This window comes from Rosa rugosa, chromosome 7 (genome assembly GCF_958449725.1).
Source record: "Rosa rugosa chromosome 7, drRosRugo1.1, whole genome shotgun sequence".
NCBI classification, from domain to species: Eukaryota; Viridiplantae; Streptophyta; class Magnoliopsida; order Rosales; family Rosaceae; genus Rosa; species Rosa rugosa.
Window position 1 is genome coordinate 36,926,610 of NC_084826.1, and position 72,089 is coordinate 36,998,698.

Consider the following 72,089-nt stretch of genomic DNA (forward strand, 5'->3'; position numbering starts at 1 on the left):
ACAATTGCTTCGAACATGCGTAATTATGGATCCAATCCATGTACATTCACGAATCGCTTCGTGAAGAGCAATAATCTCTGCATGGTTAGAAGAAGTAGCGACTAGGGTCTGTTTTGTAGACCTCCAAGATATCGCGGTCTTAGCAATGGTGAACACATAACTAGTTTGGGAATGACCTTTGTGTGGGTCAGCGAGATACCCAACATCAGCAAAACCTTCCAAAACACTAATGTCATTTTGGGATGGGGATAGAGGATGCAGGCCAGTGTTGGCAGCGTTCCTGGTGTGTGATGGGTCTGAATCCATCATCTCTTTGTAGGGAAAGAACAAGCCCATATCAATCGTACATCTCAAGTATCAAAAGATATCTTTTACACCAATCCAATGGCGTCGCGTTGGCGCAGAGCTATATCTACCTAACAAGTTCACTGCAAATGAGATGTTCGGTCTTGTGCATTGAGCTAAGTACAATAATGCACCTATTGTACTCATGTAGGGCACTTCTGCCTGTACCACATCTTCGTCATCATCCTTTAGACGAAGAGGATCCTTAATTTTTATTTAGGATCAAGACTATGGATGATCATGGGCGTGCTTGAAGGCTTGACATTGTCAAAATGCCTAAGCATCCATCAACATGGTGCTCAAGTTCCAAACCAACTATCCTCTCTGTATCTTCTATCTACTTTATTACAATTTAGTAAATATAATCCTACGTTATGGATTTCATCACCTGCTCATTTGGAGTCCCAAATATATTTACTAAATTAATTTAAGATTTTGTAAAAATCTCTACAAAATTAAATCAAGAATTTGGAGGAATCTCTACAAAATTAAATCAAGATTTTGGGAATCTAAACAACTTTGGAGTTCTAGAAGCTGGCTCCGATAAAGCGAAGCACTGGACAAACTAAGAGGCAAAAATGGGAGAGCTGTCTAAGTCAAGGCATGACCCAAAAAAAAAAGAAAAAAAAAGGAGTTTGAACTTCAAGTCACGCCTCCAACACGCGACGACATGTTTACAACACACCTTGAGGTGAAGTGGGGGCATTTGTAGACACAAAAAAAAATTAATGAAAATAAAATTCATTAAATAATTCGGTCGACATTTGAAATTATGACCGAACAGACTTAGTTGGCGCATGGGTCCCACAAAAGGTACACAGTAGCATGTGAGTCACAAAAATCAATTAGGCTTTGTGAATGACACATGGCGATACATGAAGGGGTCTGTTAGCAATAAATTGACGTATCCCAATTAAATCAATTTATATTAAAACGGATCAACCAAATTAAATTATTTGATTCTGAGTAAAATCAATCATTAAATATTGTCTATTGATTAGATGTCAATTTTATGAAATTGATATTCAATACAGAAATCAAATATTAAATTAATTGGCTAAATTTCTTAATGATTATGATTATATCAATTAATTAAGACTGAATTATGTTATTAAGGAAATACAAATAATATCGTGTTATCAATGTGTTCCAAATTGAGAGAGATGCTGACACTATAAATACCCTCTCAAATCAAGAGGAGGGACTTCAATTAGAGAGAATAAATCACTCCAAAAACTCAGAAGTCGTGAATGACCATCAAGTTGTCAAATAGCTGGTTCATCCACCAAACACCAACCCAAAGTTACCGAGATCGCTCGATTTGCGGCCACCTGCGATCCGGATAGTACAACCCAAAACGCATTGCATCGAGAACTGGATCGTAATATCCAACGATCCAACAGCTCCATGTTATTCAACCTCTGAAACTCGTCTTCTAGAAAGACGAAAAATGACTGCTTTTGAGGTTTGATGATTCTAGACATCTGATCCTCATATCTCTATACTCAGTAGCTATTCTTGTTTCTTGGTTGCAAAGTCGTGCAGTGACTGCTCTTCCTATCTTATTTTAAAAATAGATAAAAATTTATTGCTATAATTTACTTTCTTTCTTTCTGGAATAAAGCCATAAGAAAAAGCTATTTACTGAAGTCGAGCTGCAGGCGCAGCGGTACCATGTAGTAGTCGCGGGCTTGACTTAGTTCCTGGGTGTTGGCCGGTGCAGCAATGGTGGACAGCGGCCAAGGGCAGGAGTGGGGCGCAGGCTAGGATGCAGGTCTATTGCTGGACCTGGATTTTGGGCTGGGCTGAAGAAGGGCAGATCGGGCTGGGAGGCTGGGGGCGGACCGGATCTGAGATCCTGGTGGGAATCGGGTCTAGATCCGAGCTCATGTTTGGGATCCAAGTCGGGTCTGGAATTGGGCTAGGGATTCTAATTTACTTTGGGCCAATGTCGGTTGTTTGGGTTGGGCCCTGGAACTGTGGTACAAGCACTTAGGTGGAAGATTGTCCTCTATTTGGTGTATTTTTTATGTTCGAGATGCATGGATGGTCACATCACCAGTTACATTGTTAGAAGATTGTTCTTTTATGGGCAGTCATACTATCGTTAACATAGGTGGAAGTTTGTTCTTTTATGGGCAGTCATACTATCGATAACATAGGTGGAAGATTGTTCTCTTTTCGGCGTATGATCTACGAAGAATATGCTTGGTCGGTCATATCACCAATTAGTCGATTACTTTGATGGAAAATTGCCTTTTATGGCCAGTCATACCATTAGTAATTCTTTAAATAGCTCAGTTTACAACTAGTGCGTCTTCAGATGCGTTTTCGCATCCAGTAATAGTCCTATTGGGTCTTATTTCTGAAGTTTTATTTTTGAATTTTTTATTTATGATGTAGTTTCTACATCTATCATTTGTAATATTTCTTATTATTAAGGATTAAATTCAGTTTAGTCCCTCAAACTTTAGGCCAAACATCAGTTTGGTCCCTCTTTTTTTTTTTAATCAAACTCATCCCTGATCTCCCAAAATGCATCAATTTCGTCCAAAATTTGAATCCGGCGCCAATTGTGACGTCATGCGCTGAGTTGGAGCCGACATAGGGCCCCATTATTCAGCTTTTGACGATAAAATGTCGAAACTACCCCTTTATTACAAATTTTTTTCCTTTTTTTACTTCGCCTCCACTACCTGTCTCTCTCTCTCTCTCAGATCACACTCCTCCTCCCGATTCATAACCCTCGGCGCCCAATCCAACCTCCCCTTCCACTATGACCAAACCGATCCGGTGGCCGCCGACTCGTCCCCTACCGTCGATCCCCTTCTGTGCAAGCTCGAGGATGCCATCCACCGGATCATCGTGCGGAAGTCAGCACCCGATTGGCTCCTCTTGTCCCCGACGAGTACTGGGTCCTGCCGCCGCAATCGAGATCGCACTACCTGGCCCAGCTAGTGGAGAAGCTGGCGAATCCGTTGACGGAGGAGGAGTCTATGTCGATGACCACTGTTCGGGTCTGGCCTTCTTCTGCTTATTTCATTCAAGGTATGAATTTTATTGGATTTCAGTTCTTGGGTTTTGGTTCTTTTATTATTTCAATTGCATAACTGACGTCATGCGCTGAGTTGGAGCCGACATAGGGCCCCATTATTCAGCTTTTGACGATAAAATGTCGAAACTACCCCTTTATTACAAATTTTTTTCCTTTTTTTACTTCGCCTCCACTACCTGTCTCTCTCTCTCTCTCTCAGATCACACTCCTCCTCCCGATTCATAACCCTCGGCGCCCAATCCAACCTCCCCTTCCACTATGACCAAACCGATCCGGTGGCCGCCGACTCGTCCCCTACCGTCGATCCCCTTCTGTGCAAGCTCGAGGATGCCATCCACCGGATCATCGTGTGGAAGTCAGCACCCGATTGGCTCCTCTTGTCCCCGGCGCGTACTGGGTCCTGCCGCCGCAGTCGAGATCGTACTACCTGGCCCAGCTAGTGGAGAAGCTGGCGAATCCGTTGACGGAGGAGGAGTCTATGTCGATGACCACTGTTCGGGTCTGGCCTTCTTCTGCTTATTTCATTCAAGGTATGAATTTTATTGGATTTCAGTTCTTGGGTTTTGGTTCTTTTATTATTTCAATTGCATAACTATGATTCGCATGCACAATTTGATCATCTAGGTCTGGTTGTACAGAAAAGGTTATTCTTGATGAAGAAATTAAAGCTTATTTGATTGATTGATTCTTCTGGTTTTCTTGGAATTGAAGAATTCACGTTTTGCTGGCATCCCATTATGACAAATAGTGTTATAATTCTAATGGGAAAGATTTTGGGGACATGGAGATAAAGGAATTAATCTGGCGTTTTACATATGTATAAAAGTCAGGGGCATTGAAATCTATATTCAATCTTGTTCAGGATCTGTTGTAATTGCTATCTCAAATGTGATATGAGTAGTTAATTATACTTGTTTCTTATGCTTTCTTGTCCTTTTTTTTATTGTAGGTTCACCTCCACTGATAGAGGCCTTCGTTCCAAAATCTGATAATGTGAAAAAAGAAGAAGCTCTGAAGGTGAAGAAGAAAAAGAAAAAACGCAGAAGGCGAAGAAGAAAAAGAAAAAGAATTTGAAAAAGAAAAATCTAAAACAAGGGGTAGTTTAGACATTTCACTCTAACTGAGGGTCAAAAGCTGAATAGTGGGGCCCTATGTCGGCTCCAACTCAGCGCATGACGTCACCATTAGCGCCGGATTCAAATTTTGGACGAAGTTGATGCATTTTGGGAGATCAGGGATGAGTTTGATTAAAAAAAAAAAAAAAAGGGACCAAACTGATGTTTGGCCTAAAGTTTGAGGGACTAAACTGAATTTAATCCTATTATTAATGTAGTTGTCATTTTCTCTCAAAAAAAAAAAACTATTTACTTAGATATTTTTTTCCTTCTTTGGCTTAATTAAATATAAGTTTTTTTTTTTTAACAAAAAAAGACTTTTATAAAGCCCCTAATGGGGTTGATTACAATCAAATGCAAGCACATCCAGAATGCAATCTGGTGCACTGTCAACCCAATAAGAACTAGTACCAGCCTCATAAGCTATATTAGCTAAACGGTGTGCTGCAATATTGCACGTTCGGGGGGCATACTCAATTGTCATATGTTGGAGGAGCTGTTTTATATCATCCAGTAAACCTCTCTCAGGCAATCTGGTATAATGCACATCTGTGACATCCATAGTAGCTTGCAAACAATCTGTTTCCACAATGGCCTCTTCAACATGCAACTGTTGCAGTAATAGCAGACCCCGCTTAATAGCATGGAGCTCAACTTGCTTTGGAGATAATACATGCGTAATTGGGGATGTCAAAGCAGCACGGAACACCCCAGTATCATCACGCAGCACCACCCCAACTCCTCCCACATTATTTGCAGGCAAAAAACTGCCATCTACATTCAGTTTGCATTTTCCATTTGCGACTGGTACCCATCTTTGGCTTGGACGAGGTTGTTTCGGCTTTGCATCTAACTGTCTAACCTTCTGAAACTTCTCCAACCATGTAAAGGCTCCCAACACCAAATCACTTGCTGAGTGACAAGCATCATTCCATAATTTATTGTTCCTATTCTTCCAAATTGCCCACAAAATGATGACCAACTTTTCAAAGATATCAGATTTCAGGTGAATGGCTCGCTCCAACATCCATTCCTTGAAATGGATATTTGGAAGAAGACTTTCACTCAAATTAAACGGTGGAGCTGATAGAATGAAGGTGGCAATGGGGCACTTACAGAATATATGGGTGCAATCCTCATAGCGATGCGAACACAATACATAACTTAAATCTCCAGTGTATCCTTTGGTAGTTAGCTTGGCATGAGTTGGTAATAAATCATTGCATGCACGCGAAAGGCAGATTTGAACCTTACCCGGCACCTTTGCCTTCCACAATCTCTTCCACAGCTCTACATAGGGATCACCACTAGAGGGAGATGCCAAACAGTTATCCAGTACCACTGCCCTGGCTATCCAATAAGCAGTACGAACAGAGTAAAAACCTCGACGCTTAGGATTCCAACTGATGGTATCTTCCATACTCCGACTACTAAGAGGGATGCATAGGATCTTCTAAGCTACATGAGCATTAAAAATTGATCTTACCAAAGACACACACCATTGCTTTGTGGAATCATCAATTAGGTCGGAGAGTTTGGTGAGAGTACATCCTGCCGGTTTTTGCACAAGATACTGAGGACAATCTGGGATCCACTTATCGTGCCACAGGTTGATGTGATTGCCATTGCCCACTCTCCACTGAACACTCGCTTTTAGTACCGGTCTTCCATGCAAAATACTCCTCCAGGAGAACGAATGAGCCTCTCCGACCTCCGCTTCCCAAAACGAGCAGTTGGAGTGGTATTTGGCTTTGTACAAACATGCAATTAAAGAGTTGGGGTTAGACACAAGCCTCCAGCCTTGTTTGGCAAGCATTGCTAAATTGTAGGCATATATGTTTTTGAAGCCCATTCCACCCTCCTGTTTTGTAAGACACAACCTTTCCCAACTTCTCCAATGTATCTTTTTTTCTCATCAGTATCTCCCCAGAAAAAAGAAGCACATAACTGGTGAATATCATCACATAAACCCTTAGGCAACAAGTAGCAATTCATTGCATACAAAGGCATTGTTTAAGCAATGGCTTTGGTCAAAATTTCTTTACCTGCCGAGCTAAGTATCTTGGCCTTCCAACTCACCAATTTTTTCGTGAGCCGCTCTTTGATATATTCAAAGATTGCTGTCTTTGACTTTCCAATTCTCATGGGCAAACCCAGGTACCTGTCATGCTCCTTGACACACTTGACCTCTAAAATTGAAGCCATCTCCAACTGTCGAGTAGGGTGCATATTGTTACTAAACACAACACTGCTTTTTTGAAAGTTCACCCTTTGGCCAGATGCCTTTTCATAAATATCAAGGATGCTTCTAAACTGAAAACACTCCTCATTAGTAGCAGTGCCAAATAATATACTATCATCAGCAAAGAGAAGATGATGAAGTGTAGGGGCTTGAGGGCACATAGTAAGACTATGAATAACATTTTGTTCAACTACTTTAGAAATTAATGACGAAAGGCCTTCACTACACAAAATGAAAAGGTAAGGTGATAAGGGATCACCTTGTCTGATTCCCCGGGTAGGCACAATCAATGGAGTTGGCTCGCCGTGGACCAAGATAGAGTATCTGACGGATGTGACACAAGTCATAATGATATTTATCCACTGTGATGCAAAACCTAGCTTTGTAAGGATTGCTTCGATAAATTTCCATTCAAGCCTATCATAGGCCTTACTAATATCAAGTTTCAGAGAAAAGAAACTCGTTTCTTGCTGCCTCAGCTTATGCATAAAGTGTGTTGCTTCTGTGGCCACCAGAGTGTTGTCCGAGATGAGTCTCCTCTGGACATATGCACTTTGCAATGGAGAAATAATATCCGGTAGCACCAACTTTAGTCTATTTGCTACTACTTTTGAGCTTATCCTGCAAATGACATTACATAGGGCAATTGGCCGAAAGTGAGAAGCCTCCTTCGGGTCTTTCTGCTTTGGTATAAGACACAAATGAGTGAAGTTTGATTCAGGCCATATCTCCCCTCTTTCAAGTAGATCACTAATTAACTGCAGTACAAACATCATTGCTTACAATATCCCAGAATTTCTAAAAAAAGAATGGGGACATACCATCAGGTCTCGGGCTCTTAGAATGGTGCATTTGGAACAACACCCGTCTAATTTCCTCATCAGAGACTGGTCGTAGCAATTCAGCATTCATATCCTCCGTTACCTTTACTGGTGTTGATAGGAGCATTTTAATGCGACGTTTTAACTGCATTTCCCTACATTTTTCTGCGCCATTTCCTTGAAAAATCCTTGTTTTGGAAAGTTTCCATTCTTTGATTGGGAAAGTTCCTATTTGTATAAAGTTTCTATTTTTGTAGTTTTCATTTCTCATTTCTAGCAAGTTTCCATTTTCAGTTTAGGAAAGTTTCTATTTTTCATTTTTTAGTAACTTTCTATTTTTCATTTTTAGTAAGTTTCTATTTTTCAAATTAGGTAAGTTTCTATTTTTCATACTAGTTTCTATTTTCAGGACCTCCGAGCTAAAAAGTGGAAATGAACACACGAATGGAAAGAGGAGCTTGCAAACGCCTAGGGGAACAAAAATGAAGGACATTGGACCACAGAAATGAGCAGAAATGAAGAAAAGAAATTTTCCTAGTCCAACCAGGAAACCCTGCGAAATGGAGGAAGACTTCCCTAGCAAGTTTCCAACGTTACTATGAAAAAGAAATGGAAAAATAATGTGTTTTGACGTTGGAAGATGACAAGGCTTGAAGTTGAAGCAACGAGGCCCACGAACTCTCAAGAATGAAGTGGATTTTCGGCAAATGGATCAAAGGCCCACAAAGCCCATGGAATTAGGGTTGTGACGCAATGGATGAAACCCTAGGATGTTGTTGCCGTGAAATCCCAAGAGATAAACAAGGGAAAGTGGCGTGAGAATCAAGAAGAACCTAGAAGATTTCGGTTGAGATTTTCTAGGGCTATTTTTATGGGAAGAAATATACTTGGAGACTTACCCTAGAAGGTTTTGCCGTGAAGAATGAAGAGAGAAGCAAGGGAGGCAACGTAAACCCTAGCTTTGGACGGCAAAGAGATATTCTCTAGAGAGTTTTAAGGAAAGAAAATATGTGTGGAGACCAAGAAAAGCTCAAAACAAGTCTAGATACATTCCCTATTTTCTCTAAGATATTCTTGGCCGAAATAAGAGAGATAAAATCAGAAAATATTCAAGGAATTTCGGCAAGAATATTTATGGAGATATTTTAGAGAATTTTGTGATTGGTTGGAACACATCATAGGGCTTATGTGGCAAGCAAGCATTGGAGGAAAATTATGGAGAATTAACAAGTAATTGCCGTGAGAATTTTGAGGAGTGCACGGCTTAGAGACCAAGTTTGCCGTGCTCCTATATATACTCCCCTCTTCTCAACGTCAAAGGTTCCCATTCTTTGCGTTTTACATTTTAGAAAAATTCAGAAAAGTTCTTAGCATAGCCGTGAGTTCTTCCATCCTCTAGAGCAAGCCACGAGTTCAAGCAAGGCCAAGGGAGAAGAAGAATTGCCGTGAGCATCATCATCCACCACCATCCTTGAAGCTTGCTTTCGAGATTCAAGAGACCACCACATCAATCGTTCATCACCATCTCCATCTCACGGTGTAATCCGATTCTCCTTTGTAACCTTTGCTTTGATTTCGTTGGTTTTGTTCTAGTTGACAATATGTGTTTGAACAAGTTATTATTTCTGAAATTTTATGATTAATTGAGGAATTTTCAGATTCTTTTATTGCGATTCAAAGTTGCTTATGTGTGATTGTTTGATTAAATTTGTTTAATTGATAACTCTTGTATGTTAATTCTAAATGGTTCGAAACTTTTAGGGTTTATGTATGAGTGGTGCTACGAATTTAAGAACATGAATCAACTTTTTGGTTTTGTGTTCTTGAATCGAAAAGTAGTAAAGGTTTTGTACAAAAATCGAATTTAATCAAAGAGGATTGCAATTAGGTGGACTTTTTCATACTAAGTTGCACACTTGAGTTGATAGCATTTCTAGGTGCTTATTGCGTTGAACATGACATGATTGACTAGCTTTCTAGGGCTTTAATGCATGTTTGATAGGATTAGTCTTTGTGCTTTCACTTAGATTAATTAGCGTTGAAAAGTAAAATATGGGAATTGTTTGCTTTCTAACGATTTACATGATCAACTCCTTTTGCATGACTTTGATGAACAATATTAGGGTTTAATCGATTTTAATCATAAGTTTGGATTTGATCTTTGTTCTCTCATTCCATTTGTATTTTTATGTTTTTGCATTTTAATTGTTTTGTTAACTTAGTTTTATTTTCGAAAAATCAAAATCAAAAATACCCCCCTCTTTCGTAAATAGTGTGAATATTATACTTTGTTTTAATTTTAATTGTTTAATTGTTTGACAATGACAGGTGTACCCTCAATCCCCGGAATAGAACGATCCCTATTTGCTTATACTACTAACGATGTTTTCAGGGTTAAATTATGCGCTTGCTTTGAGCGTATCAGGTGTAGCCTCAACAACCTTCGCTATGGCTTCAAAATCCACTCCCTCAGTTGAGAACACCTGTTTGAAGTATTGCAACAAGAGTCTTTGTATTTCCGTAGGGGCAGTCTGCCATTCCCCAAACTCATCAGATAAACCCTTTATAGTATTCTTTGCTTTCCTGTTACTGGCTCTTTGGTGGAAAAATGCAGAATTACTGACAGGACCTGCCCCGAATTTCACCCTGAAATCCGAGGTGGCCCTGTGGGGTCCACCTTAGGAATAACTCTACCAAAAATTTGGCAGAGTCACCCCTAAAATGGACTACCCAAAACCTGTAAAATTACAATCACACTTCTAACAAATCATCCATAAACTCCTGGAGCCACCCTGCTCCCCAAAACCCAACAACTTCACAATAAGTAACTGAAATCCGAAAATAACATATTCTTAATTACACCAAAGTAACTTCCAACCTTTACATTATTTATCCCCCACAGGTTATCAGAGCAATCTAAAAGAGGAAGAAGAAAATAACAATACAGGTAGGTTCAACAGATAACCTACAATGAAAACAACAGCAGCAGATGCTATGCCCCGAATCCTACTATGCCGAACCAGCTACTCTGCAGACTGGGCATTTGAAACCGAAGGGCCCAGGGGAAAAGCACATAAAACGTTAGCGTGAGTGGACAAAATAAATAAATAAATAATTGTAAAGAAAAGTGGGTTTTGTGCTTTTCCACATTTATTCCTTTTAAAAAAAAAACCCGATGCATGCAACATTTAAGAAAAACACATTTATCAACAATCCAAGATTCTCGTAAAAACACACCAGGCCCGCTGGTTACGATAACATCGAAAATAACGGACTAGCCCCGCTAGTCAAGTCACGAAAAAGTATGGGGAAGAGGTTATCACCATACGAGAAGGGAGCCTCCCAGGCTCGGGTCGGAGTGTCCCACACTCTGGAGCATCCCATGCTCTGCTCTTACTCACCCACAAACACATAGTAAGCAGGGAGGAGTACTAATAGGCTAGCTAGCAATAAATATGACGATCCAGGTATGGCGGGTAAAAACCATTAAAATCCAGTAAATCTATAAGGCTTCCCCATGTCTCACGAATAAAGAAAACACGGGTACGATTCCCAACCGTACCCGGAAATTCTCGTAAAAGTCGTATAAAGCAACAGCGTGTCCCACACGCTAAAAGAATAACTAGATTAACAATAAGGCATTCCCAATGCCAAAATCGAAAGTCAATAAATAACAAGAAATATAATTCCATTGAAATCCCATTTCGAAAAAATATTCCAGAAATCTCAATATCGACGAATAAAATATATTAATAAATTCCGGAAATCACCTCGGAAAAATAATTCGTCGAAAATCACTTAAATCACAAGTTCAAATCCAAGCGAATAAAACTCAAGTTCCAAAAATCAAGATGGAAAATCCAAGCAATATTCCAAAACCGAAATCATATCCGAAACTAAAATAATGTGATAATTAATAAAACATTAATTCGAAAAATAAATGCATGCATCAATATTCAAAAACAAACGTCCACTCACTGTATACGGCTAGCGTGGTATCCAAGCGTAAGGATCCTCGTCGAGCGATGAGTCAGTATCTCGTCCTGTACACAATTGTATTCCGTAAACAACAATTCGATAAAACAATACGATTCTATAATGAATCCCGAAAACCCCACGTAAACTAGCAACTCCAACTCCTTTCGACTTCAAGCCAAACTTCACCATTTATATCAATCCGTCGATTAAGGTATTCCATGACGGAATAAGGGAAATCCGAAGGCCGGATTCCCACAAATCAACAACCGAAACTCCACACTTTCAAAATTCACAAAAAATTCCAAAATCCTCCAAAAATTACCAAACTTCATAAACAAGCTCAACTCAAATTATAGGATTTAATGGGCTAAAAATTGGAATTAAATGTCAGCACCACGCGCCACCCACAGTGGCGGCGAGTGGGGCCCACGCGCTGGCGGCCACCACCTCCGATGGCCACCAAATTTGGACAGTAGCTTCTACTCAACAAACCTAACCATTCATTCAACTACAACATCTCACAATTTTACCTTTAAGAGCTCGGATTAAGCTGATGAAGTTTGCCCAGAAAATTGCTTCGGACCCAAAGATGTTCTTCGTCGATTCGGCCTCCACACAGCAAATTGGAATGCAAGGCCTTAGGGGAAATGATCTTCGTGGAAAACCCAAGCTTCGACGGCAAGATGGTGACCGGAGGTGGCCGGAATCGCCGGAAATCGGCAAAAACCACAAGTTGCTACAGTAACCTTCCCAGCTCAAAATCGAGCTCCTCCGGCCAAATTTCTGCAAAACACCACCACATATGCAACAAGGGGAAGGAGACGAGCTTGGGGATGCCCGGACTTCGTCGTGGGTCGGCCGGAGGGGGAAGAAATTGAAGGAAGAAGAACGGGCCGAAGGGGAGGAAGAGTCGGGGAAGAAGAGGAGAGAGTTACCGAGCTAGCTAGGTAGAATTTCCGAAAATGGAAATCTACCAACAGTAACTTCCATATATATATTAATTACCATGAACAGTAACTTTTACATTTTCGGCCATAACTTTCACATACTAAGTCCAATTTTTACGCACCACATATGCACGCGCTCGGTTTAACATCCTCTACAACTTTCGTGAAGAAACTTTTCTCAAATTCTGACCCGAACAAAAAGTCAACTTTTAGGGCCACTAAAAGCGCTGAAACGACAGTCAAAGTGAAAGTAGTTGTCGTTTACCGTCCAAATGACCAGTAAACGGGTGAATTTGGGTTCGGGACGTAACAATCTCCCCTCCTTATAAAATTTCGTCCTCGAAATTCACACGAACAATAAAACGCTTAACTAAACCAACTCTATTGGTTACGCGTTCCCCGGTGAAACAATATAAGAAAATAATACAAGGGAAAGAATTTCGTACCATCGGTAGTATCTGGAGGAACGTGATCTTCCTGCTGAAACATGGCATGAAGTCTCGTCTGAGTTGCTGGACGTCCACGGCGGCCACTACCTCATTGAGTACCGCCCCTGACAGAACTAGTGGGAGTGCCGCCCCTGACAGAACTAGTGTTAGTGCCGCTAGATGAACCTCCTGATGCGTAACTAGAACCCTGACCAACGTCTAGAGTAACATCCTGAGTCAAAGTAGGGCAATCCCTCCTATAATGACCCTGCTGTCCACACTGATAGCACGTCACATCCCTCGTCCAACGCTGGGGACGATCCCTCCAAGTATGGAATCCCTCTGAGGTACCACCGTACTGACTAGTGCCGTCACTGAACTGCCACTCAGACTGACCATCTCCCATATTAAGTCCTCCAAAATCAGATAGGGTGACTGAATCCGAGCTAACACGTCTACCACCTCCAGAAGATCCTGAACCAGAAGTAGAAGCAGCTCTCTTGGATGGACCCTGGCTAGGGCCACCCGCATCTCGAGGTCGAACACCGGACAAATACATGGTCTCAAGTCGCAGAGCAGCATTAACTACCTCAGAGTAAGTATTGAATGGCACTCCTGTCAACTGCTCACGATACTTACCCCCCAATCCATCAACAAACCTATAGATCCGCTCTCTCTCAGTGCCAACCAGATCAGGCACAAATTGGGCTAGCTGGGTGAACCGCTGCTCAAACTCCGTCACAGTCTTGTCCCCTTTCTCTAAATGTAAGAACTCATACTTCATCCTGTCACGGATAGCTGTACCATAATACCGCTCAGTAAAATGTTCCTTAAACTGTTCCCAAGTGATTGGGCCATCATTCCCTAAATCCCTGCTGGTCATATTCCACCAGTCAAAAGCCACACCATCGAGAAAGTCTACTGCCAAGCCCACTTTCCGGTCCTCCGGACAATTAATCTGAGTAAAAACCCTCTCCATCTTGTTCAGCCAATTCTGAGCATCCATAGCATCAGGAGCATGGGAGAAACTATACGCTCCATGCTTCCTCGCTCGCTCCATGGTAAAATCGGTTCTGGAACCAGGAAGCGCTGCAGTCAGCTGCTGGAAAATATGCCCCAAGGCGTTCGCTAGTCCTTCAGGAGCATTCCCATCTCCTGAAGCGGGAGTAGTCTCCCTGCGGTTTCGGCGTCTAGGAGGCATAGCACCTGAAGAAGAGAAGGATAACAAAGCTCAAGGATTAGGACATTAACCTATCTACTTTATATACATAATGAACACACTAGCACCGAAGAGTATATGATGGGGATCCGCCGCGGTCGGGCCATCACTCGGGAGGTACTAGGCGCCATTAAGCATATAGAGTAGTAGGAAGGAAAGAAGTCTACAGGACCTAACAACCTAATGCTCTGATACCAAGTTGACAGGACCTGCCCCGAATTTCACCCTGAAATCCGAGGTGGCCCTGTGGGGTCCACCTTAGGAATAACTCTACCAAAAATTTGGCAGAGTCACCCCTAAAATGGACTACCCAAAACCTGTAGAATTACAATCACACTTCTAACAAATCATCCATAAACTCCTGGAGCCACCCTGCTCCCCAAAACCCAACAACTTCACAATAAGTAACTGAAATCCGAAAATAACATATTCTTAATTACACCAAAGTAACTTCCAACCTTTACATTATTTATCCCCCACAGGTTATCAGAGCAATCTAAAAGAGGAAGAAGAAAATAACAATACAGGTAGGTTCAACAGATAACCTACAATGAAAACAACAGCAGCAGATGCTATGCCCCGAATCCTACTATGCCGAACCAGCTACTCTGCAGACTGGGCATTTGAAACCGAAAGGCCCAGGGGAAAAGCACATAAAACGTTAGCGTGAGTGGACAAAATAAATAAATAAATAATTGTAAAGAAAAGTGGGTTTTGTGCTTTTCCACATTTATTCCTTTTAAAAAAAAAACCCGATGCATGCAACATTTAAGAAAAACACATTTATCAACAATCCAAGATTCTCGTAAAAACACACCAGCCCCGCTGGTTACGATAACATCGAAAATAACGGACTAGCCCCGCTAGTCAAGTCACGAAAAAGTATGGGGAAGAGGTTATCACCATACGAGAAGGGAGCCTCCCAGGCTCGGGTCGGAGTGTCCCACACTCTGGAGCATCCCATGCTCTGCTCTTACTCACCCACAAATACATAGTAAGCAGGGAGGAGTACTAATAGGCTAGCTAGCAATAAATATGACGACCCAGGTATGGCGGGTAAAAACCATTAAAATCCAGTAAATCTATAAGGCTTCCCCATGTCCCACGAATAAAGAAAACACGGGTACGATTCCCAACCGTACCCGGAAATTCTCGTAAAAGTCGTATAAAGCAACAGCGTGTCCCACACGCTAAAAGAATAACTAGATTAACAATAAGGCATTCCCAATGCCAAAATCGAAAGTCAATAAATAACAAGAAATATAATTCCATTGAAATCCCATTTCGAAAAAATATTCCAGAAATCTCAATATCGACGAATAAAATATATTAATAAATTCCGGAAATCACCTCGGAAAAATAATTCGTCGAAAATCACTTAAATCACAAGTTCAAATCCAAGCGAATAAAACTCACGTTCCAAAAATCATGATGGAAAATCCAAGCAATATTCCAAAACCGAAATCATATCCGAAACTAAAATAATGTGATAATTAATAAAACATTAATTCGAAAAATAAATGCATGCATCAATATTCAAAAACAAACGTCCACTCACTGTATACGGCTAGCGTGGTATCCAAGCGTAAGGATCCTCGTCGAGCGATGAGTCAGTATCTCGTCCTGTACACAATTGTATTCCGTAAACAACAATTCGATAAAACAATACGATTCTATAATGAATCCCGAAAACCCCACGTAAACTAGCAACTCCAACTCCTTTCGACTTCAAGCCAAACTTCACCATTTATATCAATCCGTCGATTAAGGTATTCCATGACGGAATAAGGGAAATCCGAAGGCCGGATTCCCACAAATCAACAACCGAAACTCCACACTTTCAAAATTCACAAACAATTCCAAACTCCTCCAAAAATTACCAAACTTCATAAACAAGCTCAACTCAAATTATAGGATTTAATGGGCTAAAAATTGGAATTAAATGTCAGCCCTACGCGCCACCACGCGCCACCCACAGTGGCGGCGAGTGGGGCCCACGCGCCGGCGGCCACCACCTCCGATGGCCACCAAATTTGGACAGTAGCTTCTACTCAACAAACCTAACCATTCATTCAACTACAACATCTCACAATTTTACCTTTAAGAGCTCGGATTAAGCTGATGAAGTTTGCCCAGAAAATTGCTTCGGACCCAAAGATGTTCTTCGTCGATTCGGCCTCCACACAGCAAATTGGAATGCAAGGCCTTAGGGGAAATGATCTTCGTGGAAAACCCAAGCTTCGACGGCAAGATGGTGACCGGAGGTGGCCGGAATCGCCGGAAATCGGCAAAAACCACAAGTTGCTACAGTAACCTTCCCAGCTCAAAATCGAGCTCCTCCGGCCAAATTTCTGCAAAACACCACCACATATGCAACAAGGGGAAGGAGACGAGCATGGGGATGCCCGGACTTCGTCGTGGGTCGGCCGGAGGGGGAAGAAATTGAAGGAAGAAGAACGGGCCGAAGGGGAGGAAGAGTCGGGGAAGAAGAGGAGAGAGTTACCGAGCTAGCTAGGTAGAATTTCCGAAAATGGAAATCTACCAACAGTAACTTCCATATATATATTAATTACCATGAACAGTAACTTTTACATTTTCGGCCATAACTTTCACATACTAAGTCCAATTTTTACACACCACATATGCACGCGCTCGGTTTAACATCCTCTACAACTTTCGTGAAGAAACTTTTCTCAAATTCTGACCCGAACAAAAAGTCAACTTTTAGGGCCACTAAAAGTGCTGAAACGACAGTCAAAGTGAAAGTAGTTGTCGTTTACCGTCCAAATGACCAGTAAACGGGTGAATTTGGTTTCGGGACGTAACAATTACAGTCTCCATCCTTGAGCCACATAACCTTCGATCGTTGCCTCCAATACTTCTCTTGTTGAGAGAGAAGTTGACTATACTGAACATCCAACACCCTCTGTTCCTCATACAGTGTCGGAGAGTATGGCTGTTTCATCAAATCATTCATCTTTTCTTGCAAAACACGCATGTCAACCTTCTGTTTATTAAAGTACGTTTGATGCCAATTCATGAGTCTTCTTCCAGCGCATTTAATTTTGTGCCGTAACTGCCTCAATGCATTTCCAGTAATAGGAGTAGCCCATGCTTGTGTGATGATGTTTGTACATTTGTCGTGCCCAAACCAAGCTTCCTCAAACCGAAACCTTTGTGCATATTGAACTCTTGCCAAACTTTCTTCCCTAACCTCAACAAGTATGGGACTGTGGTCTAATTCAGGAGGGAGCGTCACCACCCAACTATAAGGAAACCTCCTCCTCCATTGAGTGGTCTGGAAACTTTAGTCCAGACGCTCCTTAGTATACTTGTTCGACCATGTGAATCGACCACCTACGAAGCCCATGTCAATATAGCCACAAACAGACATGGTTCGACGAAATTTCTCCATTGCAACAGTTGCCCTAGGAGGCCCCCCCAGACTTGTCAGCATTGCTCATAATTTCATTGAAGTCTCCTGCCATTAACCATGGCAATGAGCAAGGTTACGCTGCTAGGGTTTTGATCAAAGACCAGGTTTTATCTCTACCATCCCTAGCAGCGATACCATAAATACCGGTGAACCGCCACAGATCCATACCCGGTTTTCCTATCACAGCGTCAATGTGACGAGGGGAATAGGTTCTGATGTCCACATGCGTGTCATCATTCCAAAAGAGCGCCAGTCCCTGCGACTCTTTCTCTTGTGGAACGCAAAACCCTCCCTTAAAACCTAGTTTCGTGGTGATAGAGTCAATAAGGTTTTTCTTCGCCAACGCTTCTGCAAGGAAAATGAGACTTGGGTTTTTTGCATGTACCCTATCAAGCAGCGCCCTCTGTGTTTCCAGATTGACGATGCCTCTGCAATTCCATACTAATACGTTCCCCTGATGCATTGGAAGGAACTGGTGTGGTGTCGGGGAAAACCGACGTTGGTGGCAGCACAGAGAGAAGCAGCGGCCTTAGGAACTTGGATATTAATTAAATATAAGTTTGACCATTGAGAAGCCATTAAATGATTAAGTTCCTTTTCCTATTTTTATCTTTATTAAAAATTAATCAATGAATAAAAATGCTAATTGTACCGCATCTCAGGTAACTAATGTACCGCATCCCAAGTAACTAACGTATTGCGTTCTCATATCTAAACCCGCGATCTAGGTAAGACTGCATCAACCACAAGCCGCAAAGTACTTGTGACGTGTCAACCTTCGTGACCCTTGCACAACCTAAGATCAAACATCCATCACCCTTGAGTGTCAATACCATCGGAGATCGAATAAGAGAATTACACAAAGATTGCAACCCTCATTTAAATTATCAATAAAATTATTATATTTTGTGTACACGTGTCTACATTCTATTTGTTTTCAGCTTTTCGTATTTACACATATAACCACCCAAATGAGCCAAGCCATATTATTCATTCAAATGTGCTTAAACAAATACTCTTATGTGGTTGAGCACAAGGACCATTTGTCCATAAATGGAACATTTTGGCATATTCTGGGAAGTAAAGTCAATTTCAATGAACCGTCGATTAAATTCAATTTGAAAGAAAGAACTGACCACTCAATTTTTTTTTTTGAAAGGGGTTTGGAACCCAGCCTAGCTGGGAGGCTCAGCCCCACGCCCAGTTCCATTTATTATATTAATAGTAAAATTTTGCATCGGGGGGGACGTATCACCTAAACCCCGAGCTACAGATAAACAATGACAATAATCCTCATAGAGAACATCTTGAATAATAGCAGGTGTCTCCCCTAACCAAACATCATCAAAAGAACCACTACTAGCAAGATGTGAAAGCCTATTTGCAACACCATTTGCTTCACGGTAAATATGACGGACTCGAATAGACTGGAAAGCATTAAAGTACTCTTTACAGTCATCCAAGACCCTGACCACTCAATTATATTGTGGGAGTTTCACAATTCCACCAACTTATGGCCGAAGAACTACAAAATCTTGTCTAGTATCAAGTGTTACGTTACACGAACTTGAAAAAATCAATCTAAAAATCATATTTCCAATTGGCTTTTTTAACTTCAAAACATTTCTCTACATAAATATATATAAGGCATAAATATATTTATAATCTTCAAATTGGATTTAAACTTCATAACTCTTCTTCTTATGGTTACCAACTCCACCCCACACTTCATCGGCCTCATGGAAATCTCACCACGTTATTTGATTACACAATGGCCCCGATCAGAAACAAAAAATTTACTGTTTGTCCTAAGTTTATATATATATATATATATATATATATATATATATATATATATAGAGAGAGAGAGAGAGAGAGAGAGAGAGGACGTCCTTAAACTCTTAAAGTGAGGATGTTTTTATTTTTAGGATGTATATATTTTAATAATCACAACCACTCATTCTTTAGTTACCTACACACATATGAATCCTACAAAAAATTAGCCAAATCAGAAAACGTTTAACCATTTGATTAGCACAATGTTCGCTTTAATTTTATTTAACGGACTACATTTGTTTACACAATTTTGAATGACCAAATGATGATGGATTTGGTTGATTTTTTGTAGACATCATTTTTGCATAAGAATCTAAATGATCAACGGTTGAGATTATTGAATTAGATCACATACTTGGGTAAAATACAAAAATCCTCAAATTATTAAAGTAAGGAACGGGCCTACACACACACAGAGCAGGGATTTGAAGAGGACGTCCGCAAAAGCAAAAAAATGCAGACAGTTGATTCTCAGCCATTAGATTAGTTAAATTCATGAAATTGAACGGCTCAGGTAGAGTCAATTCAAGTCCAAACTGTCAGAGTGTAAGAGACCATTCCCAAGTCCCAACATCTAACTTTCACGATCATCTCGAAATTACTCATACAGAGATGAGAATGGATAACTTGAAAACAATCTGAATAGAAATTTTCTACTTCAAAACTGTAAGGCCGATCATCTCTCTTTCCATCCATGAAGAGTATGGCTTATACCCAATCTCATACCCGAAAGGAAAAAAAAAAATCCTTTCCTATATTTCAGTTTGGCAGATGACTGAAGATGAAGAACTGGGTTTAGTATTTTCATTTGAAAGTAAAAGAAAGAAAGAAACAAAAAGGACAAGAGAGTGATTCAAAATCTAAATCCACCCAGCGAAAGCTAAGCCATAGTTTTGGAAAATTCAAAGCCAACCAATTAAGAGAGGAATTGGTCCTCGAGGAAACAAATTTGAATACCTGTTCAGAATTGAAACAAAAAACAATCCAATTCGATATCTTTGATTTCTCCTTCTGAAATCGTCGCTTGACTTTGAATCGGAAGTGATGAGACAGATGAGTTGGGGACTGACTTAAGAGTGCGAAAGTAGACGTGTTCCTCAATGCACATTGGTTTTTCATTTAACCAATCTAACGGCTGAGAATCAACCATCCGCATTTTTTTGCTTTTGCGGATGTCCTCTTCAGATCCTTGCTTATATATATATATACAGATCCTATCCAGAGCGGAGCTCCGCTTTGAAAATTAACGTGTGAAGTTCGAGTTTTTAGTCACTTTTCGGTCACACATCCACATCTCGACCGTTCAATTTTTAGGTCCTAGTGTATAGATCGTCTCTGCAAATTTTCAGCCAAAATGATGATCGTTAAGACATTGATAACTGTCTTAAAGCTAGTACGGTTCAGGTTGACAGATTCAGTCCGTCCATTGGTTTAAGCGAGTTAGATACTTTAACGATCATCATTTTGGCTGAAAATTTGCATAGATGATCTATACACTAGTACCTAAAAACTGAACGGTCGAGATGTGGATATGCGACCGAAAAGTGACCCAAAACTCGAACTTTACATGTTAATTTCAAAGCGGAGCTCCGCTCTGGATAGAATCTGTATATATATATATATATATGGAAAATTACTGGTCCCCCTTTAACTTTTGGTGCGTCGACAGTTCAGTCCCTGTTATTCCAGTTTTAACAGATAACTCCCCAAACATTCAAATTTCACACAATTTGATCCAAAATTACCATTTTACCCCTCACTTATTTTTTTTTTGTTTTTTTTATTCTTCTCTCTCTCTTATACATATGTATATATATGTGTGTGTGTGTATGTATATATATATATATATATATAGATATATATGTATATACATACACATATCTATATATGTGTATGTGTATGTATATATATTTTTTATTCTTCTCTCTCTTTATATATATGTATGTGTGTGTGTGTGTGTGTGAGTATATATGTATGTATATGTGTGTATATTTTTATTCTTCTCTCTCTCTTTTTATATATATTTATATGTATATATGTGTGTGTGTACATATACATATGCAGATATATACATACATATATATATATATATATATATATATGTATATATATATATATATATATGTATATATATATATATATATATGTATATATATATATATATGTATATGTATATATATATATATATATATATATATATATATATATATCTACATATACACATATACATATCTATATACATATACACATATATATATATATATATATATATATGTTTGTATATGTATGTATACATATATATCTAATGTGTTTATGTATTTGGTAAGTCTATATACTATGTTTATGTTTCATATTATAAAAAAAATTCACAACTTTTATATATCTAATGTGTGTGTGTGTATATATATATATATGTATGTATATGTATATGTATATGTATATGTATATGTATATGTATATGTAGATATATAAATATATGTATAATTTTATACATATGTGTGTGTATATATATAATGTATATGTGTGTGTGTATATATATATATATGTATGTATGTATGTATATGTAGATATATGTATATATGTGTGTGTGTGTGTGTGTATATTAGATATATAAAAAAAAAAAAGTGAGGGGTAAAATGGTCATTTTGGACTAAATTGTGTGAAATTTGAATGTGTGGGGAGTTATCAGTTAAAATTGGAATAGCAGGGACTGAACTGTCGAATCCTAAAAAGTTAAAGGGGGACCAGTAATTTCCCCATATATATATATATATATATATATATATATATATATATATATATATATATATCCTATCCAGAGTGAGGCCTCACTTAGAGTTTAGGGTCACTTTTCGGTCTCATATCCACATCTCGACCGTTCAGTTTTCAGGTACTAATGTATAGATCATCTCTGCAAAATTTCAACCAAATTGATGGTCGTTAAGACATTGATAACTGCCTTAAAGCTAATACGGTTCAGGGAGGATAGATTCAATTCGTTCATTGGTAAGGCTGGGCAAGAGCCGGGTCCGACTTAAATTTCACTAGGCCCGGGCCTAGCCCATTTCTTACGGTTCTGGCCCAAAGCTCGTTTTGGCACAAACAGGGACCGGCCCGTTTCATTTCGGGCCCAAAAACCTGTATTTTACCTTTGCTATATGCCTATATATATACATATCTACTTTGTTATATATCCAGATTTCATTCATATCAACCTGTTGAAGATTTGAATCAAAACACAATATCAAGATCCAAAGTTCAAGCTGCAAATTGGAATATTCATAATACATAATATCCAAATTCAAATACTCATCAAGAACAATTGAAGCTACAATTCAAATAAAAAGTGTCCAAATTTAAATACGAAGTCCAAATTAAAATACAAATATGCAATGACTAGGCTAGGAGAGGCGGAGAAAGAAGGAGAATCGGAGAGGGAGAAACCGAGAAAGAAGGAGGAGAGGGAGGAGAGGCAGGCGGTGCGGCTAGGCTATGCGGTTCGGTTGCTGATCGTGATGGGTGTTGAGTGATGACTGAAGGAGGAGAGGCGGCTAGGTTAGGTTCAGCAGATCGTGTAGAGTGGGAGTGGAGTGAAGTAGTCAAATTAGGTTTGGGCCTTTAGGGCTGAAGATTGTAATCCAGTGAGATCGTACCTATGATAAGGCTTTTGAGTCTTATCTCATAACCAATAATATAGGGACACCTGTTTCTGTTATCTAAAACGGGCCTAATGGGTTTTTGCATTTCTAAAAGTCAGGGCCCGGCCCGAACCGTTTATTTGAAAGTCAGGGCCCGGCCCGAACCGTTTTGCTTACAAAAAAAATAGAGCCCGGCCCGTACGGGTAGGGCTTTGACGGGCCAGTCCGGATCTCTGGGTTTTCAGGCTTAAACGCCCAGCCCTATTCATTGGTTTAAGTGAGTTAGATACCTTAAAGATCATCAAATTGGCTGAAAATTTGCAGAGATGATCTATACACTAGTACCTAAAAACTGAACGGTCGAGATGTGGATATGCGACCGAAAAGTGATCCAAAACTCGAACTTCACACGTTAATTTTAAAGTGGAGCTCTGCTCTAGATAGGATCTGTATATATATATATATCACGAAAGCAATTAGTGCCTTCTTTCTCCCATGCTCTGCTAGGTTTTAGTATCGCAAGCATGGATAGTCACTTCTTTTCAAGATTTTTGAAGGTGAACCAAGGTCCTCTCCTTGTTTCCCTTGTGGTTTTTGGGTGGATGGCACCGAGATCTCAGTTTCTAGGGTTCCGACCCCAACACAACTGAGTTTTTACAATGAAAATGGTTTAGTGGCAGGTGTCTTCACCGGTGTGAGGCCCAAGTTTCATGTATCAATCCTTGCCCTAGGAGGATCGTGACTATAGGCTCAAATTATATACTTCTTTGGGCTCAAGTTACCGATATTAGACTTTACTTTTGGCGGAGAGATCTATCCAAGCAACTTACGAACCTACCAACGTTTTCCTTAATTAAAAGATGCCATGGTAGGCCCCCAGGTGAAAGGAATTAGGTGGAATAGCTAAGGAGATCTGGAGTCTCCTAGGCTTAAAATCTTGAAGAGTATTGTTAAGTGACGCAACAACATTACCTGAGTTCATATTCCTTAATAGGCTGTGTTTGTTTCACAGATTTTGGGCATTGGGAAAGGAATGTCATTCCTTTCCTGTGTTTGGGAGTAACAATGGAAGGGAAAATGCTTCCCAATGGAAAGGAAAAAGAGGTGGAAAATGATTCCCCCCAACCCACCCCAGGATCCACTTTCCTAATGGAAAGGAAAATGATTCCTTTCCTTTCCACAAACCAAACAGATATGTGCAAATTTTCCATGTCTTCTATACGGTCTGCATTAAGCTCATTACAAATAACTGAAGTCACGTAAATGATGTCTCTTCTTGTGCCCCAAAAAGAGTGAGATCATGTGTAACCTTCATTCTTAATATACTATTGTATTTAAAAATAAAAGATTGTTTAATCAAGGTCAATGAAGAAGACATATCTATGGCATTGAAGACTTGCATTCATTAATCATTACAACATCGTCAGCAGCCAGCATATTAACCAGTCGAGCAAAAATAGAAGCTACTTGCACAGCAAGTCTTTACTCAACAAAAATTGGACACTGATTAATTACTGGGTATGCCGCTCAGATTGCCCCCCTTTCTGTCTTTCATATACCAATTCACCAAAAGAAGATAAAAGTTTATAAACCAAAATAGAAATTGATAGTAAATGAGTACAAATTGAGACAGCTGCCTTCAAACAAACTTGACTTCCCTCAAACGCGGTTTCTGTCTCACTTTAAATAGACAAGCGGCTGTAATATTCCCCCATAAGAGATCATGCCCATAAAACATTACTACCCTACTGATTGAACACTATAGAGTTACAACTGCTTTTACAAAAATGAAACAAGATGGAAAATACGGTCTTTAAGCCGACTCAGTTTCTGTGCTGTCCTCTTTGGTCGCTTCACTTGCATCATGTTCCTCAGATGGAGCTACTTGCTGCTCTGGCTTGGCAGGCCCTGGACCAGCTGATACCTTTACCATTGATGGACGCAGAAGCCTGTCACCAAGCTTAAACCCCTTGCGAAATTCATCTAGTATAATACCTTCTTCAAATTCTGAAGACTCCTCACGCATAATTGCTTCATGCAACTACAATAAGGAAAAAAAAAAAAACAAATTCAATTTTCAAATTAAATATAACAAATTTGAAATTGCATAAATTCTCTATGTTCTAGTAAGTCAAAGAATGCACTCAAAAGGTGACCTTAGTTTTATAGTTAGGTGTTCATGATACTGATACTGGATAGGTCAACACAATACCCCAGGAAAACAAAAAAAACCACAAGACAGGTCAAATTTAGTTTTCACTCTTGAACTCACCAAATTGGCTCGATTCAATCATGAGTTGGTCTGACTTAAAACCGTATCCAGGTCTTCATCAAACCTGAACAAAATTGACTAACTACTTGATAAAGTTCATCAAGTAATTGATTGAATTTCGAGCCAACTTGGTATCTAACCTGCATAAACCCAACCATAAGATAGAACAGTCATTATGTCAAGTTGTCAACTATCAGAAGGGCAAAATTCTCTAATTAAGTTATTTATCTTCAAGACAACTTGGTGCAAATGGTGCATTCCTCCTGTAATATGAGATTACAGCTACTGAATGATGCAATTCTATTTCTTTCTTATACATCTCTTCTAACCAAACTCAAATTTTTACTATTGAGTGCGCAGGAGAAAGAATAATGTCCTCACTAGATGTCAAGAAAGGCAGCATTTCTGTTTAAAGTTTCAAACAAGTCTTTCACCTATACATGACAGTAAAGTCTGAATGACTTACCAACGGATCAAAGGGCTTCCCCACTGTCTCCACCGGGAGAACGCCAAGTGAACTTAAGATTTCTCCAAACTGTTTATAAATGCTCTGATAGCTATTGTTGATCTTCTCCTCTCCCTCTGTCTCCACCTTAATCTGGGTTTTAGCCCTCTCAAAATTATCCAATACACCCAACAAGCTCTCCACAACTTCCCCCTGAGCATTAGTTACCAGTGAAATGCGTTCTCTATCTGTCCTTTTCCGGAAATTATCAAAGTCTGCACTAATCCTCAGAATCCGAACCTTCTCTGCTGACAGTTCTTCAGACAAAGAAGCCACTTTCCTTTCAAGGTCTATTTTTTCATCTTCAACAGATTTTAGAAAAGATTCAATCTCAGCTACTTTTGATTCATCATTACTGGCTAAAGCTTCTTTGTATAATTGTAGTGACGCTATGATGGCTGAAACAGGTTTTTTGTCATCACCTTCCCCATCATCACTTGTACCACTTTCTTCAGCATCACTTGTACTATCTTCCACACTAACTGCCCCGTCTAAGGAATCCTGCATATATCTATTAGCATCAGTACTTAGAAGTAAAGTAAAAAAATAAACCCTAAAGGAAAAAAGAAACAAACAAACAAACAAATTATTAATAATAAAGAACAACGTCTTCATCTTTTCTCCGTGGAACAAAAATTGCATTAAGTGATGCAACTGCAATCCTCTTATAAAAATGTAACATTACCCAATCACTGCATTCTGTAGAATGACATGCCCTGATGCCAACCAAGACATGTGAAATTCAATAACGAAAAGACAATTGCATTCCTTTGAGCTTACAGTATTAGCGAGTTTAACTGAGATGTACATTCTTATCAAGTGATATGGAACTTGAGGAAAACATTATCTAAAACAAAACCATGGCAACTGTGCATTGAACTAAAAAACAAAGTTCTAACGCATCATCCAGCTCTATATTCAGAATTCAAATAGTATCAGTAAAAATGGAGGAATGTTTCTGTAACTTTTTTCATAAAAAGAACAGAATAATGAAAATTACAAATGCAAAGGGGCAGTGATTTTGACAAAAGCCTTGGAAGTCATTTTAAAGATAGTCCTAAACACTTCTGGGTGCTGAGTTTTATACAAATTTCAAATAATGTTGTCATCGACATCGTCTTTTACACTTTTTGAGTCCCTCACATTTGTAACTAAGTAAACATAATATATTATATACTGCCACTCTCAATCTGCTGTTATCACCATCTAAGGAGAGCAATAAGTGAACCCCAGTGTTTATACAAAGGATGGCAAGGCAAGAGAAGAAGACCAAGCGTTCATCTGAAAGGCTCATTCCTTAAGAGAATTATGCCCTTGCCCACTTAGCTTATTCTGCATGTTAGTCATGCAAGCGGGAAAAAAATACAGCTTTATTGATCAAACAGAATGATACAATAAAAGCGGACAAAAAATCCACAGTCAAGAAGTAAATTAAAAACACTATAGATTAGAAAGAACAGCAGTGCAAGCTCTTAAATGAAGCAGAAAAGATTCCCAAAGAAACTTAGCCTAGACTACAGCAGACCACCAGTCAATCATATTTCATAATCTCTAAATTCTGCTGAAACAGGAGCCCATAATGCTGCCAAGTATTTCACTCTAGATCAAAGTTCCTCCAACCCTACACCTCTCTAATCTTCAAAATTTCTTCCATTTCTTTCCATCCAAAGAACCCATAAAGCTGCCAGGTATTTCACTCCAAGTCAAAGTTCCTCCAACCCTACACCTCTGTAATCTCCGAAAATTCTTCTATTTCTTTCCATCCAAAGCACCCAAATGATAGCTAACACACACCTCTTTAACTGTGACAAATTGGTTTGGCCGAAGTGTTTATAAAAATAAATAAATAAAATGGAACCCAGTTTAGCCCTTCTTGTCGTATCAGCTAAGGAATCCTAAAAAGAACTGGAACCTCAAATCTCTCTGTAGCCCCATTAACCAATACACCAGCTCTAATGTCTTTTTTGGGCAGCAACCCAAAGGCTCCAGGGTATATTTGGCAACTCTAAGGTGCATCTCATATTCTTAGTAGGAAACAAAGTGACTTGTTATTATTGGTTTTTATTATTTCGTTTCTTTTTTCTTTAAGGGAGAGAGGGAATTAATTGTACTGATTATTATACATTTGGATTCACTAGTATGGATTGAATATAATCAATTCTTCTCTCAAATATTTGTATAATTTTATACTATTTCAGTTATAAACATCAACTCCCAAACTAGTGTACTCCTTGCCTGACATAAACAAACACAAACACATGTGAACTTTGTAATTTGACCAAGTGTCAGCAAGGTTAGCGTACTTAACTTAATGTGGCTAGAGGGACTAGTCTGAGTCTGTGCACACCTCGTTTGTTCAGATATTCTAGCAGTATGTAATCTCTTTTTCACCTAAAAATCAAAAGTAGAGTTGGGCATCGCCCTTACTGCCTTATATCTCTGGGATTCTATGATGAGTGATTTGATGCAAGTAGCTTTTTCAGCATACAATGGGTTATATAGATACAGATTGCGATGAATATAATCGACCACACCAGCATGAGAGTCCTTCCCTGAAAAATATATTTGTTCTAAGAAAAACTTGATACCGGACACTAACTAAACCTTGTAGATGGAATTGGACATCATACCAATTTATACAAAGAAAGAAAAGAATCCCCAAATCAACACAACCCCACAACAGTAAAGAGAGAGAGAGAATAGTATACCTCCTCAAGGTCCTGGGCATCGAGGGTGTCAGTAGCATCGGTTTCACCCTGCTGGTTGTGGGAAGCGAAAGGCACGAGGAGGCGGAGGGAGGGCAAGTGAGAGAAGCGGAGAATGGGGTGCCTTTGTCGTCTAAACGAAACGAAAAAGGGTTTGGGAGAGTTGGGCGAGACAGCTGTTGGAAGCGGAGCCAATGGTGCCCTCAACGCTGAACTTCGGAGGACATTGGCCATTAGAGAGACAGTGGGTGAGGCACTAGTTCAGATAAGGGGGTGTGAGGGGCGAGTTATATGATTCAACACTCGACTCTAGAGGGCTCCAGGCTAATCAAAACAGTTTGACTTCAACCGTTGGATGCACTGTGTTTAGGTAGTCTCATCCTACGCTCCTGCTACTTTTAGGTGACGGCAATCCCAATTGCTGTTTAGAATTTTTCCACAATGGAAAATTTAATCATATCCCTAATATCTGGCACCAAATTTGATTAAATTATTTAGAGTAAAACCCATCACTAGGGTCAAAACTTTCTTGCACCGGACAAAATGATACCTAACTTTCAAAAGTGATCAAAATGATACCTAAAGTTTTAAAAAGAAATCAACTTGATACCCAACTTTTAAAAGTGATCAAAATGATACCTAAAGTTTTAAAAACAAATCAATTTGATACCTCGGTTTAATTTTTTGTAACTTTTTGTTAAAATTGATCACGTGTGGTGCAGTATTTTGTGGGGTTATAATAATATTTTACACAAAAAACTATTTTTCAATTATTTTTTATTTTACTTTGTTAATTCTCTTCTTCTTCTTCTATCTCTACCTCTCTCTCTCTTCCCGTTTTTCTTTGTTTCTTTAGAAGTTGGGAAACATCCGAACTTTATTTGTTTCTACGATCGATGGTAGAATTGAAATTGAATGGAATATTTTTTTAATTCTATAGAGGAAGAAGATTGGGTTATAGATGATTGGTGGCCCTCTGACCACAAATCACTTCAATTTTTGAGCTTAATTTTGCATTTGATTTAACAAAGAAGTTAAAAAAAAATAAACTGAGGTATCAAATTGATTTGTTTTTAAAACTTTAGGTATCATTTTGATCACTTTTGAAAGTTGGGTATCATTTTGTCCGGTGCAAGAAAGTTTTGACCTTAGTGATGGGTTTTACTCAATTATTTAACCATTGAATTAAATATTTGTTACTCCCTGTATTTTGCTCCAAAAAACAGTTTAGTCCCTCACCTTTTAAATTAAACAATTTAGTCATTATTCTCTCTAATTCTCACACAATAGGTCTAAAATGATCCAAAGTGACTATTATACCCCTCACTTCCTCTTTTTATTTTTATTTTTTTCTCCCCTTTTTTTATATTCTCTCTCTCTCCCCCCCCCCCCCCCTTCCTGAAAACAAAATCCCTAAAACTCTCTCAGTTTCTCTCTCGCCGGAGCCACTCTCAACTTTGGATCGGAGCTCAACAGAGAACACAACCATAGCTTCCCCTTTTCCAACAGAATCTCATCGTTTCCTCCAAGTCCAGAATTCAAGAACACAAGACAAAGGATTATGCCGTCGAAGTTCATGGCGAAGCGGAGGGGGGTTCAGCACTAGTGGCGGCGCGTGCGGCGTCGTCTAGCGTTGGTGGCTAGTGAGGGGTATAATAGTCATTTTGGACCTGTTGTTTAATTTAAAATGCAAGGGACCAAACTGTTTTTTAGGAAAAAGTTTGAGGAGTAACAAATATTTAATCCTTAACCATTTATTAAAGGGATGTTACTTAACTTATAACTTGCCCTTCATTATATACTTAATATCGGAATTTATGTTTCCCTAAATTTTTTATTATCATTTTAAATGGTAGCTCCATAAATTTTCTATCATAAAACTGTTAAAAAATAGTATGTGCATGGGTGAGGCAATAGTGAATTTCAAATGGTACCTCCATATACTTTCTATCATAAAACTGTTAACAAAATAGTATGTGCGTGGGCAAGGGCGTAGATAGCTAAGGTCGAGGAAGGTCAAATGACTTTCTTAACCTTAACTTTTCTGTTATAGATATCTTATATTTTTTGTTTAACTTTGCTTGTAAAGTCCTTGTGGACTCCTCTAATTATTCATATTTCTTTCGATTTTCATGATTTTGTTATCTAGTTTTTGAGTAAAATCTCCATGTGTTATAGATTTAAGTCACGCTTGTTAGAAAATTAAGATTTTTCTCCATTTTATTTCTTTCTTTATTGCGTATAAATTTTTTAAATGTAAACCCTACCTTAAAAGTTGAAACTATATTTTTGACCCCTCTTATTACAAGTTTTGGCTATGCCACCGGCAGCGTGGGTGAGGCAATAGTGAGGACCTTTAAAGTGAGGATTTTATAAGATCTTTTAGTCAATGATTAGATGCCATGGGTGTTGAAGAAATAATTTTTCAACTAAAATTTGGATCACTCATCCACTCACTGATTTGAAAGTCTTCATAAAGTTCTCATTAGATATCCTCTCGTATGTCCTCTCACATGACTCATCTTATGTGTAATTTGATGAAAAACACCCTTTCCAAGACTAAAGATTAATAAAAGTATGTTAAGATAAATATTTGCATGTTAAGATTTTTTTTATTTTTTTTTTCATATCAGAAGAGAAACTTCATTTATAATGAAAGATTACAATGGGTAGGGTGCAAAAGTCATTCTATCAATAGTCAACAAGAATGTGATAGTTGGGTTCTTTGCCCAAACTAAACTTCAAACAGAAAGTCCATAATGACACACTATTGGAACCCAGAAGGCCCAACTCTAACCAAAGCGCAAAGGCTAACTAACAAGGCTTCTTTAACAAGAGGATGGGAATTTTTATTATCCTCTCATCTTGTAGGTCGCCGACTACAAACTTGAAAAGACTAAATGAAAAAACTTGCACAACGCCTTTGTGGCAGAGTCAACTAAACATAACTTCACTTTATAACCCATGCGCATGAACAGTGTATTCTTGACATCTCACCTCTCATCCAGCCAAGAAGACCAATGAAAATAAGAAATTGGTCATATAGCAAAATAAGACAAGACTTATAGTTATTTAATAAAAATAAGAAGTATCATAAAAATGAAATTACTAGATTAATACATTCTTTAGAATATCCCGATATTTATCCATGTAATAGAGTAAGTAGGGAAAGTTCTATAGTACATAACTACATACATGTATGTCATACGCACTCATTTACAAATCTAACAACAATTTGTTGTCATTCTTGTAACGTGAGTTTTATTTTGTGTGATATTAGTTCTATAATAATAATTACGTACACCACATACAACCTTGTTACAAGTTTTTAAACAAATTCGTTGTCAATATTGTAATTTTGGTCTAATTATATCTAAATAATGTAAAACGAATGTGGTAGCTTTGTTCTCAATGTTGTAATTTTGATGTCGGTGAGCTGTGGCTTGTTGGTTAGCTAGCCTAACTAACACCATGGAGGTTATGTGTTCAAATCTCACTGACATCAGCAGTGGGGTGAGGAGTTACATTGTTGTCCAGAATCAAAAAAAAAATGTTGTAATTTTGATTCATATAAGTTGTAATTTTTATTCAAATAGATGTAAAATGAGTGTATGATAAGCATCACAGTACCATAGCTTGTCTCAGACTGTAGATACTTATAATACCATAGGAGTACATAGACTACTTTTAAATAATACAAAGCAATACAAAGAGTTTTTACGAAATAGTTTAGCTATAAAACTTGAAAAGGGTAGAATTTAGCTCGATAATCCTTCGCACTTCAAGTTCAGATTGTGCAGTACGTGGATTCAGATGAGACATAATGGGGACAGACCACGAAAATTTATGTCGTTCATGTTGAACGTTGACGTTCTTATCTCTCCCTAACGACGGGAATACTATCTCATCAAAGTGACAATCCGCAAAACGAGCGGTGAAGAGATCACCTGTCAAGGCTTCTAAGCAGCAAACGATTATTGGAGCTTCAAATCCATCATATATACCCATTCATCTATGAGGACCCATCTTGGTGCGATGTGGCGGCGTAATCAGCATATAAACCGCGCACCCAAATATGCGTAAGTGCGAGATATCATGCTCATACTCAGTCACTAGCTGTAACGCCAAAAAAAATTGAGTGGCGGTGGGTTGTAGACAAATAAGCATAGCTGTATGCAATATTGCATAACCCCAAGTGGAGATAGAGAGATTAGTGTGCACTACCAATGTCTGGTTTACCATTTGTAGTTGTTTAATAGCGGCTTCCGTGAGACCATTTTGGGTGTGTACATGGGGAACATGATGCTCAACATCAATCCCCAAGGACATCCAATAATCATCGAAAGTCTTTGATGTAAACTTTCCAGCATTGTCAAGTCGTATTGATTTAATAGGATGATCCAGGTAATGAGCCTGTAGCCTTATGATCTGTGTTAGGAGTTTAGCATAAGCAACATTACGAGTGGATAATAGCGCGACATGTGACCAATGTGTCGACGCATCAACCAACACCATAAAGTATCTAAAAGGTCCGCAAGTAGGTTGAATTAGTCCACAGATATCCCCTTAGATTCTATATGAGAACGGACTAAGAACTACTGTATCCTTTGCATAGTACGATCTTGATCCTAATTTTCTTAAGGAACATGTCACGTCCCGTATCTCAATTTACCGGTTTACTAGTCATTTGGACAGTAAACGACAATTACTTTCACTTTTCACTTTGTTTCGATCTTTTAGGGGCCCTAAAAAGTTGACTTTTCGTTTGGGTCAAAATTTGAGAAAATTTTCTTCACGAAAGTCGTAGAGGACGATAAACCGAGTTCGTGGGCAAGTGGTACGTAAAAATCGGAGTTCTTATGCGAAAGTTATAAGTGAAAAATGGAAGTTACTATTTATGGTAATTTGATATATTAATATTTGAATTTTCTACTGTGGTAACTTGGTAACTCTCTCACTTTCTCTCTCCTCCTCCTCGCGTCTCTTTTCTCTCTCCTTCCCCGAGCTCTCTCTCTCTCTGTCCTCTGCAACTCCGGTGTCCTCTCAAGTCCTGCCACCTGGGAGCGAGCCGCGACCATCATTCTCTTCCTCTCCTCTTCCTGGACTCGCCTGCGGTGGTAGCTCGCCGAGTCTTAGCCGGAAAATGAAGAACCAAGCCCAAGACCCTTACTGTAGCAGTTTTGAGCCAACGCCGGTATCTTCCGATTTCAGCCACCTTCGGCGATAAACCTTGGTCCATTGGAAACGCCTTGAGACGTAGATGATGCTCTCCAAGTATTTGGCAGCGATTTGAAGTGTGGAGGAAGAATCGAAGGTTTGAATTTTCTTACTATTCATAATCGGGGTTTACTGTTTTCATAATTGTTGAAGCAGTTCTAGTTGTTTTCTGGCTTGGCGGTAGTTGAGAGAAGTGTTAAGGAGGTTGAGATAGAGCTGCTGCCAAAATTTGGTGGCCATTGGAGGTGGTGGCCTGTGGCGCGTGGGCCCCACGTGCCGCCACTGTGGGAGGCGCGTGGCAGCGCGTAGAACAGTGATTTAACTTCTATTTTTAGTTAGTTAAATCTTATAATTGTTGTAGAACTTGTAGTTGTGAACTTGGTTGAAATTGGAGAAGTTTTGTGTGGATTATCAATTTCCGGAATTTAGGATTCAATTATCAATTTACGAGAATCCGATCGTCAGATATCTCTCGGTTCTGCCTTGGAATCTTTAAATTAATGAATTGGTATTAGTGGTAAAATTTAGGTTGAATCCGAGAAGCAGTGGAGCGGTGATTATGAGGATTTGATTTTGGGAATTGTAATTAAGTGTTGAATAGTTATTCACGGAATACTAAGAAGCACCGATACGGGTACGAGTATCCGGATACGATACGGTCGGATACGTGGATACGGCAAATCTTAAATGTAATTGGATACGGATACGAGAAGGATACGTCAATTAAATATATTTATATATATATATATATATATATATATATAATTAGAAAAAAAAATTATGAAACATAAACAAAGTACTAGTTTATCACAATCAAACATTATCAATCCAAATATTCAAATAAAAGGTTAAAACAACTAATAACAACTTGGGACTTCATTCAACATGGACAACATCCTCAAGGTCTTCATCTTCATGATCAACATTAAACAAATGACTAAATACTGTTTAGTCCTTGAGCCTTTGACCATAAAACACTTCAGTCCCTGACCTTCTAATTTCACACGTTTAGTCCCTGTACTTCAAAATTTCAGACCAATAGGTCCTTGTCGTCTAAAAGTCGCTGTGAAATGTCTATTATGCCCTCAGTTGTTATTTTTTTTAATAAATTTATTCATTTCTCTTTTTTTTTTAAATTCTTTTTTCTTTATTTTATTTATTCTTTTTTTTCAAACAGAAAGAAAGAAAGGAAAAAAAAACAGAAAGAAAGAAAGGGAAAAAAAAATTCCTTTTCCAAAAAAAATAAATTAATTAATTAATTAAAAAAATAACAACTGAGGGCATAATAGACATTTCGCAGCAACTTTTAGACAACAAGGACCTATTGGTCTGAAATTTTGAAGTACAAGGACTAAACGTGTGAAATTAGAAGGTCATGGACTGAAGTGTTTTATGGTCAAAAGCTCAATAACTAAACAGTATTTAGTCCTTAAACAAAACTCCCTCTAATTAATTGTGGTTCATCAAGTGAAAGGTTAGCAATCTCAAGCCTTCTAACATTAGACTCTTCCAAGGAATCAAACTCATCACCTCCAACATCCCACATTTGAGTTGCACTTTCATTGTAACTTGGGCTTTTCCTAGCTAAAAGGCGAAGATTGGTATGCACAAACACCAAATTTTCCGCTCTTTGTGATGTTATCTTGTTCCTCCTCACATAGTGAATGAAATTGTAAGTACTCCAATTTCTTTCACAACATGAAGAAGAACATGGTTGACCTAGAACCTTGAAGGCTATGGCTTGGAGAGATGGTGCCGAAGCTCCATGAACAGCCTACCATTTTATAGGCTGCATAATAAGCCTATCCTCCATAGCATCCCCACTTCCAAACTCTTGCATACACATAGAAAAATTGGCAAATTCTATGTTAACTTTCCTTCGATCATCTTCATTGGCAAAGTATCTAAGGATACAATTTTTCCTCTCCCTTATAATCTCTAAATCTTTGTGGGGAGCAACCCGATTAGTATCTTCACTAAGCCATTCCGAACTATAATACCTAGATATAAAATAAGAATAAGTTTAATTCACATTATAATATATGAAAGATTAAACAAACAAGCAAAAAGGGAAACACATGTTATACTTACTTGGGATTCAATGAATGTGCCAAGCAATTGAGAGAAGTATTGCTCTTGGACCAACGAGCCATTAAAACCTTATACACCGCATCCCAAAATGGAGACTCTTGATGAGGTTGTTTCCTTGCTTTCCTATAGATATCCTTCTTTACTTTCTCAATCATACTATCCCACCATTCATACACCAAATGAAGAGAAGACCTATCAGTGTCTGCTTTCCTGATCATCTCATAGATAGCACTACTAGAATTATGCTCATAGACATCACGCCATTTAAGTCGGTGAGAAAAACACGCGATGTAAAACAATGTCATTAACATTGATTTCGCAAAAACCGATTTGTATGTATATAACTGACATCGTTTTTTACTGTTGACCGATGACAAAAATTTTGTTTGAATTTTCAGAAAACCGCTGAGCGGCTAAGTTAAAAAATTTTAAAGAAGCGCGGGGGAGGAAAAACTCATTCCCACACTTAGACATATTTGGACTAACATTGACTTCAGCTTGCCCTAACACTATTCGACCAAACCTCCCTTTTCTCCTTCGTTCTGCGCCTCCGACTAAAACCATCCTCCTCTTCGTTCTCCACCTCCGACCACAACCCTCCTTCTCGTCTCCGTTCTCCGGCTACAATCACAACCCGACCCTCCTCATCCTCCTCCTTTTCAGCCTCGGACCAGCTCCTCTGCTCGAAGACGGTGAAGAGAATCAGCCTCTTCGTTCTCCCCATCTGACAAAAACCATCCTCCTCTTCGTTCTCCGCCTCCGACCACAACCCTCCTCCTCGTCTTCATTCTCCGGCTACAATCACAACCCGACCCGCCTCGTCCTCCTCCTTTTCATCCTCAGACCAGCTCCGCTACTCGAAGACGGTGAAGAGAATCAGAGATGGAGCCCGGGGTTTGGGAGAAAATTTGAGCTTTTTGTCATAGGTAATTGAAGAATTTGTTCAATGCATGTCGTCGAAGGATTTGTGAGTCCTTAATTCAGTGATTTGATTTTGTTTCTTATTTTGCTTGCAAGGATTTGTGTTTCATCTACCGAAGCTTTGTGGGCTGCATTTGACCTTTCTGGGCACTCTCCATATCTGGTTTGCTGGGCATTCTCCATATCTGGTTTGCTTTCTCTCGATTCTTCTCATTGTTTGTGCTTGGTTTTGGGAAATTTTTGTACTTTTGTTGAGTTATAGGTTTTCGGTTTTGCAGAGGAGACTTGGAACTGTGTTATCTAGTCATGAAGGTTTCGGTAGCTTGGAAGTTTTAAGCTTGGGCCAACAAGCGAAAACAGTAACTACTCCTTCTGCTTGTTACTTCATTGTAAACAATTAATGGTTTCTGATGTTGCAGCTGCTTGTGTTTGTTTGTGTATGTGTGTCATTGTGGCAGTATGTGCATGTTGGTGTCTTTTTACGCCATCTATCTATATATATATATATATATATATATATTTCATTCTGTTTCATTGAACAAAGTAAGTTAGTTCCAGAACTGATTCAGAATCCAAAACTGCCAAAAGAAGGGAAAGATTGATTTAAGCTGTTGATTTCCATTTTATGATGTGGTAGTATCATCTTGAAGTCCAAGTTGATTCTAGCACATAATGTTATAGTACAGAATTTGGATCCCAAAAATCTGAGGAGATAAATGTCAAAGTTTTTGACTTTCAGGTGTTCTGCTATCGTTAGCCCAAATTCAAATACAACTCTACTGGTCTAGATGTTAAACTTGAAGACGGTGATATGACATTTTATGGGATCATTGAAGAGATTTGGGAGGTCGATTATCATGAATTCAAAGCCCCTTTGTTTTTGTGTCGATGGGCAGAGAATGAAAAGGGAATAAAACAAGATGAGTTTGGTTTTACATTGGTCAACCTTAATCGACAGGGCCATAAGAAAGACAAATTTGCTTCTGCTGGTCAAGTGAAGCAAGTTTTTTATGTGGAAGATCCGATCGATGCAGACTGGTCGGTTGTACTAACGACCCCAAATAGAGACTATCGTGATTGTTTCTATGAAGATGATCTAGGGGACACCTCCATGGAACATCAACCTTTCTGTGCAGAAATACCGTTGCCTTGTGATGAAGAGGAGAATGAGGATGATGCCACTTATAGGAGACCAAATGTGGAGGGGTTCTGGGTTGACCAGTTCACCACTCCAAGAGAATAATAGTGCCGTGTTTCTATATTGATTGTTTTAGAAGTTAAAACCTTATTTTCTATTCTTGTTTCATGACTTTGAATTGAATATGTGATTTTGTTAACTGCATTTGTTTGTGGTAGTCTTCGTCTCTCTGAACTTGCTTTGCAGCTCCAATACCATATTGATCCTTGTTTACTGATTTAGTACTTTACTGTGTTTACTGATTTAGTACTTAACTGTGGAAATTGATTTATTACATTATTGTTTGTCTATAACATTTATTTCTGCTTTATCAACAGATTGTAGGAAGCCATGGGTTCCAAGAAGAAGGGAAAGTTTGAAAGAAAGAAAAAATTAGTGGAAGAAGCGGATGTGAAGACTTGTCCCGAGTCTGATGAGTCTGTTGAGAAGCAAGTAGAATCTGTATCAGCAGACACCGTCACAACCAGCGAATCAACTAAAATTAGAGGGAAGCGAAGTGTGGTGGAAATGTACAATGTTTTGATCAAGAAAGCATTGGGTAAAAAGTTGAAAGTGACATACACTGACACTGGCAATCCAAATGGACGAGCACGGCACAATCTGCAATCATACATAGGAATGCTGGCGCGTAAAATGGTGCCGATCAACATTGAAAGCTGGCCTGCAGTGGACAAAGACTTGAAAGATAAAATTTGGATTGATGTCCAGGTATTTATCCATGCTATTGTCAATTGACTATGACTGTTGTTTCATGGCAAATGTTTGGTTTCGAAGAAGCTGTGGTCTCCTTCTTTCTCTCTCTCTCTCTCTCTCTCTCTCTCTCTCTCTCTCTATATATATATATATATATATATATATATATATATATATATATATATATATATATATATATCATAACTTTTACTTGAAACATGATGATACTTGTGGGTGCATCAGATATGTGCTAAGAAAGTAATTTTAAGAATGTAGAGGGAATTATGTTTCCATAGCTATGTTAGGTTTTAGGAAACAGAGTTTCGGTTCTAACTCAGTTTGAAGGATCGAGTCCTCTGATCAACTTGCAATATTAGTTTTGGCACTAGTAGCCTGTTGGCATGTTTTTTGTTCTCGACCACTGGGCCTAAATTTGAATAAATTAGCTGGTGTTTCTTTGTCAAATTCTAGTTTCCTATATAAAAGTTAGATACACAGTTTTGAAGTGGAAAAGCAAAGAAAGCAAGGAGAGGAAAGTTGTAGTCTGTTTTAGGTTGTGGAAGTTGAAAAATATGAACAGGAGAAGAATAAGGGGGCTTCACATTTCAATTTTTCAGTGATATTACATTTCATTGTTTCTGGAAACTTCTGCAATTAAACTAAAAAAATATGAAAGTTTATTTTTGGAGTATGCAAGCTACTGTTGATTGTACCTCTTGTGAAACAATATCCATTGGGCAAACATCAATGACTTGGACTGATAGCTTGTTATTTGTCAATTTGTGACTTTGAATCGATTGTTCTTACACGTCTATGAATCCTCTTTGTACAGGATACATTCAAAGTGGCCCCTGAAAGCAAGAAATTGGTGTTGACATCTGCCGGCACTAAATGGAGACAATTCAAGACCTACTTAACAAATAAGCATGTGCTGCCATACTTGGGGAAGAAGAAGAAACTGAGGAAGCCACCGAAGCAATATGCATTCGTTGGGTTACAACCATGGAAGGAATTTGTAACTCAGAGGAAGACAGAGGAATGGCTGGTATGATGAGTTTACATATAAGTAAAGTATGGTTTACTTTACGAGTACTTTTTTGATTTTACGCTAACTCGGATACATGTATATTGTATCACAAATGATTTATAGTCTTACTTTTCATGCAGAAACTTAACAATGACCAAAGGGAACGAGTCAAGAAGAGAAAATATCATCATAGATTATCAAGAAAGGGATATATTGGACTGGAGGAAGAATTGGTAATAATCTGTTATTGTAGTCTTTTTTTTTTAAGCTTAATGATAACTGTACGGCTTATTTGTCTGATGTTTTCACTATAATTTTTAACCTATGCACAGAGAGATACTTGGCCTGAAGGAGAGGTAATTGATCGCGCTATTATGTGGAAGAAAGCCCGTTTACTAAAAAATGGGGAGATAAGTGAAGAGGTCACACCGGTAGCAAGAAAGATAGTAAGTATCACAGATATTGTTCTATGAATCTATTCCACTGATGGTTTAAAGACTTGTGATATAGTTGAAGGACTGAATGGTTTTTAATTTTAGTTTTGTTTTTCTGGACAAGCATCTTCCTCTTTGCTCAAATGGAAATTGTAATGTCTGAAAATTAACATTTTCGTTAATACTGCTGATGTGAAGCATGTCTATATTTGATGGGTATTAATCATCTTTGATGGATTTGGCTGTTCAGTATTTTGGGACTTGATATGTGCACCAGTAGACTTGTATATAGGAATTGACAAGCATAAATAGTCATTTAATGATTAAAAGAAACATATGTTTGAGAACTGAAGTTGTAATAGGTATGTGTATTACACTGATCAATTGAAGCAGTTTCCGAATCAAATGCATATTCTGATAGTGACATATAATCACATCTTTGGCTGGTACTAAATAATTTTTATTACTTATGCTAGTGCTTTCGATGGATTTCATGTAAAAATATAGTCTATTACCTCATGTAATGCATCTTTACATATTTTATCAGGATGAATTGTTGGAGAAGAAGAGTAAGGGTGAGCTAGAAATATCAGGGAGCGATGATGTTCTCACTCAAGCACTAGAAACTCCTGAACACTCGGGTAGGGTGAGGGGTGTTGGAGGCTTCGTCAATCCGTCCACCTACTTTAAGCTTCCAAAGCAGAAAAGGGTCAGAACTACCAAGGCAGAATTAATGGCACGTGATAGGGAGCGTAATCGGGAGTTGGAGGAGACAAAGAAAATGCTTATTGAAAAACAAGCAAAGGCAGAAGATCTCTTAAACAAAAGGATTGCTCAACTAGAAGCACTAATAACAGACAAGGCGAACTATGCACCCCATTCCCCTATATCAGATAAGGGCAGTTTTCATGATAGAGTGAAAAAAAATTCCCCTATATTAGATGACAAGGTGCAAGAAAATGTGGATGATTGTGAAATTGTTCCTCCACCTACTGATAAGGTAACTATATTATTCCAACTCCAATTCCAATACTCCTCAAACTAGTTAATGTGTGAAATACCATTGCTATTTGGTAATATGTGCATCTGATTTTTCTGGTTAGGGTGGCGTATGTGAGTTGGCAGTGAATAACATCACCAACATAGTTGCTTTTGGTACCGTATTCGATGATGTGGATATTAATAAGATGATACATGGAGCTGCATTGAAGGAGGGATGCGTTAGAGTGTCAGTGGATGGTGAGATTCAAGGTGATGCACCACTTCCTTTCCCTATAGCGGGTGAGATGGAATTGGTTCGAGAAGCCATTGGAAGTCATGTGGCTTGGCCTGAGGAGCTTGTAATTCGGAGACATCCATCAAAGGTATGTGTAACTATATGTTGCATAATGTTGGATCTGTTTCATATTGCCATTGTAGGAGTAGATATTATACAAGGTTTAATTATATGATGATCTGATCCAACTTATTTGCTAACAGAAAAAGAGGATCTGTTTCATGATTTTGTCAAACTAGGAGTAGATATTATACAAGGTTTATTTAAATGATGATCTCATATATTCAACTTATTTGCTAACAGAAAAAGATAAGGAAGAATGATTTTGTCAAATCATTGTTCAATAAAGCTGAGGTCAACCCGTTTGTGCCCAAGCGCTGCAAGCTATTGTACAAACATGGCACAACAATCATGACACATACTAGTGAGGCAATATCCACAGTATTGGACGATAAAGTCTTTGGCGTACACAAAGAACTCTTCATCTTGACAGAGAATGTGATTGATCTGTTAGAAATGCAGAAGATTGGCCAAGGAGTGATAGCAGCATACATGGCGTAAGCACTTTCTTACTCGGATTAAATGTTTGATTTTTCTTGTGTCAAGTTTCAGCAAATTAATTAAGAATTTTTTGGACACAGCCACCTACATGAAGTTGTTACTGAAAGAGACGAGTTTGGTAATTTTGCCTTTATTGATCCTGCTGCTACATATAACTGTGAGAGATCAGATTTTGGTTCCTATTTAGTGAATCGGTTGAAAGAGGGCAAGACTGATCGCATATTCTTTATGCCCTACAATCCAGGGTAAGTATTCTTCATGTCTTTTGGTTCTCAGCTGCTGCTTGCTTAATTAGTTGGTTATATTATGTGGGCTGCATTAATAATGTAGGGAACATTGGATATTGACAATCATATGGGAGGATGATATCTACATCTTAGACCCTTTGGGGAAATCAGTCCATTACCAAGCATGGGAGAACTCGGTGATAAAGTAAGCACACCAGAATGATTTTTTATTTGTAATTCTCTATAACCAAGTAATGTTCTGCTACTTAATTACATAGTTTTATGGTGCAGTGTGGTTAAAAGTTTCAATGCTGAAACGGGTAGGGCTAACAAGGTGCCGAAATTGAAACTACTTCCGGTTAGTATGATATATGTGGTTGATTAAGTTACCATATTCGATTTAGTATGGTAAAGTCTTTCTAATTCAATAATATGAATATATAGGGCGTACCTAAACAACCGGGTGGAATTGAATGTGGCTATTATGTAATGAGATATATGAAGGAGATTATAAATGATGACACATTTTCGTTTCCGACTAAGGTATATGCATTATAGTTGATATATATAAACTTTTGTTTAATTATAAATGGCACGTTTACCTGATGATTATGACTTGCGTTATGAAAATACATTCCTAGTGGGCAGCAAAGACTCGGAAAGGATACACCCAACAGCAACTTGACGAGGTGCGCATTGAGGTGGCTGACTATTTGCAGACTTTGTTATAGATGTTGACTAGCAAAGTGATTTTGAGCAAGGCTAGCTAGATTTTTTGTGAACTATTTTGGAGTAGTTGTACTGTTGCAGCAAATGTGAACAAAACTACATGTACACTTATTGCAATGGTATGTTTTAGGCTAGCCTTGAAGTAGGTTGGGGTATTTTTGCCTATTTTTTGAACTATTAATATCTTTGATGTTGGATTATACAAATTAATGCAATGCCCCATATTCAAATTATTTAGCATTTCATGTTGTCAAATGTGGATTATAGATGCATTGTAGTAGCAATTACAAAGTTAGTGGACATCATGCTCATGTAAAGGACATTATGTATATACGTGTATTTCAAATCAGTATTAAACTACAAAAACGATGTCATTAAACAGATGATACATCAGATTGGAAACAAAAATCGATGTCTCTTTATTCAGTGCACATCGAGTTATAAAGTAAGAAACGATGTAAGTTGCTCAATGGATATGGACTTATTAAGTAAAAAACGATGTAACACACCTCAATGGACATCGACTTTTTAAGTAAGAAATGATGTTAAACAGCGCAATGGACATCCACTTTTTAAGTAAGAAACGATGTAAAACAATGCAATGGACATCGATTTATTAAATTAAAAACGATGTTTACTATAAGTATGAACATTGGTGACAATCTCAAAAACTGATGTTTAATATAAGCTTGCACATCACTTCATAAAAGGAAACGATGTTTAACATAATAATGTACATCGGTCCTATAATGCAAAAGAATGTAGATTCTATTGGAAATAGATTGGTATATGGCAAGTACCCGTAAAGCTTATAAACAGTAGGCAAATTTCAAAAATACCGATGTGTAAGAATATATTACACATCGTTAAGAATGAGTAACGATGTTAAAATGAATACTAGTGCTATTGGACCTATATTTCGTTAAGCATTAAATGCATAAATATGAAGTTTTAACAATATCTACAAACACCAATTTGAGATCATAATAGCAGTTTAACATCGAGTCTAGAATCTAATCTGATGTTTATAGTTATATGGGACATCGGTTTTTAACCGATGTCTATTTTTTGGCGATCTTTTACATCACCCACTAACACATGTGTAGAATTTTTTTTTTACATCGGTTTTTGGCCGATGTATATGAGAAAAATTCTAGTAGTGTAGGCTCGGTAAAAGAAATTATGTAATCAATATCATCCCACAAAAACTCATCTAATAACTTCTCCTTCATAGAAGCTGCCTTCCTAACATCATCTTCTTTGTAATCATCCCACTTTGGACTGATGACCATATGTTGCAAACCATTTTTGATTTGCCTAAACCTCTTCAACATGATTAACGTAGATACAAACCTTGTAGGAGCAACCAAAAGCAACTTCAAATTGCAATTGTCATTAAACATGACTAATCTCATTCCATGATTCATAATAAAGTTCTTGATAAACATAACATCCTCAGATACTAGCTATATCCAACAACATGCATCAAACACATCCGCATTGCTTGCAACTAATGGAGGTGTGCAAATATTCTTGACATCAAGATTTAAAGTATGCACTACACATGGTGTCCAAAAAATAGTAGGATACTTACTTGCTATCAAGGCACCGACTTTGGAACAAACAGGACCATTGTCGGTAACCACTTGCACTACATTTTCCCAACCCACTTCTTTTATGGAATCTATAATCAAGTCTGCAATCATTGAATGATCCTTGAATTCCCCCTCACAGTTTATAGCCTTCAACATCATCGGACCACTCTCACAAGTGGCTATCACATTAATCAATGATCTTCTTTGTGCATCAGACCAACCATCACTACAAAGACTCACACCTTTGTCTTTCCATGTAATCTTGATTGGCTCCAAATGTTGCTCAATATTTTTCCTTTCTTTTGCAAGAAGTGTAGTCCTTAGAGCATTGTAGTCTGGTGGAATGTAACCTGAAAGGGTAGAAACACGAATGTAGGAGTTCCGATAATGTGGATTTCTAGCTAAATTGAAAGATAAGCCACCGGTGTAGTACATCCTTGCAACCTCACCATCACATTGCTCCCTAGCTGAGTTTTGGAAGGCATTTTCAATAAAACCAGCAGCTGTTTTCCTCTTCTTTCCACCATCACTTGTTGTTGGTGCTTGTGTATAGGCATGATAACTCATCCCATAGCTACTAGTAGAGGAACTCCCTCCTTGTTGTCTTGATGATGGTAGAGGAACATGTCTAGGAGCTGCATTCATTAATCTCTCCTTGCATTCTTTCACCAACTTGGACATTGCAGTAAAGGCATGAGGAGTAACCTTGTTGCAAACTGCCACCCCCGTTGTTCCTTCTTTCAACAAATGACCACGAACTCTAGTATAAGAACCGTTGTAGTACAATTTACAGAAATTGCACTGCCACCTCCAACATCCTCCACCTTGCTGTTTTTGAATCTTCTTCACAAATTTCCTGAACGGTGTTTTATCATCTATGATCTCATTTTCAGGATCAGCAGCTCCACTACTAGTACCGGCGTTAACAGACCCGACACTAGAACTAATAGGAGGTGTTCCTCCATCACTCATGGTTCCTGAAAAATACACAATTTATCACAATTTGCAGATTAGCATAATGCAAGGAATTGTAAATGTTGCAATCTTGTTTACTTAAATGTTTTGGCATTTAGAGGCAGCAAGTAACAACATGTAGTATTTAATTGAACTAGTTTGCATTTTGAAATAGGACGGCCATATAGATAGTGTAAAAAGAAATCAATGCATGAGTTGACCGACAAAGTATCATTATCACAATTCAATGTATACATTTCTGATTTCTTTAATGGGATATTGACATATTGTTTAAAATTTTTAACCGACAAAGTATCATTATCCTTTTATCATCAAACCATAAAACCAAACAACCCATATGGCCATATCCTTATCCTTTAATCATCGAACCCAGCCAACCATCAGACCTTCCTAGGTGGCAAAAAAAAAAAAAAAAGACAAAAACCATCAGACCTCGCCCTTACTGAGTACCCCAATCTGATGCTTTCTCCTAGCTTAAAACCATCAGATCCTTACTATCAGTACAACGATTGAAAATTTGAAAGCATCAGACCCTTAAAACGAATCGAAGAACTTCCTTCTACCATCACATAAGCAATCAAGTTCATATGGGTAAGAAGAAGAGAAGAGAGAACGTACCGGAGCGAGTTTGATTGAAGCTCCAAGCGAATCGAAGAAGATGAGAAGTCTGTAGGTGGTAGCTGCGACTCGCGAAGAAGATGAGAAGAGAGGAACGAGTGAACGATCGATTAAGCGAAGCGGCGGTGAGTTAGGTCTCGATCTGTAGTCTTTTGTTTTTGTTTTTTCCTTTTTTTTAAGGGTAAAAACCCAAAATTACCCCCGCGTATCCAGTTTATTTACGTAATTACATATCCGCATAGGATACGGACGTATCCAAATCAGGATACACGTATCCGAGCGTATCCGGGCGTATCCGAGCTGTATCGTACCCGTATCCCGGATCGATACTGGATATGAAGGCAAAATGCCGTATTCGTGCATCATAGATGGAATATAATTGTGTACAGGGCGACGTAACGAGCTACTGCTCGATGAAGGGAACTGTTTGCGGGGTCGCCTAAATTATACTGTGAGTGGACCTTTGCTTTTAAGTTATTAGGTCCATAATTACCTATTAATTATTCCCCTAATCTTGCACTTTTGCTTAACCTTTGTGTTTATTTATATATATATTTATTATTTTTTCCTTATCATGCTAGGAAATGATGGAGAAGCTTGAAAGTGCCCTAAAAACTCAACTTTAGCACATTTTCCTACTCCAGCTAGATAAGGAAGGAGGGGCGGAAGCCTAACCAAATGAACTCCAAATGAGCTGAAAACTTCCAGATCCATTCTAGACATCCTAAGGATTATTTCTTATACAGAGATCAAGAGCTAGTTTGGAGTGGAAGGACTTCAAAAGATCGGTGCAAGTTTCTGCACTAGAAGACAAAAACTGCAAAACCGGACCTGTACGGATTCCGGCAGCATTTCCGGGCAAACCACGATGAATTAAGTTCTCAAATTTTACCAAGATGATCCACACTCATGGAGGAACATTTGTTATGAAGAAGTGAAAGGCCAATTCAGAAGTCTTGGTGGAGATCTAAGTAAAGGAAGAAAGGAGAAGAAAGTGCGCAAACGGACAAAAAATGGGTCAACGGTGGTCAAAGCCGGATTCCAGACATTTCCAGCCAAGTTGGACGGCCGAGAACATGTGTGAAGGACAAAAAAGAGCTGATTAGGGTTAGAGACTTTAGGTGGGAAGACTTTAGGTATAGGTTATTTTGAAATTCAAAATTTGAAAGATGACAAGTGGTCACATTCTTATACCTTACACATTTGTCTCCCATTTATTACATTGTTCCCCTACACAATGACCCTTCTATCCTTACTTTTTCTCCTCTACCAAAATATCTATGGGCTTTCTAAGTCATTTCTATATGGAGTCAAAGACTAGATCCATAATTTGTGCTTACACATTTGTCAATCACATCTAGCCCTTCATTCCTTTTGATCTCCACCATTGATTTGGATTGCCTTGGCCTTTAAATAGCCCTTCCTCTCTCCCAAAACCGTGCATCCCCTGGTTCCCCCATTTTGGAGCATCAAAATCTCTCTTTTCTCTAGTTTTAGGTTAGTTTTTCATAGCTTGTACATAGTTTTTTGAGTTTGTGTGAGAAATAGGTGTGTAGGCACTTGGGTTTCACCAAAACCGAAGTTACTACATACTCTAAATCAATCACAACACTTGCTTTCACATATCCAAGCCTTTGTTCTTTGTTCTTGAGTTTTGTGGATGTGTATGGTGTTTTGGGTTGTAAAACCGAAAATCCCATACCTTGAAGCAATTCTCTCATCATTTGACATCTTTGAGAGCTAGGTAGAAGGTTGGGTAGTTCTTCTCTTTTTCTTTCCTTCTCTCTTTAATTTGATGTTCATGACTTGTATTTGTAATAACATGTGTTGTGAGTAGTTAGATTTGAGGCTAGGGCAACTTATGTGCAAATAATGTAAATTTCCATGTGTTTTGATGTTTATGCATGTTTTGAATCTATGGGCTTCTAAACTTTAATGCTTACTAAATGTGTTTACTAGCTTAGTCACCTAGAAAGCATGTTTAGGAAACTAATGAATCGGAAACTTGAACTTGACCACTTCTTGAATCCGTGAGCATGTGTAGCCTTTAGGTGGTGGCTTAATGATTCTTACGGGAATTGTTAAGTTCCTTGAATTTCTTATTCTAAACTTAACGCATGTGTCGTGAGTGTAATTACTCTAAGGGGGTGTTAGGCTTGCGGTTTATAGCCCACTTGTGTTTTAATGAAATATAAATGGGACTAAGGTTGTGTAATTTAACTTAGCTTCACTAAAGTTTGTTGAATTGCATGATTAGTTGGTTTCTTGGTAGCTTCACCAAAGCACTAAGGGGGAGTTTGTCAAAGCATGTTATTAGATCACATATGGATTACATTTTATGCATGAGTAAGGTTAAATGCGATGCCTAAGTCTCTATTCTTCTCATTGATTTAGTCTCTACAATTTTATTTGTTTATTTTATTTTCTGCAACTTAATTTACTTCATAAAAATTAAAATCAACCAAACCGCTCACTACCACAATTGTAAATACCATCCTCATAATCTTTAGCTTCCAAAGGGCTAAGGTTGTGAATTTGTAAAAAGGTAGACTTCGCATGTGTTTTCTAGGTTTATTTTTGCGGTGATCTAGTTAAGGTAGAGTTACTCAATCCCTTGGGTACGATACTCTTACTTTTTCCCTTTACTAAAACTTGACCTCCTATACTTGAGAGTATGAGACATCACACACACATTTGCATATACTTTCATACTCAATGATGTCCCCATCATAAGTTGAATTGCATGCAGTATATGTTCTTGGGTATTTAATTATCTTATTGATTTTTATAATGCTTTATATGATTTATCGAGAATTAGTGAATCATGCTTTCGAGGGATTAAATTATTGAGTTATTTATGAGTTATCGGCAAGGAGTTTGTTTTGAGTTTACAATTTCACGAGCTTGACTTATTGAGACTTATTTATGGTTTACGAGATTAGTATTGCAATTTCTTTCCCGAGGGCTTTTAGTAGAATTCGAGCTAGTATTTATGAGTTACTGAATTGAGAAATGATTTTCGGGAAGTGATTGATTGATTAAATATCTATGATTTTTCTCGAGGATGAGATTTATGTTTGACAGGACTTATTTCAAAGGGAAAAAGGTTTTAAAAAGGGTTGAATTTAATAAGGAGGCTAGTATCGGCGCATGCGCACATTATCTGGTCGGCAGTCCCCTCCAGGTAATAGTTTGGTCGGCAGTCCCCTCCAAACCAAATTCTGGTCGGCAGTCCCCTCCAGAATATTCTGGTCGGCAGTCCCCTCCGGTGTGTCATCTGGTCGGCAGCCCCCTTTAGATGACATGAGGTAGTTAGTCGGCAGTCCCCTCTAACTACCAGTGGTTAGTCGGCAGTCCCCTCCGATGCGTCATCTGGTCGGCAGACCCCTTCAGATGGCATGAGATGACTAGTCAGCAGCCCTCTCTAGTCATCGAAAGTTTTACATGGAAAGGTGGATATTGAAAGGAAGTGGGTTTGAGACATTTCATTATGAAAGGTTGATTTTAAAGGAAGTGAATTTAGAATGTTTTATAAATTGCACTGCATGCCAGATTTTAAAGAATGAGAAAATGGGGAAAGCATTCAGTTGTTATTTTCGTAAATTACCTTATTTTTTTTGTCCACTCACTCTAACGGTTTTTAAATGCTTTACCAAAAGAAATTCCTGAAGTCATGGCGACGATAGAAGGCTATGTGCCCATTCCCATTCCAGAGAATGCGAGCATAGAAGAGCGGCTTGATATCCTTCAAAAGAATTCTACCGCATACCATGAGAATCTAAGAAAAGGCCTCGCGGAGGACCGTCGACGGCTCGATGAGTTCACGATTTTGGTCAAGAGGCTCGAGTTGGGAGCACAACAAACACAAGGCGAATTGGAACGTCAAGAACCTGCACGCGAAGAGGTCGTTTCTGAGACTAACTTGCCTATAGGTGGCAATCAACCTAAGGGTCTCACTGGTGAGTCACAGCCTTACACAGAGGCTGTGCATGGAAAATGTCATCAACAAGATTGTTCTGCTAACAATACAATTGTCTCTAAACAAATATCTTATTTCTCCACTGATCAAGCCAAATACGTGGCTACTGATCAGATGCATGGGGGGCAAGATATGACCCATGATCATCCCTTTGATCAAGAGAAGTTGGCAACAGTTGGCGACAAAGCCGATCTTGGGACACCGTCATCTCCCAAATTGCAATTAAAGGTCATGCCTCGTCAACCAACAAAGATACTTGGGAGGCAAGATTACCCCTCTCACGAGCCCAATTCCTCCAAATTCTTCAACGAGAAGTATCTTTGTTATTTTCCTACAAGCTCTCACAGGAGGGATTTTTACCCTACAAATTTTGATACATCGGAGCTTGGAATGAAGCATAGATGGCCTCCCCCGTGGTCTTCTAGAGGTTAGCCAAACGTGTCGCTGCTAGTTCCTTGCTTTGTTGTTAATTTCCTCTCAATTTTCAGTTTTTTACCTTTTTTTTTTATAGTAAAAAAAAAAAAAAACTTGGTGCTGCTAGCTTCTTTCTTTCTTTGCTTTTATTTTTCTATTAATTTTTTCGTTTCTAGTTTTCTTTTCTTTAAAAAAAAAAAAAAAAAAAAAAAAAAAAGAAGAAGTTGAATTTGGTAAAGGGGTTGTGAATCATAACGGAATAGGTGAAGTCTCTTTTGTTAATATTGGCCTAAACTCCTTATTGGTGCCTAGTTCAGGTCCCTTAAGGTTAAGGGCGGCTTTTATTAACACTTGTTGAACTGTCTTCACACGTATGACCTTTCTCATCTTAGTAAGTATAGCCTATGTGAAATGGTGTCTAGAAAGGGGACAACATTCATGACAGGTTCTTGAATCCAGAAGTGCGTGCAAATGGGCCTAAACCACTATGTGGGAGTAGCTCATGCCAAAATGGATTCTGCCTCTCTTGTTCGCCCTCCCCCACCTGGCCATTTCAGTAAGGTTGCCCAAAGGATTTGAAAGAAAATTTGTGTCTAGGCGACTATACTTGGGCCGCATGTCTAAACCTTGATTCACATTGTCTTATTGAATTCAACTACTTATAAAAAAAAAAAAAAAAAATTAAAAAAAAAATTAGTGCAATCCATAATTACTGAGGATTCAAAACACTGAGGGATTAATTTATTAGCCAGTCTCTTCGCATAAGCCTTCGTGGGAAATTCTAGTGTTCCTACACTCGCGAAGCCCATTCATGAAGGCCTGTTTTTGAGGCCCATAATAATTTCTTCGCTATGCCTAGCAACACTAGGGGGCAACACTATACAATACTAAGCCCATTTAGCCTAACCAAAAAAAAAAAAAAAAAAAAAAAAAATATCATTAATACAACTCTTAAGGGGCAATTCTAAGTGTTCCTACACTCGCAAAGCTACTAAGCCGAGTCAGCGGCTCCAGAAACTTTTTCCAGCTTTGCCCTCGCAGGAAAGGCTGAGCTCAAGCGAAATGTGAGAGCCACCACCGTGACCGCCACCTCCATCGGAAGTAGTCTTCATGTTACCAAAGATGTCCTCACCATGCATGGGGAACAGAGGAAGGGTTTCAATCTCCATGTTCATAGATCCATAACCACAATAGTTCCCCATCTGCCCGTTAAAAGCAATCACACCAGCTGAAGAAGCAGAAGCAGATGCAGAAGATTCTAAGTTAATATACTGATCCTCAGGTTTCCAATTGGTACCATTGTCATCACCAACAAGCCCTGATCTTTGCATGGGCACATGAACATCCGAAGTGGACCTCTTCTTCCGCTTCTCCCGAGCCCTTTGGTTCACGAACCAAAAATAGACGTTCTTGAACTCGATCTTGCCGTACCATTTCAGCTGGAGACAGATCCTCTGAATCTGCTCTATAGTTGGGGACCTAACTCCCTTATTGTAGAAAAGCTCCTTGAGGATTCTTATCTGATCTGTAGTGGGATTCCACCTGTTCCGCCTACAAAGCATGTTAGCACTACTCCCGGCTGCTTTGTTACTTCCTCCATCCTCGGTTAGTTGCTGGGTTTGTGGTTCCATTGGTGATGGGTTGAGAGAATGCAAGAATTGAAGAGTGATGATGATGAGTAATTAAGAAAGATTGCTGTTAGAAATATTCGAGTTGATGAAATGATTTCGGGATTGGAAATTTGGGTTTATAATGTGGAGGAAGATATAGGCATGCAAATATCCACCCTTGGATGGACGGTTGAAAAGAAGAGTCAAACTAAGTGTCAGTAAAGCGTGATTAAAGTTGCCTTAAATCTCGGAAAAGAATGGATTATTGGCACGAGGGAACCGAACGGTTTCCGAGGAGGTAACTGTTCTTTTCACGAGATTATTTTTCATGACTGTTGTTTTTCAACGAGTGATGCACCTACATGTACGTTTGCAAAGCATAATTAGCTATAATCAGCCACACTCATCGTACCGCCAGAGATACCAACTACCGTCAAAGGAGTAACCCACGGATAGGCAGCCAGGCGGGCCACGGCCTGAGCACAAGAGTTCCCCAGGATCACCGCTGACGCGCCGCCACGCACTCTGCCAAGACGGCATCAGAAGCTACTGAAACTGGGAACTGAAGCACATCAGTCCCACATCGAAAACAAAGAGAAGATCAGACCTCTCCTCACCTATAAAAGGTCCTCTCTTCTCTCTTCATTATTACGCATTAACTACTCATTCATTATTGTGCTGCCTATATATCAACTGACTTAGGCATCGGAGAAGTGAAGACCGCCCAACGCGGTCTCCCTTTGACGCCCTGTCTTTCATTTGGCAGCCAGCAAGGAACACCAAGCATACGAAGTAGCGGTCCGCCCACTGGACCCGCGTTAAACCGAGGTTTGGCTACCGCCAGACTTTGAGCATTAACATTGGCACCGTCTGTGGGAACCCTTGAACAAAAGGTCATCCCATCACAACTACCATGACTAGCGGTAGCGGGGGAAATGCCGGTGAGCAGGCAGACTAATCCGCCATCCCCCAAACATCCAATCCAGCGGTAGGTGTTAACCGCGCACTATTCAACACCCCAACTAACCCCGGCGGTGAGACGAATCCAAGCAGCAGCCGCCCACCAGGCCAGGACCTCGCCGCCATGTACGAGCTGGCACTGGCAGACCTTCACAAGGCAAATAGAGAGCGTGAAGAGGAGCGCAGAGAGAAGACCGAGGCCCAAAAGCAGGTGGCTACGCTGATGTCGCGTTTTGATAACCTGAAGAGGACGTTGGAAAGAACCGCCAACCCGGCACAGAGCGAGCATTAGCATAGCACAAGGCGTAGTCATCCCAACGCTGGTACATTGGGACCAGAACCAGTCATGCAGATGCAGGTCCCGCTGGATCCCCCTGAACTACTGGGGATGGGACCACCACCCATTCCACAACTCATGTTGGAGCAGGAGGCAGAGTCGGTACCACACACCAACCGCTCGGAAATTAGGGCAAGAACTTAGGGCGATCCGCCTGCGCCAAGGCGTAGGCAGACCCAGCGGAGTACATACGCCGGACCCGCCGGCGACGCAACAGCCCAAATTCTGGAGAGGATGCAACAGTTGGAACAAAGGTTGGTCCGGGCGGAGTCGGGCGCCACGCCGCCAACTCAAAGTCCACTTTTTACGTCCAGACCAGGGCCCTTCACCGCTGCAATCCTACAAGCTATCAGGCCTGCGTACGCAAAAACTCCAAAGATGTCGCATTACAGCGGTACAACCGACCCCTTCGTCCACATGGACACCTTCAAGAAGGTCACCAACAACAAGGGATTTGACGACCCCACTCTGTGCCACTTGTTCAGCGAAACACTGGACGAAGAGGCAATGAATTGGTTCTTCGAATGTCCGCCAGGATCCATTGATTCATTCAACGCGCTATCACATACCTTCCTCTCCCGGTTCATCTTATTGTCCGCCGGACATCATAACACGAGTCAGCTGTTCAGTGTCAAGCAGGGAGAGAACGAATCGCTAAAGGCATTCGTCACAAGGTGGCGAGCGGCAGCATCTCAGTGCCGCGATCTGGACAAATCGATGGCATCGGCGGCCTTCAAGCAAGGACTCCTCAAGGGGCCGTTCCTCTATCACCTCAACTACAATCATCCAAACGCGGCATATGACCATATCATGAGTGAGGCGGTCATTCACGCCCAGGCGGAGTTCATCACATATGGAGAAGCTCCACCGCCACCGGCAACGCCAACAAAGGCAACACTGCCCACCCCCAGGCATGAGACCGTTAATAAAACACCCGCCGCATCGCCAACTGACAAGAAGAGGGAATGGCCACAGGGCCACCACCAGAGCAAGCGGCAGAAGGATCAATACCACAAGGGCAACCGCCCAACCCAGGAAGATAACCGCAACAGACAAACGGAGTCTTCTCAACGGTATGCAGTATTCACGGTCCTCACAACCTCGTACGAGGAAATATACAATCAGTGCAAGGATCAAATCCCGCCACCTCCTCCAGCAAAATACCCAAGGACGGGCAAACCTAAAAACACCGGCAGATGGTGCAAATACCATGAAGACAGCGGCCACAATACCAGCAGCTGCAACGCACTGAAGACGGCAATTGAGACCTTGTACCGTGAAGGCAAGATGGAACAGTTCAAGGTGCGCCAACCGCCACCCGTGATCGCCAATGTAGAGACGTTGGGCCGCATTAACACAATCGACAGCGGTGCTCCAATCACGGGCTTGTCTCACAGAGCCAGGAAGCGTTATGCACGCATTAATCACCCAAAGGAGGTCTGCCATATCCGTTATGAGAGATCCGCCAAAGTCCCAAAGGTGGGTTGGGAACCTATTACATTCTCTGAGGAGGAGGAGCGCGGGGTGCACCTACCCCATGATGACCCCTTCTTGGTCGACGCCATTCTTGGTAGGTTCTCAGTGGGGAGAATATTGGTAGATAGCGGGTCCGCTGTCAACGTCATCTTTAACGGTTGCTACAGCCATCTCAAGCGGAATAACAAGTTGCTCCAGGACCATGAGCCACTGCTCAGCTTCTCTGGTGACGTCACACAGCCGCTCGGTTCTGACTATATGCGGTTGACTATTGGCGCTAGTCCATGTATGGCGGAGGTACATACAGAATTCATAATCGTTGATTGTCTCAGCTCATATAATGCCATCCTCGGACGACCGGCGCTCAACAAGCTTAAGTGCATTATCGCCGGATGCATGCTTCTTATGAAGTTCCCCACACCTAACGGCACGGGCAGTGTGAGGGGAAGCCAGCAGTTGGCACGCGAGTGTTATTCAACGACTATGGCACGGTCAGCACACCGCCATGATGTCCTGACAGTGGGAAACCAGGCACCACCACCAAATATCTTCGAGGACCCTAGGGATGAGGAGGAGAAGTATGTAAGGAAGGAGCCGGTCAACCCGGACACATCCTTGAAAGTTGTCTGCGTCTCGGACAAGCACCCTGAGCGGACAGTCCGCATAGGCGCCCAACTAGACCCAGAAGTAGAGGCAGAACTCATTCAATTCCTACGTCATAACGCCTCCGTCTTTGCATGGTCCTACGCGGACATGCCAGGTATCTCCCCTGAGATTATCACTCATAAACTGACCATCAAACCCTCTTTTTATCCCATCAAGCAGAAGCGGAGGGCCTTTGATGAGGAAAAATACCGGGCAATCGAAGAAGAGGTCGCCAAACTCCAGGACATTGGATTCATCCGCCAAGTCATCTATCCCCAGTGGATCTCAAATTTAGTAATGGTCAAAAAGCCCAGCGGCAAGTGGCGGATATGTGTTGACTTCAAAAACCTCAACAATGCATGCCCAAAGGATAGTTTCCCGCTACCCCGTATCGATCAGTTGGTTGATTCAACCGCCGGACACGAGCTCCTCAGCATGATGGACGCTTTCTCCGGATACAATCAGATCAAAATGCACCCCAGCGACCAGGAATGCACAACCTTCACCACCGACAAAGGCCTCTACTGCTACAATGTCATGCCTTTCGGTCTGAAGAACGCCGGTGCCACTTACCAGCGGTTAATGAACGCCATGTTCGCAGAGCATCTGGGAAAAATCATCGAGGTCTACGTGGACGACATGCTAGTTAAGAGCATAAAGGCCGGCGGACATGTGGCAAACCTCTGGATCATAGTAACCATTCTCTTGGCCTATGGTATGCGCCTCAACCCGGAAAAATGTTTCTTTGCAGTCACCGCTAGCAAATTCCTGGGATACATTGTCAGTGAGCGGGGCATCGAGGCTAACCCAGACAAGGTCCAGGCCATCCTTGACCTGGCGGACCCCGAGTATAAGGTACACGTCCAGTGCCTCCAGGGCAAGTTAACCGCCCTTTCTCGATTCATCTCTCGACTCACTGATAAGTGTGCCCCATTCTTCAAACTCCTCAAAACAACGCACAAGAAGGTCATCGACTGGAATCCAGAATGTCAGGCGGCGTTCCAGGGCCTGAAGGAATACTTGGCGTCAGTCCCTCTCCTCTCTGTCCCTGTCCAAGGAGAAACCCTATTCATATACCTAGCGGTATCCACTTCGGCGGTAAGTTGCGCAATTGTCAGAAGGGAAGGCCAAGATGAGCTCCCAGTTTTCTACGCCGGCAGAGGCATGAATGGAGCAGAAACAAGGTATCCTCCCTTGGAGCAACTGGCCCTTGCACTTATCGTTGCCGCCAGGCGCCTCCGCCAATACTTCCAGGCCCACACGATCCATGTGTTAACCAATCAACCGCTGAGGCAAGTAATGCAGAACCCTGAACACTCGGGGCGCCTCAGCAAGTGGGCCATCGAGCTCAGCGAGTTCGACATAGAATACAAACCAAGAACCGCCATGAAGGGCCAGGCAGTGGCGGACTTCATCGCTGAACTCACCGAACGACAACCTGAACCCGGTATGGAGATATTGCCCGGAGCGGAAGTGGTAACCGTTGGGGAGGAGAGTCCCCTCCAGTCAGAATGGAACCTACATGTGGACGGGTCCGCCAGCGCCAAAGCCAGCGGCGCCGGAGTCATCTTAACAGGACCCGGGGGACTGAAAGCGGAGTACGCGTTGAAATTCAACTTCAAAGCTTCAAACAATGTGGCGGAGTACGAGGCACTTATCGCCGGTCTGCTCCTCGCCATTGACTCAGGGGCTGACAGCGTCAACATATTCAGCGACTCTCAATTAGTCGTTAACCAGGTCAACGACAGCTTCCAAGCCAAGGACCAGCAGTTAGCGGCATACTTGGGATACGTCAAAACGTTGCTAAAAAAGTTCAACTTTCACACCATCACACAAATCCCCAAGGAAAAGAACGCCAAGGCTGATTCACTGGCGAGACTGGCAACCGCCCAGCCGCATCAAAGTCCAGCGGACACAAAGGTGGAATGCCTTGACAAGCCAAGCATCACAAAGACCCTAGCAGAGATCTTCAACATTGAAATCAACCCCAGCTGGATGGACGAGATCACTGCATACAAGCGCAGCGGCACATTACCAGAGGATAAGGTCAAGGCACGCCAAATTCAGCGGAGAGCAACCCGATACAATATCCAGAATGGCAAGCTTTACCGCCAGGGGTTCACTCACCCCAACCTCTGCTGTCTAACCCCGGAGGAAGGAAAGGTCGTGTTGGCAGGAATCCACGGCGGGGAGTGCGGAAACCACTCGGGCGCCAGATCCCTGGCCAATCGCACAATGCGACAGGGCTACTTTTGGCCTACACTTGGTGAGGACGCCCGGCAGGTGTCAAGATCTTGCCACAAATGCCAGCAGTTCGCTGATCTCCCACATGCGCCGGCGGAACCACTTTCAATCATCATCGGTCCATGGGTTCACTCTACATGGGGCCTCGATTTGATGGGAAAATTCCCAACCGCCAAAGGACAGTTCAAGTACATCATTGTTGCTATCGACTACAACAGCAAGTGGATAGAGGCAGAGCCACTGACGGCCATCACAACCGCCAAAGTCATTCACTTCCTCTGGAAAAACATTTACTGCCGCTATGGTGTCCCACACACAATCATTACAGACAACGGCACACAGTTCAACAATGAGGAGCTCATTTCATTCACCGCCAATCTGGGCACCAAGATGAGCTTCGCATTTGTCGCCCACCCCCAAACCAACGGCCAGGTCGAAGCGGCAAACAAGATAATCAAGAAGCTGCTAAAAAAGAAGCTAGACACCGCCAAGGGCTTGTGGGCGGAAAAGCTTCCGGAAGTGCTATGGGCCATCAGGACGACTCCATCCTCCGCCACTGGTGAAACCCCCTTTTGTATGACGTTCGGAACTGAGGCCGTTCTGCCTGTCGAGGTAACTCAACCCACCGCTCGGGTCGAGTGCTACCACCTAGAGACCAACGGCGATGGCATCAACCTGGACTTGGACCTCCTAGAGGAAAAACGACACAAGGCCCATTTGCAAAACCTGCAAAACAAGCAACGAGTTTCGCGTTTCTACAACGCCAGAGTCAAGGCCCGGAACCTCCAACTGGGGGACTGGGTAATGAAGGAAGTCATTCCACCGCCAACAAAACTCCGCCCAACTTGGGAAGGTCCATACAAAATAGTAGAAGTCGTTAGCCCAGGCACCTTCTACTTAATGGACAAGGATGGCGTCACTACGACCCACCCTTGGAATACCGAACACCTTCGGTATTACTACAAATAGTCATGTCGCTACCCAGGAGCATCTTGACTTAGCTAAATTTTTGTTCAATATTTAGCTAAGGGAAGCTACCCAACGGGTACATCCCCACTTTTGTTAACACTGACCAGTCAGTTATCAATGAAACGAGGAATTATTCAAACCATTGTTACCAAGTCTAGCACTGAGGGCAGCTGGCAACGCCAGCAATCGTCAGCGGACCACGTCCGCTACGTTGTGCACTTGGACCAATTTTAATTCCTTTAATATTTCATTGATTGCAAAAGAAAATCCCAAGTCAAAACTCTAGCGGTATAGACATGTCATCACACAAACGTCAAAAATTTCACTTCATATATTCAGGGCTGGGACTCCCCACCCAAAAATGTTCCTTACATTCAAAAAAAAAAATATATATATATATTTTCAGCCTCAGCGGCTACACAATCAAAACAGGGCACGTCCGGCATCTCAGGGGTTGGCCCCGGCATCGCCTACTTCAGACTGCGGCGGCTGTACGCAGCTATTTGGTCAGTCCCTCGAGCGGTAGGACTTGGCGTCTCTATGGTCCCATCTGCCGGAGTATGATACCCACTGCCTGAGCTGCCACCTCCTGCTGGGGGACTGGGTACTGGCGGGGGTTTCTTCGTCGGCGCTACATTTTTTGCTTGCGGCGCCTTGGGAAGGGACGCCTTGGCCCAGTCAATGGCACCCTTCGCTTGCAGCATCTCGACGTTCGCTAGGGCGCCAGCCTTCGCCGATTCATTCATCGCGTTCTTATATTCCGCCGACTGCTTGAATTTCTCCACAGCGGCGGCGGCGACTCGGCTTCCATCGTCCCTCAGCCGGATCACCTCACCCTCCAGTCTCTTCACTTCCCCTTGCCTGGCGGCAGACTCCCGCTGCAGGATATCAATTTTCTTCTCCTTGGCGGCCACACGCTCTCGCAGCAAGGCCATGTCTTGCTCCAGCTTGGAGACTTGATCATTTCGTTCTATGTCCCGCTGGACGGCCACGTCTAGCTTGCCTCGAGCGTCCGCAGCATCACAATCCGCCTTCATCAGGCGTCGCTCCACCTCCGCCAGCCTGTCCTTGGCATCCACCAGCTCCCTCTCAAGCCTCTTAACCTCCTCCCGGAGCTGTCCCTCAATTCGGGGTTGCTTGGACGCTGCCAAGAACATTTCGTTCAGCCCAACCGACAGGTGCCCAAAGGCTGAGCTAAAGGGCGACCGCTCGATCGCCGTTGGCCGCGTCATCCCTGCCAGACCGCCGAACCCCAACCGCTCGCACAGGTGATAGAGAAACTCCCGCTCGCTGTCGGTCATGAACTCGGTGAAGGCGGCGACCATCCGGAGGTCCATCTTAGCCGGGGAGTGGGGGACTCCCTGGGGGGCCTAGCAGGGGCCCACCCGAAAGGGTATAAAGCATTTGCTCAGTAATATCCATGGTTGACAACGCACTGACGCTAATTATGCTTTTGCAAAAGTCTAGCGGAAGAAAACGCTTCAAACCGCCGATCAACTCCCCAACCAAGATTGCCCTCCTTGACTGGGGACTTGGGGGACTTGTACCTACATGTACGTTTGCAAAGCATAATTAGCTATAATCAGCCACACTCATCGTACCGCCAGAGATACCAACTACCGTCAAAGGAGTAACCCACGGATAGGCAGCCAGGCGGGCCACGGCCTGAGCACAAGAGTTCCCCAGGATCACCGCTGACGCGCCGCCACGCACTCTGCCAAGACGGCATCAGAAGCTACTGAAACTGGGAACTGAAGCACATCAGTCCCACATCGAAAACAAAGAGAAGATCAGACCTCTCCTCACCTATAAAAGGTCCTCTCTTCTCTCTTCATTATTACGCATTAACTACTCATTCATTATTGTGCTGCCTATATATCAACTGACTTAGGCATCGGAGAAGTGAAGACCGCCCAACGCGGTCTCCCTCTGACGCCCTGTCTTTCATTTGGCAGCCAGCAAGGAACACCGAGCATACGGAGTAGCGGTCCGCCCACTGGACCCGCGTTAAACCGAGGTTTGGCTACCGCCAGACTTTGAGCATTAACAAGTGATTAGTGCCTTAAATCTCGGAAAAGAAGGAGTTATTGTCGCTAAGAGTTTTGAGTTGGGAGCCAGCAAGTGGATCCAAAAGATACATATGTCCTCAAAAACCTCGCCACGAGGCTCTTTTTGATGCGGAGCATATTTTAAAAGTTCATATTTTTTTTCAATATACAACTATGGGGGCCTATATTTGGGGCTTTGCGAGACACAATTATTGACTTCTCACGGATATTTGGATATCAGGATAAGAAAATATTATTATATTCATAAAGTGGCTTTGCGGCCAAAAGCAGTACATTCATTACAAAGCCAAAAGTGGCTAGAATACAAAACATGAATCTTCCGATATCTTCTGAATCTTTTCTCAAGTGGAAACAGCTATGGAATCCAACGTCGGGTTGAGCCGCGCCATTATCCCAAGGAGGGGCAGACTTCAGGGAAGGAAAAAGAGGAGTAACGGAACCCCCGCGCCCCTTTTACATGGAAGCGGTAGAGGAATACAACATAGGCTTGGCCAACACCATTATTCATGAGAAGGGGAGACTCCAGTGAAAGAAAATGGAGCCTCCAAGCCCCCTCAATTGGAAGCAGCTATGGAATCCAACGTCGGGTTGAGCAGCGCCATTATCTCCTGGAGGGGCAGAGAGTGAAGGAACCGAATATCAGCTTGAGTCTCTGCACCCCTTCTAGCCTTGGTAACCACCATTAGCTGGACGTGAAGTATAGGAACAGCCATTCTGTAGCTTGAACCCATTCCTTCAAAGAGTCCATCCCTTCTCATCCCTCCAAGATTCTATCAAGAAGAGAAAGGGGGAGAAGGAGGTGAGAACCAATGCCCCTTCCATCTGGAGGGCACAACACGGGCCAGGTCCAGAAGAAAGGAAACAGAGGAGGAAAGATGAACCTCAGAGTGGCCGTCCTCCCTCTCCCCGTTTCGCTCCGCGTATGGGATTTTCTCAAAAAATGATCTTACATGACCGGAGATCCCACACTTGGAGCCCCCTCGTGTTTCTAAACCAATCTGAAGCCTGGCATTTTTGTTGCAGAACTCCAGAAGGACGAAACAAGGGGTTGCCTAAGATTACGCCATGAGGCCTAACCCAGGCTTAAGATTACGCCATAAAGCCTAAAATTTAGAGGCTAAAGGTCATTTCATGAGGGGAAGATTTGTGAAGAAGGAGAAAAAGAAGCAAGGACTGAAAGGCCATTTCTTGAATATTTCAGAAAAATTGTTGTGAGTATTCCCTTCCCGAAATACAACTATTTATAGGGACTTCAGGCAAATCCCCACCCTTGGATGAAGCTCAATTTCAAAACAGATGTCAGTAAATCGAGATTAGTGATTCCAAATCTCGGGAAAAAAGGGACTAGCAGCATGTGAGGAGCGGTTTTCGAGGAGGTAACTGTTCTATTCACGAGATTATTTTTTCACGACCGTTGTTTTTCAACGAGTGATTAATGCCTTAAATCTCGGAAAAGAAGGGATTATTGACGTGTAAGGAGACCGAACAGTTTTCGAGGGGGCCTACAGAGATTGGCCCGCAAAGCTCAATTTCAAGCAAAGTTCCTCCACGCGGAGATTCGCCGCAATAGCACTAGCTTCGGCCTGAGTGGCCTGTTCTCTGAGATGGGCCAAGTTGCGGCCCATTTCTTCAGAAGCAGCCAGAGGTTCATCGAGTTGGGCTTCTTCTGTAGCAATCGCGTTTTCAACAAAGGCTAAACCGGTATGGAGGTCCTCGATCCGAAGTTTGAAGTCAAACCTTTGGATTTGTAGTTCCCGCAGGCGGTTGGTTCGCCTATTTAAAATACTGCGAGAGATGTCCATTTCTCGAGAGAGGCTATTCAAAGCCTCTCGAGTGTCGTGAGCCTGGGCGTTCGCGGCCAGTTGACGTTGGCGGGCCTCACCAAGTTCATTCAGCAGATCGTCAATGGCACTAAATTGCTGCAGGGTCAATGCCTTCTCCTGGCAAAGATACCTTAGGGCTTCCAAGACTCGCGAGAGGATGTCAGTCTCCAATACCTGAGGACCCAGATGTTCGTGAAGCACCATCTTAGCCTCATCCACAGCAGAAGGAGGAGTTACCTCTAACACCCTCATCAATCTCTCGAATCTGGTAGGAGGCGGCGGAGGCGCCACAGGATCACGAACCACCAATGCAAAAGGGTGGACAGCTTCCTCAGTTTCTTCATCTTCAATAGGTTGGTCTGTCCCTTCAGCCGCGGGAGAATCTGGAAACTCAACTCGCGGTTCACCATGGGCAAGTGGAGCAGATTCAAGCATAGGGCCCTCGGCTTCGACTGTTGTCTCATTTATTCGCAAGACTTGGGGGGCACCACCACCGTCAGTATCATTTTTCATCTCTTGGGCGACTGTCCGACCGATAGGACCCTCAGCGTTTGTAGCCACCTCCTCGGTACAAACAGAATCCTGGTTAGATTGAGAAATGTCAGAGAGTGGGGTTGGATCAAAAGGGAAATGGAAAGCATTGGCCAACAGTGGCTTACCTCTCGAGTTGTCGGGTCAATATCTGGTACGTGGTCACCAAGAGGAAGAGGCCTCACTTCATTCACCTCTTGGACCTTTAGTGCCGCGAGAATCTCTGTCGTCATCAGTTCCTCATAAGCGGCAGAATCCTCAGAGTGGCTTTCCACACTTTCATGCTCCGAGGAGTCGTCATCGGAGATCGTTATTAGAATGGTAGGACCTTGCAGATGCTCTGTAGATGTGGGAGACGGAAGAGGCGCCACGGGGTTAGTTGATGCTTGAACTAGCGAGAGAGTTGGCTTTTCTGCAGTGGCTGAGGGTCCAGCCTCGCTCAGGCGAGAGGGATTAGTGGTCCTTTGACGGACCTGTCAAAAGATACATAGTGAAGATCCTGCCCAGATTCTAAAATTTAAAAAGGATAAGACGGGGTCGGAGTTTACCAATCGCATTCCCAGAGGTTCGTCATCTTCAAAACTCTCTTCGACGAATTGAGCTCGATCGCGTTTGCAAACAAAGACAGCAGTGGCCTGTACGAGAAAAGAGTCATAACTCAAAAAGGGGGGAAGCACCAAATATACAAGTTTGGGATCATTCTTAACTAAATTACCTCAGCGGGATCTTCATCATGCGAAGACTCTCCCTCAGAAGTCTCCTCTGCTATTGCCTTTTGTTTCCCAGCCTGAACAGAGGCTATCCTGCTCCAGGTAGTTTGCTGCAAAACACACTCAGGAATAAGAGCGGGAAAATCAACACAAGGAAAAAGAATGGTGAAGAAAGACAAAAACTTACTGTTGCCCTAGGCTCGTGGATTTGTATCCCTGGACGCAATGAGCGAGAAGGTAGAATAAGTCGCGGGGGTTGTGCTGCAGGGTTGGAGAAGCGCTCAAGAATCTTGCGGTCCTCCGGACCAGGACTACTCATGCCACGAAAGATCAGGACGAAGAGTTCGTCATGTGGCAGGTCCCAACAGTTCACAGACACTTCTTTCCACCAATCAGCATAATCATCGTCGACATCGTTGAGGGGGTACAGCGCTCTGACCCAAGGGGGAATCACTATCAAAGTAAACTGACTCTGAAAGGGGGCAGACCCAGGTGGGGCTAATCTCCGCCAAGAGGTGTAGTAATTGGCAGAATCAACCAGAGGCCAGGGTACCAACTGGGCCAACCCAAATTGGCGAGCAAAATGGTTAGGGGCATAGAGCTCATAACTTACGCGTTCAGTGGCAAGACGAATATCCAAGCAGGAGATGGCGCGACGAAAGGCCAGGAAGGCTCTTTCGCTATGATCCCGTCCACTGGGCAGAAAGCCATCATCAAGGGGAGGAGGGAATCGCCTAGAAAGGACTATTTTTGGGTCCGGCATCTCTCCCAGCAAGTACAAGTAAATAAAACACTCGGAGTAGGGTGGAGCTCGATACCTTACGTTGCGGCAAAGCCAGTTCCCCAAAAGGGAATCAACTAGAGGTTCCTTTGGAATATCACCGCGACGGAAGAGAGGGAAATAAATCTGCAGCCAAAAGGCAAGGATCCAGAAGGGGCCACTAATTTCGGTATCAAATGGGCGCATTACGGCTCTATAAAGGGAGCGATATAACGCACCCAATACAGGTTGCCCAAGGCCAACGCAAATACCATTGTAGAGAGCAGTGGCCAGAGAATTCCAAGGTCCAGTAGGTTTGTTGGAAGAAGTGCAAAAGATAAATTTGCAAAGCCAGAATTCCATGAATGCGATACCTCCTGTATGGTCACGCCGGGTGCAGCAATATTCGCGCCAGGATGGGTAGGATCTGCTGTGATGCCCTCGACCAGCCATATCCATTCTCAAAGAAAATTGAGTGCCATCAAACTGACCATGCACATAGGGGTCAAAGTCAATGGGCAACCCCGTGATGGTAAGAACATCCAGCAGAGTTATGCTCATCTGCCCAAACCGGAAATCGAATGTATTGCTGGAGGTGTTCCAGAAGCAAAGAGCGGCAGCTAGCGGTGCAGGGCTAGTATTATTGGGAAGACAGAAGCATAGATCGATGGTTTGGGTGATACCCACCGCATCCCATCGGGCCAAATCTCTCTCTCGGTTCTCCTGATACCAAATATTTTCCTCGGGAGCGACGGTAGGCCAGTAGCCCACTTTCCTCCTCGGTCCCCAACTGCTAAAATCACCAGGCACCTGCTGAAGAGCCGCTATGGGACGGCGGATGGGAAGCCCATAATAGGCCATAGCATCATCTGGCAAACGATCGCGAGGTGTGGGACCCAGACTCGCTTGACTATCACCGCCACCAAAGCCCATCAGTCGACTTCTCTCCTCTCCGTTCTGACTTCTACATCGAACACTCATGTTAGTTCGCCAGGCGAATGCGGCTTTCTCAGTGATTTCATCTGCCTGATCGATAACGAATGGTTTCTTGGATGCCATTTCTAGGTCGCAAGGAATACTTCTCCAATACGCTTTGATTTATAGCTCAAATATGTTTGGAGATTAATTTATTAGCTGGGCCAGTGAGTGGCCCTAGTTGATAATTAATGAGTCATTATTCCATCTTGAGAATCGCATCTAAGGCGACAGTGAAGATACTTCTCCAATACGCTTTGATTTATAGCTCAAATATGTTTGGAGATTAATTTATTAGCTGTGCCAGTGAGTGGCCCTAGTTGATAATTAATGAGTCATTATTCCATCTTGAGAATCGCATCTAAGGCGACAGTGAAGATATTCCACCTTTTCCTACCACCGCAGGGCCAGCATAGTGGCCTGATGTTTTTTAAATAAAACATGATTAAAACCGATGCGGTTTTAGATGCTAAAGTTGCAGCAAAATATGGTGGTTTCAATTGGTCACACGTCATGATGACGATAGCCATGATCCAATCATCCTCTTTGGCATAAGACTCGCGAAGGATTAAATGAAAGCAAACAGTTTGCTATTTTGCATCTTATTTCGCCAAGTACTATAGGCCTTGATCTAGCCAGGAAAGCGGCTCCAACACCTACATTTGAGAAAATCAACAGAGAGCCAGCAAACAAGGCAGATACTTGTTGCTATACACATGGCGAAGCTACCACCAAGGAAGAGAAGGATCCTCATTCGCGATCAAAAGCAGTCTCCTTCGCATGGGGGGCACGCTAAAGTTCTGATCTCCTACAACCTGCCCAAGTTTCGCCAGATCCATGGGGGGCAATAAAGTTGGCAAAGGAAGCATCAGTTCATAACAAAGGCAATCCAGATTGTGGCATTCAAGCTTTATGGCCTATTTAGAGGCCTATATGGAATCAGTCAAGTATTATCAGTCAAGCCAATACAAGTGGCTTTGGAGCAACAACATTATAAGAGCAGTGCTGATTCAAGACCTCTTCAGTCAAGACGAAGACCTTTGACTTCGAGGTCTGGGGGGCAATGTTTGGACCCAAAATGAACATTTTGGCCTGACAAGGCATGTGTTGGAGAAATTGAGCCAATGTCAGTGGCTCAAGCTATATATTGTCGACAAGCTCGAAATATATATTTAGAGGCTAAATAAAGCCTACTATGGAAGCATAGAAGCATGAAAAGTTAACTTTAGCACATTTTCCTACTTCGGCTAGGAGAAACCGAGCTAAACAGAAGGAGCGGCCGCCTGACCAAATAAACTCTAAATGAGCTGAAACTCTGCAGATCCATTCTAGACAGCCCAAGGATCATTTCTTATGAAGAGTCCCAGAGCTAGTTTTGAGTTGAAGGCCTTCAAACAATCCGTCCAATTCTCTGCAGAAGCAAAACTGGAAAACTGGACCTGTAAGAGGTCCAGCAGCATTTCCGGCCCAACCACATGGAAGAAAGCTCTGAAATTTGGTCAGCATGATCTAGATTCATAGTGGAACATTTTTTATGAAGACATCATGGCCAGAATCTGAATTTCTGATGGAGATATACATGAAGGAATAAAGGAGCCGAAAGTGCTTCCTTATCTCCCAAATTCATCATTCCTATTAGTGCTCCACCTCCATCTCCACCTCCCTTATCTCCCAAATTCATCATTCCTATTAGTGCTCCACCTACACCTCCACCTCCCTTATCTCCAATTAGTGCTCCACTTTCATTTGTTTAATGCCAAAGTAGCCTATAAATAGAGGTTACATTGAAACATAATTCACACATTCACAACACAACAACATCTCTAAGATGATCTAAGTTCTCTCTAGAGCAAACCTCTCTAAGAGCAACTCCTCTCCTTTTCTTTCTCTTACCGGTGATCACACTCCTAGTCCTAGTCTTCTCAGAAGCCGACTTTCAGTGCCACCAAACCCTCTGTCAACGTACTTCGGTCCTAGTCTCCTCGGGAGCCGACGGTAGTGCCGCGACCACAACGGTTACAGAACCAGCCAAGCAAGGGTAACGCCCTAGCAACCCAGCCAATCTAAAGTCACGCTTTAGCAAGATCTCAACATTTCCCGGTGATGTCGCTCTGCTCGATCTACAATATTGAGTATCGATTGTGTTAACAAGAAGAAAGCTCAGCAAAGTCCTCACCACGAGGCAGAAAGAATCCCACGACGAGGTTGGTGCTCTCCTCGTCTACAATCGCTTGATAGAAGTCAGGTCAAGGGACACCCCCGACGACCGCACCCGAACGGTGCTGGCACGCCCGCGCAGAAAAGAGACTGTTGACCAGCTGCAGCAAAATTGGAGCCAAACACTTATAACATTTATTAATTTAGTTAAGATGGTTATATTCAATTAACTATCTCTCTAAATCTATCAATATTAATTGTTGTGTAACAAGGAAAGAAAACAAAGCCTATGTAATAGAAAATAATAAAAATAATATATAAATTTTAGGGTTGGGCCGGGTAGGGCTTTTAGGGCCAGGCCGGGCCCAACCCTTACGGGCTCAATTGGGGCGAGCCGTAGGGTAGGGCCGGGCTTTATTTGCATGACCCTTACCCTACCCTATTTGAGAAAGGGTAGGGCCGGCCCGCCCTAATGTAAGGGCCGGGTCGGGCGGGTTTAGGGTGGGCTTAGGGTCGAAGGGCTAAATGATGAGGCCTACTGATATACCTGTGTCCTCTCTGGTACTCTTGTATTTGCTCGATTGTTATCCACCCACCATTGACAAAAACAAAAACAAAAAATTGTTAATAAGTAAGGGCATAAATGTCTTTAAGACAAACACTGAAAAAAAAATCCAAAAATCAAAGAAAAAGTAGACTAAAAAAACGATTTTGTTAAAGGAAAAATATATTGTGTGCCTTCATCAAAGCAACTGATGGAGAGGGAATCAAGGAATCAGTGATTACCATCAATCAGCACAATTACGGATCAATCAGCATTTAGTATCATTAATGTAATCGATATTTCCGTTGTAATTCTATCCCTATATAAAGAGACTATGAAATGAAATGAGTAGACCAATTCCAATTGTCTTTTTACTTTAACACGTTATTAGCACGCTCAGAGCAAATAGCCAAAAGAAAAAATCCTAATTTTCTAGTTTCTTTCCGTCGAAAAAAAAACCCCAAAACCCTAAGAAGAAAAGAAAAACATTTTCTTCTTTTCTGCCGCCACTGTAAACAAAAAAAAAAAAAAAAAAAATTCCTCGAGCAGCAGGCCCACCCTCTGCCATCACCACTGCAGTACACCACTACCAGCAGCCACAGACCGGCCTCCAGCCTGCCCAGTCGGTCGCCTGCTGCTCCGATCTCACCACCGCTGCAGGACAACCAGATCGATCTTCCGGACCACAGCCCCGCCTGCGCCGATCCCAGCAGCCCACTGCATCGCCGCCTGCAATACCCCGACCTGCACAACCCAGCAGCCCCGGCGTTCGCTCATCCATGCAGCCTGCCCAACTGCGCAGCCCACCGGCCGCAGATTCCAGCGTCCTCCAGCCTCGATTACGTCGCTACTGCTCCCCATACCTGCGGTGCTGCACCTTGCCGTTGATCCTAGCAGCCTACCGACCCGCCTAGCCGCGGCCTTGCACACCCCGCCTTCCCGCCGCCGCCCACGACCTGCGTCAGCTACTCTTTTGCAGTTCTGCAAACCAGAAGGAAGAAGAGCAGAAGGAGGAAGAAGACGTGAAGAAGAGAAAAAAACCCGGCCCAAAGAAAAGGGACCCGGCCGAAAAAAAAAAAAAAAAACTGTGCGGCCCAGAAACGAGAAAAAAAACAGGCCCTGCAGCCCAATCAGCAGGCCCAGCAGAACCCGAAAAAAAACATCGCTACGCACGCCTGCATCAACACGCGCGTGCGTTAGGATTGTTTTTCTCGAACCAAGTATGTTCTATTTTATTTTCATACTATGGTATATTTAATTATTTATAATTAGAATTTTTTATTTTTGAGCATGCTATTTTATTGCTTGTTATATATGTGATATATATTCGTGGAATCTAAAGCATGTGATTTTCATTTATGTCTACTATTTTTAAGCATGCTTTATACTTTATTATTTATGCAATTTTGAGCATGTTTTTATTTTATTTACGCTTTTATAAATTATGCCTACGCATGTTTTGTATTATGCTATTGTTTACATTTTATTTTATGCATGATATATTCTTGCTATTATTATGTGTAGTATATAATTTGTTGTGTATTTGTGAAATTTGAGCATGCCATGTAGTTTATTTTTATATATGCTATGTTTAAATATGCTATGATTAATTTTTAGAATGCAACATATAAAATCCGTTTTGCCATGATAATGAAAATTCATGCGCATTATCCATACACACTTACTATGATAAAGTATTTTCACATAGCATCGAAAAAAAAAAATGTGATCATTACGAATCTTGGTCTTGAAATCTAATTCATACGTTTGGAAAATAATTCACGTGGATGTCTTTATGACTGCGTAATTTATTTCTTCTCTCTTGTTTATGTAGATGGTTGATCCAACTCGACCTGAATTTGACATCTTGGACTCAGAAGGACTTGAGTACCATCGTTGGGTTTCCGATATGGAAACTGTCTTTGTGGCAAAAGACTACACTGCCACCATTATCGACCCCAAAGATGATGAACTATCTAACAAGGTGAAAGCAAATGCCTTAATGTTTCTTAGGCGACATATTGATCCTAGCCTATGCTGGGAGTACCTTCAGTTGAAGACACCCAAATAATTGTGGGATGCCCTTAAGGGACGTTTTGGGAACATTCATGACACTTTGCTCCCAGAACTGGCTGTTCAGTGGAATGGAATCCGCTTGCTTGACTACAAAAGGGTCAATGACTTCAACAAGGACATGTTGCGCCTAAAGACACGTCTCAATTTCTGTGGAAGGGAAATCACAGAAGATGATATGATCTACAAGACTCTTTCCACCTTTCCTACTTCAGCGCTTATACTAGCGGACCAATATAGGCTGGAGTATGACAACAAAAGAATCACAACCTTCAATAAGCTGTTCAGCCTACTGCAAGTGGCTGAGAGACATAAAGAGGTTCTCTTGAACAACAATGCCAGGCCCACTGGGACAAAGAACATTCCCGAGGCTAATTATGGAAAAATGAAAGGTGGTAAGAACTCCAATGCAAAGGGGTTTAGACATACTGATCCTTACCCACGTGGCAACAATGCACCACGTGGAAAGGGACATGGGGATCGTGGAAACAAGATGCAAAAGGAAAGAGTTGACAATGAACCATGCTATAGGTGTGGATTCATTGGGCATTGGTACAAGAACTGCCAAGCAAGTAACAGAGTAGCAGCCAATTACAAGAGGTATAGAGAGTCTAAAGAACAAGAGGCTCACTATATGGAAGAAGGAGGTCATGACCTAGACGTCAACCTTACAATTGCAGACTTCAATGGCAAAGAGGAACTTGCTAAGTCAATGGATGCTCTCAATCTTGACTGATCTGCTTTATTCATTTTATTTTCCAAAAGACAGTTGTGAAGGCATAATGCCTCATTTTTAATTAGACTACTACTTGGTCTTAAAGTTTATTTCAATACTGGTTTGATGAATTAGAACAAGACCTTGATTTGATTATCGTTGGCTTATTAATAAATTTTGAATTTTATTCTAAAGCACTGAATTTATTCAAATTTATTTACTACACATATTTACATGGTTCGAAATAGCATTATAAAGATGTAAAGCAATACATCTAGAGAAAAATTATTAGAATGAAAAGATTATCATTCTACTAAAATAGAAATACTCTAAAGAATATGAGATATATTTAAAGACGCTCTGTATGCACCAAGAGCTAATCGAACCTTGTTAAGTATCAAAGATATTCGTGCCAACGGTTATCATGTAAAAACATACTGTGAGAATGGAACTGAATACATTTATATTACCTCTAATAAATGTGGAAGGAAACGCATTTTAGAGAAACTTATGAGTCAATCTAGTGGACTGTACCTCACTACGATTCGGATCATTGAATCCTATGCTGTCACCATCAATGAAATGTGGGACACTGACTCATACAGGCTTTGGCATGACCGCCTAGGGCACCCCGGTCGTGACATAATGATCCGTATTTTAAAGAACTCATATGGACATCCCTTCTTTCGAGTGAAAAATAAAATGGGACAAAAATCCGTCACACTGCAGGGTGTCGGTCCTAGTACTGCTCAAATGCAGTCATTGCTTTCTGAAGTACCAGAAGCACTACCTCCCATTATGCCTCATTGACTATTTCAAAGGCAAATCACTCGTTTTGCAAAGCCTGCTCTTTAGCAAAAAAAAAAAAACAGGATCGAGACCTTCCTATGCTAAAGATACAAAACAAAACATTCCATTCTTACAAAAGATACAAGGACATATCTGTGGACCTATCCATCCAGAATGCGGACCATTTTAAGTACTTTATGGTTTT

General features: G+C 41.3%; 4 protein-coding genes and 1 long non-coding RNA gene across 6 annotated transcripts; 2 read left to right on the forward strand and 3 right to left on the reverse strand.

The window, feature by feature from the left end:
* Positions 1-13,040: 13,040 nt before the first annotated feature.
* Positions 13,041-14,132, reverse strand: LOC133723245 (uncharacterized). Its single transcript, XM_062150063.1, has one exon. It carries the CDS (start codon positions 14,130-14,132, stop codon positions 13,041-13,043), a length of 1,092 nt encoding a protein of 363 aa, XP_062006047.1.
* Positions 14,133-24,622: 10,490 nt separating this feature from the next.
* LOC133722017 (uncharacterized) lies at positions 24,623-28,851 on the reverse strand. 2 transcript variants are annotated; one of them, XM_062148804.1, is made up of 4 exons: positions 28,546-28,851; positions 25,799-26,338; positions 25,333-25,472; positions 24,962-25,101 (listed from the first exon to the last, which is right to left on the reverse strand). In XM_062148804.1, exons 1-3 carry the CDS (start codon positions 28,774-28,776, stop codon positions 25,368-25,370), a joined length of 876 nt encoding a protein of 291 aa, XP_062004788.1. In that variant the 5' UTR covers positions 28,777-28,851; the 3' UTR covers positions 24,962-25,101; positions 25,333-25,367. The 2 variants fall into 2 exon arrangements, with proteins under 2 accessions (XP_062004787.1, XP_062004788.1); XM_062148803.1 differs by lacking the exon at positions 25,333-25,472 and having other exon boundaries at positions 24,623-25,101; positions 28,546-28,846.
* A 9,447-nt stretch (positions 28,852-38,298) lies between these two features.
* On the forward strand, positions 38,299-42,396 carry LOC133723246 (uncharacterized). The gene is made up of 9 exons (XM_062150064.1): positions 38,299-38,677; positions 39,495-39,707; positions 39,830-39,922; positions 40,022-40,135; positions 40,671-41,123; positions 41,227-41,487; positions 41,703-41,956; positions 42,041-42,205; positions 42,291-42,396. Exons 1-9 carry the CDS (start codon positions 38,300-38,302, stop codon positions 42,394-42,396), a joined length of 2,037 nt encoding a protein of 678 aa, XP_062006048.1. The 5' UTR covers position 38,299.
* Positions 42,397-42,478: 82 nt separating this feature from the next.
* LOC133720519 (uncharacterized) lies at positions 42,479-43,143 on the forward strand. Its single transcript, XR_009851909.1, has 3 exons — positions 42,479-42,545; positions 42,632-42,730; positions 42,829-43,143. It is a non-coding gene; the product is annotated as an uncharacterized LOC133720519 (long non-coding RNA).
* Positions 43,144-44,382: 1,239 nt separating this feature from the next.
* LOC133723247 (uncharacterized) lies at positions 44,383-45,483 on the reverse strand. Its single transcript, XM_062150065.1, has one exon. It carries the CDS (start codon positions 45,481-45,483, stop codon positions 44,383-44,385), a length of 1,101 nt encoding a protein of 366 aa, XP_062006049.1.
* Positions 45,484-72,089: the final 26,606 nt, after the last annotated feature.

Coding starts and splice junctions, on each gene's coding strand:
- LOC133723245 (XM_062150063.1), bottom strand. CDS start 14,132: ATGCCTCCTAGACGCCGAAACCGCAGGGAGACTACTCCCGCTTCAGGA.
- LOC133722017 (XM_062148803.1), bottom strand. CDS start 28,776: ATGGCCAATGTCCTCCGAAGTTCAGCGTTGAGGGCACCATTGGCTCCG. Junction 26,339..28,545: donor ATGCCCAGGACCTTGAGGAG/GTATACTATTCT, acceptor AGATATATGCAG/GATTCCTTAGACGGGGCAGT. Junction 25,102..25,798: donor GGAAGCCCTTTGATCCGTTG/GTAAGTCATTCA, acceptor TCCTTATTGTAG/TTGCATGAAGCAATTATGCG.
- LOC133723246 (XM_062150064.1), top strand. CDS start 38,300: ATGGGTTCCAAGAAGAAGGGAAAGTTTGAAAGAAAGAAAAAATTAGTG. Junction 39,923..40,021: donor TTGGACTGGAGGAAGAATTG/GTAATAATCTGT, acceptor ACCTATGCACAG/AGAGATACTTGGCCTGAAGG. Junction 42,206..42,290: donor TTTATGCCCTACAATCCAGG/GTAAGTATTCTT, acceptor TTAATAATGTAG/GGAACATTGGATATTGACAA.
- LOC133723247 (XM_062150065.1), bottom strand. CDS start 45,483: ATGAGTGATGGAGGAACACCTCCTATTAGTTCTAGTGTCGGGTCTGTT.